General features: G+C 37.4%; 1 protein-coding gene, 1 long non-coding RNA gene and 2 other non-coding genes across 8 annotated transcripts; all 4 read left to right on the top strand.

The window, feature by feature from the left end:
* The first annotated feature begins 34,756 nt into the window (after positions 1 to 34,756).
* LOC113309550 lies at positions 34,757 to 44,384 on the top strand. Of its 5 annotated transcripts, XM_026557987.1 has the most exons (6): positions 34,757 to 35,127; positions 38,946 to 39,078; positions 39,577 to 39,723; positions 39,930 to 41,240; positions 41,613 to 42,662; positions 43,626 to 44,384. In XM_026557987.1, exons 4-6 carry the CDS (start codon positions 40,094 to 40,096, stop codon positions 44,246 to 44,248), a joined length of 2,820 nt encoding a protein of 939 aa, XP_026413772.1. In that variant the 5' UTR covers positions 34,757 to 35,127; positions 38,946 to 39,078; positions 39,577 to 39,723; positions 39,930 to 40,093; the 3' UTR covers positions 44,249 to 44,384. The 5 variants fall into 5 exon arrangements, 4 of the variants coding, with proteins under 4 accessions (XP_026413772.1, XP_026413773.1, XP_026413774.1 ...); XM_026557988.1 differs by lacking the exons at positions 34,757 to 35,127; positions 38,946 to 39,078 and having other exon boundaries at positions 39,531 to 39,723; XR_003340654.1 differs by lacking the exons at positions 34,757 to 35,127; positions 38,946 to 39,078; positions 39,577 to 39,723 and adding an exon at positions 43,360 to 43,468 and having other exon boundaries at positions 39,801 to 41,240; positions 43,626 to 43,768.
* Positions 38,596 to 38,667, top strand: TRNAP-UGG. The gene has a single exon. It is a non-coding gene; the product is annotated as a tRNA-Pro (tRNA).
* Positions 44,385 to 68,521: 24,137 nt separating the features above from the next.
* Positions 68,522 to 69,329, top strand: LOC113309178. The gene is made up of 3 exons (XR_003340432.1): positions 68,522 to 68,565; positions 68,711 to 68,948; positions 69,143 to 69,329. It is a non-coding gene; the product is annotated as an uncharacterized LOC113309178 (long non-coding RNA).
* Positions 69,330 to 69,589: 260 nt separating this feature from the next.
* Positions 69,590 to 69,661, top strand: TRNAP-UGG. Its single transcript has one exon. It is a non-coding gene; the product is annotated as a tRNA-Pro (tRNA).
* Positions 69,662 to 72,089: the final 2,428 nt, after the last annotated feature.

Here is a 72,089-nt window from a genome sequence, read left to right as displayed (position 1 = left end):
TCATATTTAGTGAATCAAAACTCATGTTAAGAGTCGCTTGATTATGTACTAGAGTCAACTTCGTATAGGTTAGCTTGAAAGTATTAGGATATGAGACATTACAAGTATTGTGAAGTCTTGAAGATGTGAAGAAGCAAGGAGCTACAACGACAACAATCATCCTTCCACTTGAGGTTAGTGATATTTGACTTGAACTGTTTCATTCCCTAACGTATCTTTCAAGTCGTGCATATTGAAAACATAACTGCGAAGCATATTTGAACTCTAGATAGACATAGTATTAAGGAATACAATACGAGGTTTATTGCTTAACCATTAAACTTTGTAGATAAGACATCACCATAATCATTTGAATGCTACTGTGATTATGTATGGGTATGAGGTGAGGATTTAATCCTAGGGAACAATGTTTACATGTTTTCTAAGGAAGTAATTTCATAAACTTGTTTGTGAACCGAAAAGGAAATTGTCAGGTGTTATTGGTTTTGTTATTCATTGCATATCTTATGAACAACCAATATGTGTGATTGAGTATAACCGCTCACAACTTGTTTGTGTTCTTGGTAGAACTATTCACAAAGACCTGACTTATGTATTGGTATGACTTTTATTAGTAATACCGATCTTAAGTAATCACCTGAGCTGGTATGATCGGGTTTGTGTTTTGTCTGACCAAATATGGGAAAAGGGAACCGATCCTAGTAAGAGGTGCAGTACATCACAAAAGGGAACCGATCCTTGTATGGGGTGCAACAAGGTTTATAGAAGAAAGGGGAACCAATCCTATGGACATGTGCAACACTTTTTTAGGCAAAGGGAACCGATCCTATGGACATGTGAAACACATATGAGTTAGATACCATATATATGTGGGGAACCGATCCTAGTACCTAGTCAACCGAATTTTGGAAAGCTAGTGTGACTATGCACATTACTCACATGGAGGTAGAACCGAAACTTTTTTTGGTAGAATCGTTAAACCCATGATTGTGATTGAATGTTGGTTTGATCAATCACATAGTTCTTGAAAGTCAGATGAACCAATTCTAAACTTGTTTGGAAGTGTGGAAAAGCGGTTTCAAGGTTGTAAGTGTGAAAGAGAACTTACAAAGTAAGGATGTCGATATACTTTGAATATTTGATGTGAATGTTTATTTCTTTAATTGTTCAAAGATATTCGTTAACGGCTAAGGGAAGATAATTCCAGGATCGAAACATAAGTAAGTTAAGAATCTTTTAATTAAGGTTATTAATTTCATTTTGTAGGGAAATTCCAGAATTAGTAATGTGCATTTACTAATTAGATTTTCCGAGAGATTTCGATCATTATTTTTGGACAGAGCATTTCCAGGAATTATGAAAACCGAATTTGTGCTTTAACGAATATCTTGAGAATATTTTCGTTTTTGGAAATTCCCTGGTATCCAAACTTCCTTGTCTATAAATACTTGAAGTTTTCCTTTCTAACAAACTAATCCTTCGTAAAAACAGACTTCCTCTTTTGTTGTTGTTACTGGTGTAGCCGCCTATTTGGAGAGGAGAGTAACCTAATTAGGCGAAATCTCTTACGGCCGCTCAGTTTAAAGTCTTCTTTGGAATTGAGAAGCTCTAGCATGTACCGTTGGTGGGAAACTGATAATTGAGGTTTATCTTTTGTTTTCGATTGATTAGATTGACTAACGGTGGTTGAAATCTGATTGCACCTAGTTTGTTTATTCTTGAGAATCTTCTATTCTCATATAAGATTCACTCAAACTATTTCATAGTTTCGACAGGGATGTTTAGACTATTGTGAGTTCTAAAGACGATCTTGTGATAATCCGTTGTCAATGGACTCCGTTATATGCGTGATTGATCACAAGAGATTCAAGTGATTGTGTGCAGGTTTTTATTGAAGATTTAAGAATATTTGAAGACAAAGAAGATATTGAAGATCTGACTTGGGTTTTATAATCTTTGGTGTGCACAATACTTGTTTTGGTAAAAGAGGATCCAGTTAATAATCGGTTTATCCTTGTGGTAGATTGGATTGATTAATTGAGTAGATCGGCATCAACACAATTCTTTGGATTAAGAGTGTTGTTGGCTTAATCTTAAACGATTACTTCGGTAATTGAACATAAGATAGATCTAAGGACCTGATGAAGGAGTTTATGTTAAGATAAACGGAAGAGCCTTTGTCCGACTCATATCACTTGGTTGAATAGAGTTGATACCAAACAAATTTGTTGTTTCTTTACTGTTTGGAATACGAAACAAATGAATTGTTCCAAGTACATGACTTATTTATAAGTTGGAGGTGTGGGAATACAGACGGAACTAGATGAACTATAGGTTTAGTTACTTGGTCTCAACTATACGAAGTTGGTGTAATTTTGTGTAGCGTCTTAATCCTGAGAGTATTCAATTCTGGAGAAGCTCCCGGGGTTTTTCTGAATTTGTGGTTTCCTCATTAACAAAATCTTGCTGTGTCATTTACTTTATATTTCTGCATTATAATTGTTTTATTATAATTAAAGTAAATCGCACAAACGTTAATTCCTATTTACTTGATAAGAAATCCTATTCTGTTATGTTAAGTCTGAACCTTTGTATCAAGTAAACATACTTCGTTGTTGTATTGTCTCGATCTTGTATCCATAGACGATCATACGAAGTGTGAACCGATTAGTTGTATTGTCTCGACTCAGTCCATAGACAATCACTTTCGGAGAAAGGACTTATAGGTAGGAAAAGTTTTAGCTTGAGGTATATTTGGTTACCCTCGCCTTTTCACCTTATGACTGTTGTGAATAGGTATACTAGATATGAGATTAGTTACATTAAGATCCCATGAAGCAGCATCTTGAGTAAAAAGTTAATGCACATATTTGAATTGCTGGTGGGAAGGACATCCTTGTTTTGGAACTTGAGGATCTGGTAAATCTTGAATACATCTGTGTTTCGAAATTAAAATTTTCTTGTCATTATCCAAACACCAACAACTGTTTTTTTTTTTTTGAAAAAACCTATCTCAGATTTTATGCTTCTCCATGACCAGGTACAATTTTATTTTTTATTTAAGTTAAAAAGATCTTCATCTTGTAAATATGCATGAAGAGACTTAACCATCATGGAATTAGAATCACAAAAAAGCTTGCAACATAGATTTCTCTAGTAAATCTCTATTCAATGAGCATATCTCTAAAACCTAAACCACCTTCTTCTTTCGGTTTTTTAGTTCTTTTCCATGTCATAATATGGTTTCCTCTACAAGATTTTTTGTTTCTCCAGAACTGTTGTTGAATAGAGCTCATATTTTTAATAGTAACATCAAGAAGTTTGAAACTTGTCATGTGATGAATGGGTATCGCATTTGATACATTCTTGATCATTACAGATCTTGCTGCTTCAGACATGTTTTTGCCGCTCCAATTTGAGAATTTATGATACATTTTATCACAGAGAGTTGAAAAAGGTATACGCTTATTTCTTCCCGCAAAAAATGGTAAACCAAGATATTTCTCCTCTGAAATATTCAGGTATCTGACTTGGAGAGTGTCGTTGATTGTTTGACAAGCATCTAGGTCCATGTTAGAGCTAAAATAGAAAGATGACTTATTGAAGTTAATCAACTTCCCTGAGCATAGGGAAAACTGCTCAATCACCTAAATAAACTTTTGAACTTGAGGGTTATCAGCTTTACAAAACAATAGACAATCATCGACGAAAAGAAGGTGATTAATCTTTGGTGATGAACGGGAGATCGGATTGTGTACTGATGACAAAGTTGACAAACTCAAGACCTAACCCATTTAACACATGCATAACCAAATCTGAGTCATTGACTCTTTCACTAATAATACACAAGGAATTAGAAATTTTAATCTTTTGTAAGTACTTTGTAGTTGCATCTGACCCTTTCTATCAAAGTTAAGCAAGAATAAATAGAATAGGTGTAACTAAGTTATAAATGCACAATTCATATAGGTACTAACTATTTCTATTTTCCATGTAAGAAGTAGCTATACAGTGGAGAGTTCCAGGTTTAAGATACAAAACCTCAGAGGGATATGTCAAGTTTGGTTGTCATATTTTAAGATACAATAAGCAATCCTATTGTGTTTAGTTAAGTCCGAACCTTTTTATCAAGTAAACATACTTCGTTGTTGTATTGTCTCAATCTTGTATCCATAGACGGTCACACGAAGTGTGAACCGATTAGTTGCATTGTCTCGACTCAGTCCATAGACAATCACTTTCAGAGAAAGGACTTATAGGTAGGAAAAGTTTTAGCTTGAGGTATATTTGGGTACCCTCGCCTTTTCAATTGGTATCAGAGAAGGCAAACACAAAAAGATCTAACAATCTGTGTTTGGTGCGATCCAACCTATAAGAAATTGAATCTATGTATGATTTAGTTAACGTTATGCAAGAGTTTTAATACTCAAAAGTTGAAGATGTTACTACTTCGTTGACTCATGATCCAGGAGTTACGAAAACATTTGTTTCCATCTCTGATAGAAAGGAAGATGCTGATAAAGAGTTGGTAAAACTCCTAAAGCCTATAAAATCTCTGTCTTTTAAAGTGGTGATATTAAAGACAGAGGCAAATCTTCATAAACAGGAGATCAGAGATAAAGACATTCAACTGAATTGTCTGGCTAAAGAGAACATGGATCTCATTGTCAAACTAGGAGTTATTTGTAAATATCTTACTTGTGTTAAAGAGACACGTCCTATGACTCTGACTAATGATGATGTTGTGATTTCTTCTGATCCCGAGGAAACTAAAAGTCCTCGCTCGACTTTTACAAACTGTGATAAAACCGGTTTAGTCACATCTGAAACATATCAAGATGATGGTAGTTTGCCTAACTACATCAAGTCAGAAGAGGATGAAAAACCAGCTTCTAGATCTACCGATGATCAAACGAAATCTTGTGCAAAGGAAACTTTGAACCGATTCCGTGAAGGTAATCTTAAGGAATACAATTTTCAGTCACTTGACAAGAAACTTATACTTCTTCAACATACGGTGGTAAAAATATTGAAGGAATTTTCTTGTTTTAAAAAACTGAAAGACTATTCCTAAGTAGAAAGACATATTACACCATTACTCGATAAGATCAACTCAAATGAATCAGCGGAAAGAGTTGATAATAGCTTCTGGAAAAAGGTTCCTCCTCACCCATATCGAAACAATCTTTGTTTTGATGAAGAACGACTCCAGAAGAAATGGAAAGAAAGAATCTCTTCCAAAAGAAATAATCAAAAGTTTCTGATAATTATTTCAGATAATCACACTGATGTGGATCATAAGGAAGTCCTTAGAATGATAAAATCTTATGAAAATCTCATTGAAAGAATTAAGAGAGATTTATCTATCTCCAAAAATTCTCACGTCAGTACAGTCTCTCCACATGATCACATCTCTAGAGTTAGAAAAGATCATCGTCTTGAGAGAAAATATTTTGGGAAAAAATTCCCTAAGAGAAACATGAACTATGTTTTTGATATTCACTGTAAGCTAGAAAAAGCTTACTCCGATGCAACCTAGTTGTATCAAAATTGTGCACTCTCATCCTCTTTCGTGCTCTTATTCATGGATGGGAAAAGCACAATAAATATGGAGAACATTTGTTTGTGTAGTTGTTTATCAGAAAAATTGTTGATGGACAGCTGTGAATCCATGGTTGTCTAAAAATATTCATATTTATCATGATATTCCAAAAATAGGTTATATATGGAATTTTAGAATTTTAATAAACCTTCCAACTTGAGAAGTTCGGACAAAGGAAACTAAATATATTGTTTAATATTTTCGGTTTCCCATGATATCTTTAGGACCGGAAGTTGTCTCCTTTTAAAGGGAAACTATCTCTTGTCTGTATTCTAATACCCTGATCAATCCTTTATATATATATATATATGAGCAAGCATGCCTCCAATAACTTGCAGTATCTCAAAGACTAATAAGTAGGAAGCTCAAAGGATTAAAGATTGTCAAGGAATCAATACAGAAAGGAAGAAGAAAATCATATAAAAAATCATGTCTGATTATGATTCTAATAGTTCAGTTGGATCACAAGATGAGTCATGTCTGTTGGATTACAACAAACAAGATCCAACCAAAACCAAGTGGATTCGTTATGATAGTATGTCTCAATATATCCAAGGTTTTGAAGAACTGGAAACCAATCTTGTTATGACTGTTCGACATCAAGATTGGGTAAAAGAAAAGATTGAAGGAACAAGAGGAGTTATTGATAAACTTAAGGTTCTAATTGAAGAACTTGAGAAACAAGAAGTGGTTGCTGACAAGTCTCTTGAGACATGCTTCAAAAGTTTGAACACTGAAGAAACCTCAACGAACAACAAGAGCACCACTAGAGATTAAGTTATATGCTGTCATACTTAATCCAGGAAAATAGATATCAATTATTGATTTCAATGATTGTATCATGTCAATTATGAATAAAACTAAGGATATTTTGAATTTGGGTCACATAAAAGTGACCAGAGTTGTGTTTGGGTCACGAAAATTTTTTAATTAGAGTTTGGGTTACAGGACCGTGGTTGAACGTCTTGACAATTATCTAATTATTTATTTTTCAAAATTAATTTTAATATATCTAACTCTGTTAGCTGTCGTTAACATGAAAAGTGTGAGAAACTAATATCCACCGTTTACATTTTCACAAAACGGTCGCACCTCAACTCACCTCCACTTCCATCTCCGTCTCCCTTCCTCCGGTAAACATGAACTCCTCCGGTGAAGATGAACAGAGAAGTACTAACATGAATAGATGAGGAAATTAAAAAATATATATATATATATATATATATTTAAGAATTATGTCTGAGTCACAGCTCTTCTTCCATGGATGCAAACCAAATCAATTGCCGATCTTCTTAACACCCCCATACGAAACCATCCACTAAAACATACAAACTTCCACTCAAGTCAGTTCTCTTCTTCATGTTGTCGAGAGTACGCAACATAAATTAAACATAACCCAGATAATTGACTGATAAAAGTGTGTGGGCTTCCAACTCAAAACCAATTTGAGTGGAGTGGCTCCACACCTTATATATTAGGATCATAAGGAGGTAGTATGCAATGTAGGACTAAGATGTGACCAATACTTTCCTTAGTATCCACTTAGTGTCCATTATGCCCCCTCCACGTGTAGGGCTCTTGAGGCCTGTACAACGTGGATCCCTGCATGGTTGCCCGTTTGGATACCCTGCCTTTTAGGTCTTCCGGGTCTTACACGGGTCTTTTGTCGCATACAGGGCCTAAGTCTGATACCATGTTAGAAGTGTGTGGGCTTCCAACTCAAAACTAATTGGCAATGAGTGGAGTCGCTCCACACCTTACATATTAGGATCATAAGGAGGTAGTATCCAATGTGGGACTAAGATGTGACTAAGACTTTCCTTAGTCTCCATTATTGACTGATCAATTGCTCACCTCAAGTACTCAATTAGATCCAATTCCAATCAAATCCAGAAATCCCCAAAGTCGTTGTCGTTATCCTGTTCAGTAAATATACTAGTAGCATATCAAATTCAGTGAATAGTCGTCGTTGTTATCCTGTTCAAGTCTCATGGAGATTTATTCTGTACCTTTCAAAGATGATGGAGGTGATGAACGAGGTAGAAAAGTTGAAGTAGCGGGAGAAATGAATTGGATTTTCTGAGATCTATGGGAATTTTTATAAATTAATTACATCCCTTGATAGTGGCTCTTTTGCACCGTACACGTGTCAAACAGAGGTACAATGGCTGTGTTAGTAAATAAATTGAAGTCATTTATTTATCTGGTCATTTCAGTTTTTAACTAACTTAAATAACTGTCAAGCCAGTCAACCACGGTCAGGTGACCCAAACTCTAATTAAAATTTTCTCGTGACCCAAATGTAATTCTGGTCACTTTTATATGACCCAAATCCAAAATACCCCATAAAACTATTATGAACAAAATTATTTGATTTATAATTTTTCTTGTGATGGTTTTTGATTTACATAGCTTGTGCTTGAATGCTTTATTATTGCTACGGATGTTTGATTTCGGTTTTATTACCTTGATATTCGATCTCATAATGTTGTGAACCCTTATGGTTTGGGTGACTTTTCGATTTAGCAGGATTAAGTTCTAGCCCAAGTTGGTAGGCTTTATCAAAGGATCATGAGGAGTTCTTGTAGAAACAATATGTGAAAAAGTCACAATATGTTGAATCGATTTAAGTTTAGCATAAAAGCATATATGTTTCGATGGTTTTCAACTTTTGCTTGCAATAGTTAAAAACCGGTTTTCAACCTTTCTCTGGTAAAGCTTGGTTGTTGTTATTCTTTTTTTTTGCATAAGGATGACAACATAATGATATTTCGATATCAATTCTGCTTGGAGGAAGATGCAAACATATTGGAGAAGTGGATGCGAAATTTGAGGTAACAATTTTGTTAGTTAATTGTTTTCCTATTTAAGAAAAGCCTGATTTTATTTCATATATATTTTGATTTTGCTTAACAAAATTTCAGTACAATTGATGATTTTATTCCATTATGTGTGTATAGATGTGTATATGTGATTCAATTGGTTCCGATAAGAAAAACTATTGTTATCTTGCTTTATTGTGTGGTATCAATTGCTTAGGCTTACAAAATTTCGGTGCAATTGCGGTGCTTTAATGCTTATGTTGTTTCAATTGTTTCCGGTTGAGGTTTCGGGATGGATTGTTTAGTCCAATTCGATTCCGGATAAGAGAAGCTAAGTTTATCTTAGTTAAACTTATCAAAGAGGAGGTTTCGGTTATTCAAGTCTAATCGAATGCCTTAACAATAAATCCTAGTTAACTAACCTAGTACTTGTCTTGTTTAAAATTTAAAGGTCTAAGTTATATGGATAATTAGAACCTGATGAGAAAAATAGAGTTATCTTTATTTTGGTCTTATCGAATGAAGCGATTGTATTTGTACAATCGGTTTAACAAAGGGACTAAGTTGCTTTGTTGATTTTTCGTTTGCTAAACTAAATTGGGAAAATTGTTTCGGGAAATTGTTTCCTTGATAACATATCAAAACAAATTTTTGAAGTTTCGGTTTTGATATTGGTTATCAAAAATGGTGTGTGGAACCCTCGTGCTTAACTCTATAGGTTACAAGTCTATTTTGAGATTTGTAAGATTCTTTTTGTGTTGTCCTTTATTTTTTCGTTTCTTTGTCATTTTGTGACAAAAAGGGGGAGAAATATATGGAGGGTATCGATTTTATATTGATTGGTATCGCTAGGGAAAAGGATAATGGTGCTTAAACATTATCTAACGAAAGAGGGAAAGCATGGACTAAGGGGGAGTAACATATCATATTAATTGGTATAACAAAGACGTACGGATTGATAAAATCTACCTATCTCACCTTTAGGGGAGTATTATCTTTGTTATTATAATGTCAACAACGGCATTTAAGGATTGAATGTATACAGGTTATTGTGTTGTTGAATTCGGGAATCAAGCGTATGTGTAATGAATTCTTGTAATTTGTTTATCCATATGATTGTAAGAGTTTTTTCACTAAAATTGACAAAGGGGAAGATTGTTAGAGCATAGCTCGGTTGAACCCACCAAGAGTTGGTATGTCAAGTTTGTTTGTCATATTTTAGTGAATCAAAACTCATTTTAAGAGTCGCTTGATTATGTACTAGAGTCAACTTCGTATAGGTTTGCTTGAAAATATTAGGATATGAGACATTATAAGTATTGTGAAGACTTGAAGAAGTGAAGAAGTAAGAAGCTACAACGACAACATCATCCTTCCTCTTGAGGTTAGTGATATTGGACTTGAACTGTTTCATTCCCTAACGTATCTTTCAAGTCGTGCATATTGAAAACAAAACTGCGAAACATGTTTGAACTCTAGATAGACATATACGAAGTTTATTGCTTAACCATTAAACTTTGTAGATAAGACATCGACATAATCGTTTAAATGATATTGTGATTATGTATGGGTATGAGGTGAGGACTTCATCTTAGGAAACAATGTTTTACATGTGTTTTAAGGAAGTAAGTTCATAAACTTGTTTATGAATCGAAAAGGAAATCGCCAGGCGTTATTGGGATTGTCATTCATTGCATATCTTGTGAACATCCAATATATGTGTTTTAGTATAACCGCTCACGACTTGTTTGTGTTCTTGGTAAAACTATTCACAAAGGCCTGACTTATGTATTGGTATGACTTTTATTAGTGAAACCGATCTTAAGTAATCACCTGTGAGGTATAATCGAGTTTGTGATTTGTGGTTGACCGAATCTGGGTAAAGGGGAACCAATCCTAGTAAGAGGTGCAACACATCACAAGGGGAATCGATCCTTGTATGAGGTGCAACAAGGTTTATACCAGAAAGGGGAACCAATCCTATGGACATGTGCAACACGTTTTTAGGCAAAGGGGAACCGATCCTATGGGCAGGTGCAACACATATAAGTTAGATACAATATATATGTGGGGAACCGATCCTAGTACCTAGTAAACCGAATTTTGGAAAGCTAGTGTGACTATGCACAGTACTCACATGGAGGTAGAACCGAAACTTGTTTTGGTAGAACCGTTAAACCCATGATTTGTGATTGAGTGTTCTTGATCAATCACATAGTTCTTGAAAGTCATATGAACCAATTCTAAACTTGTTTGGAAGTGTGGCAAATCAGTTTCCAGGGTGTAAGTATGAAAGAATACTTACAAAGTAAGGATGTCTACACACTTTGAACACAGGCAGTAATGTTTATCTTTAATTGTTCAAAGTTATTCCTTAATAGCTAATGGAAGAAAATCCCAGGATCGAAACATAAATAAGTTAAGAATATTTTAATTAAGGTCTTAATTTTATTTTAGGAAAACGAGAATTAGTAATGTGCATTTACTAGTTAACAATTTCCCAAAGATATTTTCGGTCATTATTTTGGACAGAGCATTTCCAGGAATTATGGAAACCGAATTTGGAATATATTGAATATCTTGAGAATATTTTCGGTTTTGGAAATTCCTTGGTGTCCAAACTTCCTGTCTATAAATACTTGAAGTTTGCATTTCTAGCAAACTAATCCTTCGTGACAGCAAACTTCCTCGGTTGTGTTATTACTGGTGAAGCCGCCTATTCGAAGATGAGATTAACCTAATTAGGCGAAATCTCTTACGGCCGCTCAGTTTAAAGTTTTCTTTGGGATTGAGAAGCTCTATTAGTGCAGCTGGTGGGAAACTACATAATTGTGGTTTATCTTGTGTTTTTGATTGATTTGATTGACTAACCGTGGTTGAACTTTGATTGCACCTAGTTTATTTATGCTTGAGAATCATCTCTTCTGATATAAGATTCGCTCAAACTAGATCGAAGACAGAGATATTTAAACTATTGTTAGTGCTAAAGACGATCTTGTGATAATCCATTGTTAACAGACTCCGTTATGTGCGTGATTGATACAAGAGATTCAAATTGTTGTGTGCAGGTGTTTATTAAAGATCTAAGAAGATTTGAAGATAAAGAAGATATTAAAGATTTCTGATTTGGGGTTCATAATCTTTGGTGTGCACAATACTTGTTTCGGTATAAGAGGACCCAACTATAATCGGTTTATCCTTGTGGTAGATTGGATTGATTAGTTGTGTAGATCAGAATCAATATAATTCTTTGTGATTAAAAGTATTGATTGAAAAATCTTAACAATTACTTCGGTAGTTGAGAATAAGATATATCTAAGAACCTGACGAAGGAGTTTATTTGAGATAAACAGAAGAGCCTTTGTCGAACTCATATCACTTGGTTGAAGAGAGTTGCTACCAAACAGATTTGTTGTTCCTTTACTGTTTGGAATACGAACCAAAGGAATTGTTCCAAGTACGTGACTTATTCATAAGTTGGAGGCGTGGGAATACAGACGGAACTAGGTGAACTATAGGTTTAGTTGCTTGGTCTCAACTATACGAAGTTTGCTTAATTTTGTGTAGCGGCTTAATCCTGAGAGTATTCAACTCTGGACAAGGTCCCGGAGTTTTCTGCATTTGCGGTTTCCTCGTTAACAAAATATTGTTGTGTCATATACTTTATATTTCCGCATTATAATTGTTTTATTATAATTAAAGTAAATTACATAAACGTTAATTCCTATTTACTTGATAAACAATCTTGTTGTGTTTGGTAAGTCCGAACCTTTTTATCAAGTAAACATACTTCGTTGTTGTATTGTCTCGATCTCGTATCCATAGACGATCACACAAAGTGTGAACCGATTAGTTGCATCTTGACTCATTCCATAGACAATCACTTTCGAAGAAAGGACTTATAGGTAGGAAAAGTTTTAGCTTGAGGTATATTTGGGTACCCTCGCCTTTTCAACATGATTATTGATTTTTTATACCAATTAGAATATATATGATTGATTGATAGATTGTTTAGGTGGCTAACCGAATTAATTTTTTGATTCAATCAAATGCTAATATTGAGTTAGGAGATAAGTCATAGTCGAATAATTCATACAAAAGTAGAGAATACAAGACCTTGCAGAGGGATTCTGTGTAGCAATTTTGTGTATAAACAACACTAGAAAGTGGACCTTGCGCTAAGAGTATAACTATTAAGATCAATCTATAATTCACAATAGATAAAGCATTCAAAGAAATTCCACCTTGAGTGAGCTACTAAAAGGTGGTTTAGACGAATAGAATATGCTATTGGAGAGCTTCCGTACTCAGTGATTTAAGGAATTTAGGGGATAGCATTGAGCTAGTTGTTATTCCATGGTTGGTAATAATCCGTGATTAATTGTATTAATGGACGAATATAATAACTTGATGACGGTTTAGTAACAAAGAAGGATTCCCTGATCATATTTCTCTCCATTGCTTGCAACTCAATTTCAATTGCTTTATTTACTTTGTTTACAATCTAAAATAAAAACCCCCCATTTGTGACCTTTTTGACAACTAAACACCCTGCTCTTAGTGGGAACGAACCTTATTTACTGTTATAGTATTCATTAGTAAAGTAGAATATAAGTGAATTGATTTGAGCACCTAGTGAATTAATAGTATTCATTAGCAGTTGTCAATCCACCAGGACTGTTTAATTTGAATGAGTGATAAGTCCAGTGTCATAGTTTGATCCCATTACATACTTGAGGTAGCATGCTAGACACTGTCAAGATTTTCATATGTTTCTGTATCTTCAACCGAGTTTTTATTAACCTACAAAATTTGGATCAGTCTGGGGTCAATTTATTGTGCGTTGGACCAATTATAATTACATCTTTGTGAAATAATAATTTGAATGCAAGATTTTCTCACTTTTGGGGTACGAATTTTCAGTCTTTTTAATGGTAGAATGATTGGAATTCTTGTTTCCCTATGAGGATCTTTACGGTTTTGTTTTGCTTATTCATGGAATTCGACTATATATCGTTGGATATTTCCAAATGTGTTTGCCGCTACGACAGGGGGTTTACAGGCTCCCGAATGTGGTCGACCAGACAGGTCAGGTCGCGAGAGTCTAGGGGGCAGTGCAAGACAACGTTTCGTAAATTTTTTTAGGTTATTAAGAAAAACTATTTTGAATATCTAGTTCGAATTTGAACAGACGCGTCTCATCCCTTAAGACACGATTGTTGCCTATTGGAGGTAAAGGTATCTCTAATGACACGAATTCCTTTAAAATAGTAAAGATGTTATCTCATTAAAAGAAAATCAAAATCTATGTTTTGTCTCTCTAAGCATTATCAGAAATTTTTATTGTGTGTTCTTGGTTGGACCAAGGGTGTAACCTTGAATTCGATTACATTGTTAGGGCTTCATTATATCCTGAAAATACTATTTGTTTGACCTATTCTCTCGTCAATTGTTTGGGAATGATCGAAATATTTTTCAAAAGGACCGACCTTGAAATCGGTGCTACAACATTTTCTTCTTCGTGTTTCATCCCTTTTTTTTTTCTAAGCACAAAATTACCAACACATATAGCATTTTCACTAATATAAAGCAAAAATAGAACACCATTTCTGTGTAGATTAGGATCGATGGTGCCTCAAGAAGGGTTGGGTAGCTCAGTTGGTAGAGCAGACGACTGGAAATCCTCGTGTCACCAGTTCAAATCTAGTTCCTGGATTTTGTATCTAAATGGTAGGTTTCTTTAATCTGAGTACAAATCCTACTCCCCCCGTTTCAAAAAGATAGACTTGTTCGGTTTTGCTCAATAATTAAGAAAACCAATCATTTGAGCCATTTTTCATGATTTTCCATCTATCCTTGAGAAGAAAAAAAAATGGTCCCCTTAATATTTTAAAAGAACAACATCAGAGAGAAACAAATGGACCCCAAATTTGTTAAGGGTTTTGTTATCTTGTGCATCCATGCACAAGATAAGAGTCAATCATTGACATTGGAAATGATAAAAAACAATAAAAAAAATATGAGAGATAACGTTTCTTGCATTGGAGAAGGTAAAGTTTGCACTTGTATAGAGAAAAATTCAAAAAACTCATGAACATTTACCTTTTCCAAAGCAAGAAAACATAATCTCTCATATTTTTTATTGTTTTTTTATCATTTCCAATGCCAATGACTGACTCTTATCTTGTGCATGGATGCACAAAATAACAAAACATATTTGTTAAAAGAGAAAATGTGGTCCCCAATATGGACAAACTAGTAATATTAAAACATTTGACTTTCCTTTTGTGGAAACAAGCCTATCATTTTGACACACTCATATATGAAAACATGATACATGTTTATGAAACAAAGGGAGGAATATTTGGGTAAGTGTTTTGCAGGTTCGTACTAGTATCCAATACTTCTTTTTTCCATATGGTGTTTTTGCATCTTCTGTTGGCTTAACGCCATGTCTCTTAAAGACGAAATTTCAATTTCCCATGCGGCTGTCTTCGACCTCAGACACCTGTCCCATTTCAAGTATACTTTATGTTGGGACAATTGGATCGCTCTGATACCAATTGTTGGGGTTCAGAGCCATCTACTTTCCAATCTTGCGGATATATATTATCTAACAAGAAACACTTGATCTCTCGGATTGCTCGATGAACCTCACTACGATCTAGGATAAGAAGAATAGAAAGAAAACCACATAGATGCAAGCCATAAACAAAGCAACAAGAAGTAAAGTACTCACAGATTTAACGTGGTTCAACAACATACAAAATGTGTGTATTTGTATACATCCACCAAAAGGCTACGACCTCTTTATTCATTATAGAATCACCACTGAAAATTACACAACTGATTGATTACATCAACCCATCGACTCACCACAACGTGACCGAACACAAGAACTCTCACAAGCACTCTATAATATCCAAAGTAGTGTCTTCACCCCATACGAGATAATGTTTACCACATTATCTACCACCACAAGATCATCTTCTCTGCACACCCTGATATAGATTACCATGGACGCCTTTAGCTCAACACTAATAATCTAATCCAGCACCACCAAGATGATCTTCTCCTCAACAAGATGTCTTACCAACATCTCCATATGAATACTCCATAACGACATATCTTCCAACATCGATAAGTATCTCACAAGCACCATAATGATGTACTCCTTCCACCATTAGGTCTCTCACATAGCCACCTCAATAAGTGGGATGAATCCCTCACATCTCTACGATATTGACATTGAGGATTCCATGACTAAAACACTTAGCCTAGACCTCTTTATATAGGAGTCACAAACTTGGTTCCCAAGGAAACCATGGTCAATTAGGAAACCCATCTTATATATGGAAGTTGTCCTAAACTATCTACGTTTCCCTAACGGATCCTTTCCGGAACCTCCTAGAATTTAGCCGTCTTCTTTGACCTAAACTAGGGAACCCATGTTTCCTTACAATTCTCCACCTCGGATCATGCATTTATGCATGAGATGATCAACTAGTTATCCCTCCATCTTCTGAACATCGATTGCACCATCACTGGTTGCCCTCATATCCTCAATAGGAATCAAACCGAAAATGTAGTTCACCCAACTTGTTCCGTAGAACCTCCAGAAGAGAGTGATGAGTGCCAAATAATGTATATATTTATCCCCTTTTTGTTGGCATTTAACTCATCTTTTGTGCAGTAATTCCACATTTTATCCCATATTCTGTATTTTCATTGTTTTCAAGAATAAATATTTTTCTTACTTAATTTTGCATTTTTAGGTAATAAATTGCGGAGCGAAAAGAGCAGAAAAGTAGTGAAAAGCCGGGAGGAATTACGCAAGGAAGCCGCGAAGAATGTCGTGCGGAAGACCAAAAAGGGTAGAAATGGGCTTGAAGAAGATATTTGTTCTTAAAGAAGAAGTGGGCTCAAGATTTTCCAAGCCCAAACTCATTTCCCAAACCCATATTCTATACCCAAAAGCCTAAAACCCAAATCCATACCCGCTTGCGTCTTCAGCCGTCAGATTGATCTCAGAGTCATCCTACGGTCGCCCCCTTGTTGTGCATCAAAGTTTGATACATCCGCTTTTCACTACAGTTCCTAACTCCATCAAGTGTCGTTAGTTTTGTTGTATCACTTCATCCGACGGTCGCTCCTCGCTTACCTCCGCATCTCCGTCAGATCTACCTACCATCTTCACATCCTACGGCCCAGATCGCATAACATCTTCACTCGCTACAACCGCCCAACACCCGAGCACCCGATACCTATACCCATACCAAACATCCCCTTCCCCTTCTTCCATCGACCTCTCCCCCTCCATGCCTATTGCAGACCACCGCCATCTTCTCCACCTGCTCTGCCTTCGCAACCACCACCTCACCTGCCTCAACTACCCAAACCAACCACACCCATCCTTCTCCCATCAATCCCCTACCCCTCTACCTATCTAATTCACTAATTTCTCTTCTCATCTTTCTCTGAAAACCTAGAAGAAAAATTGATGAATTAGGTTGAGTTAGTAGAGTAATTGGAGCGTGAGAAAGCAGCAGTAGAGTCAGAAGAAGATTGGGTTAGCATGCATGCGATCAATTCCAACGAATTAGGTGAGTTTCACCAAACCCTAGTTCTACTGTTTTGGGGGAAAATTGGGGGAAAACCCTAAATGTGTAATTGGGTATAAATTGATGTCTCTAGTGATGTAAGGGGGGAGGATCTCTGGACTAGCCAGTAGAGAATTAAACCAAAATATTATGCAATTCCAATTTCAGTCTTCTTATGCAGTTAACAGTTGATTGTTGTGTGTATGTTATGTTTGAATTATTTTGCATGATGAATGCTTGTGTTTGTAACATGTTGAGCATGAGCTAAGTAGCACCAAGCTGAGGCTTTGATGAAGCCTTGGTGCACTGTCAAATGGTAAATTGCTAGGATAGGATGCCATATGCTTGTTTTTCTTGTGCATTGGGAAGAAAGCAGTGCTATGATTGCTTGTGATTGATTGTGCTGTCAAAAGACAGTCAATACTAGGGGTATTTCTGTTAGCAAGCTGTTTTTCTTTCCTTTCTATTGTATGCATAGGACTCAACTCAACCTAGGAATATGTTATTTGATTAGGACACAAGGTGGAATCTAAGCCTTGGCTTAGCCACAATATCCTTCTCAGTCACTTACATTTTCAGTCTTGCTTTGCTTCAAATTCAGTTTATATTTCTTAGCTGTGTTGCTCGCCTATTGTCTTGCAATTTGTAGTCTCTGTGCACTGAAAACAGTGCACAAAATCTCCCTCTGCCCTTGGCTTCCAAGCCTTGGTTCTTAGATGTTTTCTTTGCTGCTTTGCTTTACCTTGCTGCTTTGGTTCTTTACTTCTGCCACTTTGTATGCCATATTACTTTGTCTTGCTCACTGTCTCCATTGTTAGCTTAGGTTTCTCTTATAGTGCTCCCACTCCCTGTGGACTTTCCCCTGCTTTCCTTCTATTCTATAAACTTGGCCTTGTATACTTGCAAGTGTTTCTGTGTGTTTTCCATTGGCACACTAAGTTTTTGGCGCCGCTGCCGGGGAGTGGTGTTGCCACTGCTGAGTTCCATTAGCATCTCTGCCTTGCAACCATTGCAGGCCTGCTTCACTATCATTGCAACCCTCTGCTTGCAATCATTGCAGCAGATCATTGCATACTTGCCTGCAATCATTGCACTGCAATGATTGCACTGTGATCATTGCAGGGTTGGCCTGACTATCTTTGCACTCTGTGATCATTGCAGGTACCACCTTGGCTGTGCTGCTGGTGCCTTCTCTGCCAAGCTGTGCTGTGCTGTTGCTGCCAAGCCAAAGCCTGCTGCTGCCAAAGCCTGCTGCTGCCAACTGAAGCTGTCAACTGGGCTCGCCTATTTCTGTTGCTGCCGGGCTTGTGCACCCTCTGCTGCTGGGCTCTGTTCCAACCTTTGTTGCTGGGCTTGTGCACCCTCTGAGCTGGGCTTAGTAACCTCAATTTCGCTGGGCTTGAACGTGAGCTGCTTAGGACGATCCTAAAGCCCAACTGGGCTGTGCAACTAAAAGGGGACTAAAAGCCTATTTTTGGGCTTCCCTCCAAAAACCAAGTAAGCCTAACCCATGAGTTAACCCACTTGGGCCTCATTTAAATTCAAATTTGGGCTTGTAATAATTAATTTAATTATTTCTTTGGGATTGTAATAATTTTTATTTATTTTCTTTTTCTTTTTTTTTATATTTGGGACTGTAATTATTATTTTTTTGTTTTTTTTGTTTTTTTTTTATTTTTCTTTTTCTTTTATGGGCTTGTCTTAATTTATTATTGTTTTTATTTTCTTTTATGAGTTGTGCTAATTTATGCTAGGTTTAGTTCAAAATTTTCCAAAGCCCAATTTTAAACCAAAAACAAAATCCCTTTTAAACCAAAACCCATTCAAAACCAAATCTTCATAACCCTTGTGGGCCAAATTGTTTCCGATTGCTCTGTCTGACCAACATGTTAGTTAAGGTACCTACTAGGACATGATTGTGACCTACAGAGACCAACAAACAGACTTGTTAGAATTAACCCAGACGAACCTATCGAAATTCTAAGTTCTGAGGGAGACAGTCCAGATCAACCAGAAACAATGGGAGAACCCCGTACCCTCAAGGATTATATGTACCCAACTAGAGCCAGTCAACCTTCTTGTATTGTGCTACCCGAGGCTAATGGCCATTATGAGCTGAAATCAAGCACAATACAGATGCTTCCTATTTTTAGAGGTGTTGAGAATGAAAACCCGTACCACCACGTGAGAGAATTCGAGGAAATTTGTGGAACTCTGCGTTTCACTCAAATGTCCGACGAAACCCTAAAGTTAAGGCTTTTCCTTTCTCCCTGAAAGATAAGGCAAAGGCCTGGCTCTATGCTTTACAGCCTCAATCCATCATGACATGGGATGACCTCATAAAGGAGTTTTTCAAAAAGTTTTTCCCGAACCACAAGACTGCGACAATTCGTCAAAGTCTGAATAGCTTTGTGCAATTAGAAGGTGAGACCTTAGCTAGATACCTGGAGAGATTCAATGAATTATTGCTCCAATGTCCCCATCATGGTTTTGAAAAATGGAGACTTGTGCAAATTTTGTATGAAGGTCTAGATGTGTCCACCCGAACAACGGTTGAGTCGATGTGTAATGGTCTATTCGTAGACAAAACTGCTGATGCGTCTTGGGACTTCTTGATTGAAGTAGCTGAAAAGACGCAACAGTGGGAATCCATCCGTGAAACCAGAAAGACTACATCCGAAGCAAAGGCTTTTAGGATTGAAGCGGATTTGAGGGAAGAGCAAACATGGCATCAATAGTTAGGAGATTAGAAGAGTTAGAAACATAAAAATTCAAAACCTTCCACCACTACTCTCCGAGAACATGTCGCTTCGTCTGTTTGTGCTGCTTGTAACGACCCCAACCATCAATTCCAAAATTGTCCCGATTTGCTTGCAGTCCAGGAATCTAGGCTTGAACAGGCACATGCCATGTTTCAAAAACCAGAGCATAACCCTTATTCACAGACCTACAATCCAGGATGGAGAAACCACCCTAACTTTTCATGGTCAAAAGGACCCACTCAGGAGGACCATCTCAACCCAATCAGAGCTATCAAAACAATCAGGGATATCAGAACAATCAAGGTTATCAACACCCGAGAAACCCTCAACAACAATCAAACTCTCAACAACAATCATATCCTCAACACAATACCGACAAGAGATTATCCACCCTAGAGGAAATGTTCCAGAGTTTGATGCAAAGTCAGAAAAATCTAGATCAAAAGATGGATCAAATGTGAGAGAGAAAAGGGTAAACTTCCGAGCCAACCCCAACAAAATCCAAAGAGGATATTTCAAACAGGCACAACATCCTGCACTGAAACCTCACCGATCAATCCATGCCATTACCACCCTCCGAAGTGGTAAAGTCATCGAGAACAACGTGGGCGAACCTAATGAATCTGATACAAATTCCACGCTGTCTCCACAACCCCAGAAAACCAAAGAATCTGAGCAAGTTGGAAAATCTGACAATTCTACTGCTGTGAATGTCCCTTTGCCAACTCATTCTCCTGTTGCCCCATTTCCTCAAAGATTGATCTATCAACAGAAAAGTACCCATTACAATGAGATGTTAGATCTGTTCAAGAGAGTCAACATCAACATTCCTTTTCTTGAAGCAATCAAGCAAATCCCTGCTTATGCCAAATTCCTCAAAGACTTGTGTACTCAAAAGCGCAAGCTCAATGTGCAAAAACGTGCTTTCTTAGCTGAGCAGGTGAGTTCCATCATTCTGAACAAAACTCCACCCAAGTTTAGGGATCCAGGATGTCCAACAATTTCTTGCACTATAGGAGAACACACGGTCAATAAAGCGTTATTAGACCTAGGTGCAAGTGTTAACCTACTGCCATATTCTGTTTATGAGCAGTTAGGTCTTGGGGAGTTGAAACCATCTCTCACTCTACAACTGGCAGACCGATCTGTCAAGATTCCCTCGTGGAGTGGTCGAAGACGTTTTGATCAAGGTTGACAAATTCTATTTTCCCGTAGACTTCATTGTCTTAGACACTCAACCTGTACAAAACCCAGACTGTCACATTCCTGTCATCTTAGGACGTCCTTTCTTGGCTACGTCCAACGCGATCATTAATTGTCGTAATGGAGTGTTGAAACTGTCTTTTGGTAACATGACGGTAGAATTGAATGTGTTCGATATTAGTCAACAACCTGTGAATCTTGATGATGATGATGTGCATGAAGTTAATATGATTGAAGGATTAATGCAAGATTCGTTGACTAACATTCTATCCGTCGACCCCTTTCAAGCATGTATGGAGAACTTTAACCAGATTCCTATGATGATGCATACTGTAGTGACGTCCTATCTCTGCTCGAATCTGTACCTCAAATGGACGTCACTGAAAGGAAATATGAAGTGGAACCACCCCTTACTCTCTGATTCCAAGCTTATCCATCCATTGTTGAGCCACCCAAGCTTGAATTGAAAACATTGCCTAGTACGTTGAAGTACGCATTCCTAGGTTCTTCTGATACTTTACCCGTCATTATTTCATCATGTTTAGACACGGAACAGGAAAGTAAGCTTTTAGAAGTACTTAAGGAACACAAAGAGGCCTTAGGATGGACCATCTCAGATCTCAAAGGAATTAGTCCCACCATTTGCATGCACCACATTAACCTTGAAGAGAATGCCAAACCATCTAGGGAAATGCAAAGGAGACTTAATCCTAACATGAGAGATGTAGTCAAAGGAGAGATCCTGAAACTACTTGATGCGGGTATCATATACCCAATTCCCGATAGCAAATGGGTTAGTCCCATTCAAGTTGTGCCTAAGAAGTCAGGCATTACTGTAGTTCAGAACGACAAGAATGAATTAGTCCCTACTCGTACAACCACAGGATGGCGAGTATGCATCGACTACAGGAAGTTGAACACAGTAACAAGGAAGGATCACTTCCCGCTCCCTTTCATTGACCAAATGCTAGAACGTGTGTCTGGACACAGTCACTACTGTTTTCTAGATGGCTTTTCCGGTTATAACCAAATTCACATTGCTCCAGAAGATCAGGAAAAAACTACATTCACGTGTCCATTTGGGACGTTTGCTTATAGACGTATGCCCTTCGGGTTGTGTAATGCACCTGCTACTTTTCAGCGTTGCATGATGAGCATTTTTTCTGACATGATAGATAGTTTTCTCGAGATCTTTATGGATGATTTCTCTGTTTTTGGTTCCTCGTTTGACGAATGTTTGAAGCATCTTGCCCTCGTGATATCCAGATGTAAAGAAAAGAACCTTGTTCTAAATTGGGAAAAATGCCATTTTATGGTGAATTCAGGAATAGTTCTAGGACACATCATCTCAGAAAAAGGAATTGAAGTGGATAAAGCTAAAGTTGACCTCATTCAACATCTACCACAACCTTGCTCTGTGAAGGAGATCAGATCATTTCTAGGTCATGCTGGTTTTTACCGGCGATTCATCAAAGATTTCAGCAAAATCTCCAGACCTCTGTGCAGTCTTCTCTCCAAAGATGTTGCCTTCAATTTCGATGCTGCTTGTGTGAAGGCATGGGAGGAATTAAAAACCCTTCTCACCACCGCTCCTATAGTCCGACCACCCGATTGGAAGCTTCCGTTCGAACTTATGTGTGATGCCTCTGATTATGCTGTTGGTGCTGTTTTAGGACAGCGAGTTGATAGACTACCATATGTGATATACTATGCTAGCAAAACCCTTAATGATGCCCAACTCAATTATTCAACTACCGAGAAGGAATTGCTTGCCGTCGTTTTCGCATTAGACAAGTTTAGATCTTATCTGATAGGGTCTAAGATCATCATATACACAGACCATGCGGCTTTGAAGTATCTTCTTTCCAAGAAGGATGCTAAAGCTCGCCTTATTCGATGGATACTCTTATTACAGGAATTCGATCTCGAAATCCGTGATAAGAAAGGTTGTGAGAATGTGGTTGCTGATCATTTGTCTAGATTAACTTTAGAGTCTATTGATGAATTGAGCTGATTAGAGAATCATTCCCAGATGAACAGCTGATGTCTATCTCAGACCTTCCTTGGTTTGCTGATATTGTTAACTACCTCGCTACAGGTAGGATGCCCTCACGTTGGTCGAGACAAGACCGCTCTAAATTCCTGGCTGAAGTTAAACATTTCCTTTGGGATGACCCATATTTGTTTAAGTACTGCCCAGACCAAATCATTAGGAATGTGTCCCCAACACTGAACAGAAAGATGTGATATCTTTCTGTCATGACCAAGCATGTGGAGGCCATTTCAGTGCCAAGAAAACCGCTGCAAAGATCTTGCAGTGTGGATTCTATTGGCCATCATTGTTCAAGGATTGCCATGATTATTGTGTTGCTTGTGAACGCTGTCAAAAGCTAGGAAGCATTTCGAGGAGAAACATGATGCCATTGAACCCCATTTTGATTGTGGAGATTTTTGATGTTTGGGGGATAGACTTCATGGGTCCATTTCCCATGTCTGGCAAGTTGTACATCCTAGTCGCAGTTGATTACGTCTAAGTGGGTAGAAGCCATAGCAACCAGAACAAATGACCACAAGGTGGTACTTTCATTTTAAAGGAAAACATATTTTCACGTTTTGGTACCCCGAGCTATCATCAGTGACGGTGGTCACATTTCTGCAATAGGCACTTCGAGTCTTTAGTACGCAAGTATGGAAACTCACAAGGTTGCTACTCCGTACCACCCTCAGACTAGTGGACAAGTGGAAGTTTCTAATAGGGATTAAGCACATTCTAGAAGACGGTTAACCCGTCTAGGAAAGATTGGTCATTGAATTGAATGATGCTTTGTGGGCCTATAGAACAGCTTATAAGACACCAATTGGCATGTCCCCCTATCGTCTAGTGTATGGAAAGCCGTGCCATCTACCTGTGGAATTAGAACATCGTGCTACTGGGCAATCAAGAACTGAACTTTTCTCTGGACGAAGCTGGAATTCAAAGGAAACTTCAACTCAACGAGTTGGAAGAATTGAGAAATGAGGCTTATGATAGTGCCAAGTTATATAAGCAGAAGATGAAGATGTTTCATGATAAGCGTATTCTGCGCAAATCCTTCACTCCTGGTCAGAAAGTCTTGCTGTATGACTCCCGATTACATCTTTTTCCAGGAAAACTGCGTTCCAGATGGAAGGGTCCGTACCTAGTACGCACAGTTTTTCCTCATGGAGCTGTAGAGCTGGAGGATGTCTCCAACAAGAACGTTTTCAAAGTCAACGGGCAGAGATTAAAGCCATTCCTTGAGCCATTTCCACCCGACATTGAAACAACCAACCTGGAGGACCCAGTCTATGTGGACTAAACTGGTCCACTCTTTCCCTAAATAACCAAAAAGTTTTCCAAATCTTTCCCTAAAAACCAAAATTTGTCTTTTTCCCAACAAAACCAAATTTTTCCCAAAAAGTCCAATCCCATTAAAAACCAAATTTTCTTGTAGATAATGTGTTAGTTAAATTTCCTTTTATATATATTTTGTGCTCATCCATTGTGACTCCTAATATGATGGATTTTTGCCTTGAATAACGGAGTTTTAATCGAGCCTCCGCCGTACAATCGGGTATTCTCTCTCCTTTTACTCTACTCAGCATGTTCCTCTTCATATATTGTTTTCTAATTCTTTCCATATTTTGAAACATTGAGGACAATGTTTAGTTTAGGTTTGGGGGTATAGAGTAGATACCATGATAATATGCTATAATTGAAAACAAAACTCCTTCTTCTTTTGAAAAAAATTGAAAAATCAAAATAAAAAATTAAAAATTGAAAAAAACATAAAAAATGGAGCTCATTTACCTTGAAATGTTGACTCTTGTGCAAATATGTAATTATTAGGAGTCTTAGTCTAGATATTTAGGCACCCTGATTCTAGCACAATTCACATAGTGATAAGAAATTTGCACGCGCACGATCTACCAATACATGTATGGCCTCGATCTTCAAGGTGTTTGATAGTAAGTTACGATTGCCAATCACTTTAGAATACTGAACGAAACTTGACTAGCTTGTTCTTTGGTTGGTTGGGATAGAAGGTGGAGGTTACATTAAGAAAGACAACCATCGAATTTAACTGGGTGCATCAAAAAGGGCTACCTCTTGCAAAGTGTCATGTAATCTTTTGTTTCCTTTTGTATGTATCAAAAGTGTTTCCTTCTTAAAAAAAAAAAAAAAAAAAACGATGTACAAAAAAAAAAAAAAAAAAAAAAAAAAAAAAAAAAAAAAATATAAAAAAAACAAAAATATCAATTCCATCATCTCTTGTTCCAAAAATAAAAGAGAGTAGTCAATGTAAATAAGAGTCATGTAAATAGTCATTTTGTTGTTTCATTGTAATAAGCAAGGAGGGTGTATGCCATTGATGTACAACGCGAGTAATTGTGAAATACCTCCAACTCATTCACAATTCTCGTAAAGTCCGGACAGCTAGCTAGATTTCGACCTCAGTTCTTAGCCTGAGAAACTATCTCTTGGTGATTAGTAGTCATAACTTCAGATCTTTCTTTACACATGTGTAGATACACTTTACACTCTTATCACATGTCTTTTTTTGTTATCAGTGCTAGGATTGTGCCTTTGATAGCTAGATTGACATCTCCATTTTGCTGTGAGCTTAAACTGTTTTGCACATGTCACATTTGATGGAATCTGAGCTTATATTTTGACCTAGAACTTTGTAGGTACGTTCTAAGCAAACCTTCACGAGACTTCAACTCGTCCACTAGGGACACTTAGTGGTTTAAAAAGCTTAGTGCATACGCTAAATGCATTCGAGAGACCAGCGACAGTGGTATAGTTAGGATTTCCTTAGTTTTGTTTTACTTGAGGACAAGTAAAATTCAGGTTTGGGGGTATTTGATGAGTGCCAAATAATGTATATATTTATCCCTTTTTGTTGGCATTTAACTCATCTTTTGTGCAGTAATTCCACATTTTATCCCATATTCTGTATTTTCATTGTTTTCAAGAATAAATATTTTTCTTACTTAATTTTGCATTTTTAGGTAATAAATAAAGTTTGGATGAATTGCGGAGCGAAAAGAGCAGAAAAGTAGTGAAAAGCCGGGAGGAATTACGCAAGGAAGCCGCGAAGAATGTCGTGCGGAAGACCAAAAAGGGTAGAAATGGGATTGAAGAAGATATTTGTTCTTAAAGAAGAAGTGGGCTCAATATTTTCCAAGCCCAAACTCATTTCCCAAACCCATATTCTATACCCAAAAGCCTAAAACCCAAATCCATACCCGCTTGCGTCTTCAGCCGTCAGATTGATCTCAGAGTCATCCTACGGTCGCCCCCTTGTTGTGCATCAAAGTTTGATACATCCGCTTTTCACTACAGTTCCTAACTCCATCAAGTGTCGTTAGTTTTGTTGTATCACTTCATCCGACGGTCGCTTCTCTCTTACCTCCGCATCTCCGTCAGATCTACCTACCATCTTCACATCCTACGGCCCAGATCGCATAACATCTTCACTCGCTACAACCTCCCAACACCCGAGCACCCGATACCTATACCCATACCAAACATCCCCTTCCCCTTCTTCCATCGACCTCTCCCCCTCCATGCCTATTGCAGACCACCGCCATCTTCTCCACCTGCTCTGCCTTCGCAACCACCACCTCACCTGCCTCAACTACCCAAACCAACCACACCCATCCTTCTCCCATCAATCCCCTACCCCTCTACCTATCTAATTCACTAATTTCTCTTCTCATCTTTCTCTGAAAACCTAGAAGAAAAATTGATGAATTAGGTTGAGTTAGTAGAGTAATTGGAGCGTGAGAAAGCAGCAGTAGAGTCAGAAGAAGATTGGGTTAGCATGCATGCGATCAATTCCAACGAATTAGGTGAGTTTCACCAAACCCTAGTTCTACTGTTTTGGGGGAAAATTGAGGGAAAACCCTAAATGTGTAATTGGGTATAAATTGATGTCTCTAGTGATGTAAGGGGGGAGGATCTCTGGACTAGCCAGTAGAGAATTAAACCAAAATATTATGCAATTCCAATTTCAGTCTTCTTATGCAGTTAACAGTTGATTGTTGTGTTTATGTTATGTTTGAATTATTTTGCATGATGAATGCTTGTGTTTGTAACATGTTGAGCATGAGCTAAGTAGCACCAAGCTGAGGCTTTGATGAAGCCTTGGTGCACTGTCAAATGGTAAATTGCTAGGATAGGATGCCATATGCTTGTTTTTCTTGTGCATTGGGAAGAAAGCAGTGCTATGATTGCTTGTGATTGATTGTGTTGTCAAAAGACAGTCAATACTAGGGGTATTTCTGTTAGCAAGCTGTTTTTCTTTCCTTTCTATTGTATACATAGGACTCAACTCAACCTAGGAATATGTTATTTGATTAGGACACAAGGTGGAATCTAAGCCTTGGCTTAGCCACAATATCCTTCTCAGTCACTTACATTTTCAGTCTTGCTTTGCTTCAAATTCAGTTTATATTTCTTAGCTGTGTTGCTCGCCTATTGTCTTGCAATTTGTAGTCTCTGTGCACTGAAAACAGTGCACAAAATCTCCCTCTGCCCTTGGCTTCCAAGCCTTGGTTCTTAGCTGTTTTCTTTGCTGCTTTGCTTTACCTTGCTGCTTTGGTTCTTTACTTCTGCCACTTTGTATGCCATATTACTTTGTCTTGCTCACTGTCTCCATTGTTAGCTTAGGTTTCTCTTATAGTGCTCCCACTCCCTGTGGACTTTCCCCTGCTTTCCTTCTATTCTATAAACTTGGCCTTGTATACTTGCAAGTGTTTCTGTGTGTTTTCCATTGGCACACCAGAGAGCAAACCAAACTTGAACGTCACCAACTTAGACTTAACAATCCAACTTACTGGCGATTGTACAAATCTCCACCACGGTGAAAAATCTGACCATCTCAACAAATCAACATCATATGATCATCCGTTATGCAACATCTTGAGAAAATACACCTTACTCCTTTATGTTCACAACTCCACATTGATTGGCATCATTCTAGGTGTATTGCATGCCAACTCAATCAGGCCATATACCATTGTTATCCATATGCTTCCATCGAACTTAGTTACAGTCATTATGCGCCCTTGAGCCTTCGCCACCTCAGAACTTTCTCCATAATACGAACACAACTCCGTCTTGTCTTTCCTTGCTCCACCTGAATCAATGTTACGCTCTTCTAAGCCACTAACTCCAAGTTACGCACCACATCCGTTAGGGTTGACATCCATAACTACTCGATAAGCAAATGAAACTACCACGGTAGCCTCCATGCGTCTGCCTAAGTATTACCTTAGCAGAATCATAGTCTTCATATTCGTCTCTAAACTCCATCCCAGTCAATTGCTTACTTAAACAACTGATCACATAATTGCTCTTTTCCATGAGAATGTCCTCCAAAGCGAGTTAACGAGAAATCTTGCGCTAGTTTGTCATAAACCAACCTTCATGTTAGCTTCCAAGAAACTAACCATCTTGTATGTACCAAAGCATATTGAGCATGACTCTAACTGCGCACCAAATACAACCAATCGATGGATCATTGCCACTGCGTACCAATCTCGAGTTCATCTTTATGAATCTTGCTTTACGAGCCTATCTCCGATTGGATTATGATTCTAAGACCATATATCACCAGTTGAGTTTATTTATTCAAAAAGGTCACCATATATTCGACCAATGCATACATACCAAACACATGTATAGCTTCACATAGACTTCGACAGCTGACACACCAATCACCTTCTACATCACTTCAGCAACCTCAACAGGCTTTGACAACAATTTCCTTTTTACGGACTTTAACATAATTGTCAATATAGTCTTTTATCAATTCATAGCAAGCATGTAGTTTCTACCTCGCGACAGTCAAACCACAACACAATCGGACTCGGATATAACTGTGACCATCGTCGAAGAATTCACTGCTACCTTCATAACAATGCATAATGTCACACATTCTATCTTGTGCATATCCTTTCCCAATCTTGCTTCAAAACGTACACCAACGTTCGAAATCTGATAATCTGTCCTTTACACAAAGACCCAATCACACCCCATCCATAATCTGAAACCCTTGGTAACTTCTCAAGCTCCAAGCAATTCAAGACGCTGTTGTGTTTATTTTCTCAAACTATGTAGAGAAAATAACTTGACGGAAACTATATCGTTGATGAACCAAATTTCTCAAAAGAAATCTTTACCTTCATCTCTACGGGCTCTGTCACTATTGAAATTAATTTCTATAACTGTAGCAGACGAGCAAACCCCCAAATATTATCATTGCTATAATGTAGCTATCTCCAACAGAAAGTCTCACACCGATCATCAGGAAATCAAATAGCCAATGAAAATAAAAGGTTATCGGAAAAACACGCCGAAATTGTAGCCCTCTCAAATTCATGCGCTGTGTTTTCTCCTAAGTAATATGTGCTAGCTCGTAACCATACCACCATACACATTGCAGTATTGTATCTTTATTCTTTAAACTATTGAAGTATCCAAGTGATACCTTTTTAATTCCTCACAACGGGTCTTCACCAAAGTAGGAATGTATCCGCAACACAAATATACCAACCTGTTTCTCACAACGGTCATGCACTTCAACTAGCCCCGATCGACTTCAAATGGTGTAAACCAAACACAAATCTTCGATTGAACGTCATCGACAAGAATCAAAAGATCACAAACTATCTAGCTTCTCCATCGGAAACAGTACGAGAGAAACTCCAGAAAACATTGTTCTACCCGACACAATGCCATACTCAACACAAACAAACAAACCCTACTAACTGTGTCGACCAACTGCTTCTTATATAATAATAAGAATCCATAGCTCCACCACAACCAATATCACATCTTCATCCAACGATCACTGTCCTTCAACTTATTTGTAGCCACATGCTTCAAATACTAAGACTGAGAATCAAACTATTCACTTCTGGAACATATCAAATCCTGACCAACGATCAATACTTCAAAAACGAAACCTACTAAGAGATTTCCCAAATCCTTATTGTAACAAACAACTAAGGCAGAACGAGTGTGAATTCATCTTCACATTCTTCAACTTAATGTTAAAGAAAATCAACAACATGATCTAATTGATGACGATTGATAACCAAACTATTGTTTCCCTTGGTATGGAACCATAATGAGACTTTGACATGCTTACATTTTCATCTTTACTTCCACAAACATACAAACTAATATTTTTATCCCAACTACGATATTCTTGCCTTCTTGTGTCTTGCCAAGCAAACACCGATTAATTGAAAACTAAATCTACGTAGGTCTTTCAAACAGTTCACAAGAATATGGTACGAAGTATAGAGAATAAATAAACTTACTTGAAGCCATGCATAGGGTTTATGATCCAATAAGAATCAATGCTAAATCTCCAATGTAGAGCACCATAAACATCAAGACCATACATCTTGACCATACTGAATGCAGATTACCTGATATAATCTCATTCCTTCATAAGTACACTTTACTTGCTTTGTTCTCAAAACTTATGAAATCAAATCTTACACATACTTGATAACATCAAACTCTGCATCTTCGGAAGTTGTAACTTCAAATCCTCACATACTTGATGAAACCAAATCCTCTGTCTTCAAAATTTTCCGCCAACCAGAAAATCCAAGAACTTCTCTCTCCAGAATCTTCTATCCAGCCTAAAGCTCTGATACCTATTGTTGGGACAATTGGATCGCTCTGATACCAATTGTTGGGGTTCAGAGCCATATACTTTCTAATCTTACGGAAACATATTAGATAACAAGAAACACTTGATCTCTCGGATTGCTCCATGAACCTCACTACGATCTAGGATAAGAAGAATAGAAAGAGAACCACACAGATGCAAGCCATAAACAAAGCAACAAGAAGTAAATTACTCGCAGATTTAACGTGGTTCAACAACATACACAATGTGTGTATTTGTCTACATCCACCAAACGGCTACGACCTCTTTATTCATTATAGAATCACCACTGAGAATTACACAATTGTTTTCTCGCTATCTGCATGTCTTAACATATTGGAGAAAACTGAAAAGTTGGCAAACTCATATATTCATGGTCAACAATATGATTATGAAATTAGGTAAAGCCAAACAGTCATTGGTCATTATAGGATTGGAAGACGAAGGAGGTATATGCTTTGAAAAAGAACTATTACACACATGTTAAAGTGATGTAGTCTTTAGATCAGAAATCTTTGGGAACTTCTTGATTTTGCATTTTGAGTGGTGATAACCTTTTCTATGTATTTTGATATATTTTTTTATTTATTTTGATTGATAAAAATAGTCTAAAATTATATATTCATTTGTTAATTTCAAAAGTTTCCGATTTACTAGTGGTGTCACTAGAAGCCATGAGAAGTTTCGCAAACGCTGGTGAACATTTCAAAATTTTAACTAATGAGAACACAGTTTGCTATGGCACATTGGCAATATCTAAAGCACAAGATTTATATCATAAAGGGAACTTGTATATGCGGCGCTAAGTCGGAGGCCCCGAACTCAAAAGTAATATCAGTATGATGGTAGGAAATTTTTTTGACAGAAGGCAAAATTTATTAAGAAAAAAGAAACTACTCAGTCACAAGGCAGTGACAAGCAGTAAAGTTACAAAGAAGCTTGCATCAAAGCTTCCCAATTACATATCAATAAAGAAATATAATAATTTTCAAAAATGTCTGTGTTTATTGCCCAGCTGAACAACAAACACTTGACCTGTATAATAATCTGCTCAGTACCTTTCTCTTGATTGTTGTAAAACCTGTTATTCCGCTCCTTCCAAATGCACCACCAGATTGAAAATGGAAAATAACTCCACAACCTTTTAATTCTATTTTTGCTCTTCTTGTTGCGCCATTCCCACAAAGTTTAGTATGACGGTAGGAAATCATATCTTTGAAATCTTTGGAGAGATGTTTATGTCCACTAGATGCTGGTTTCACATGTCTTAATAACTGTCATAAACCAACATCCATTCTTTCAAACTAATGCATGTTCCAAGTCATTGATCACAACCACATTTCTTTCATGCCGTTTTCATTTGGCATCCTCGTTGCAATAATAAAGCTACTATCATTCGACAATATTCTACTTGTCTCACATATAAAGGCGGAGTTTTAGTTTTTGGTTATCTCATTAGACAAACAAAATTCTAATTCCCAGAAGATTTTTTCACATATACCGTTATCTATGATGCACCGGTATCATCACAACTTAGTTAATGCTCTGGCGTTGGAAATATGACAAAGAATAAAATAATAAAAAGATGAATTTTGTATGAAATAAAATATTTTTCTTAAACTAAGAGATTCAACCTATTCCGCTTGATATATCGGATGAAATTCAATGTCACTGGAGAATCAATTTTGATTAAGCGACACATATTGGTTTAACTCGAAAGTGGCAAGCAATTATTATTCCAGTGAAGATGTTCTATTAACTCGACATGGGACTTGAAAAATTAGACCCACTTAATAGCATCGCTCTGAAAACCGGTCTGAACGTCGAACCGCAAAAATTACCGGTTCAGGGTCAACCAAGGGTTCAACCCGGGTTCACTGGGTCATGTATATATGTAGGACCCTATGTTTATTATCACCAAAGAGCTGCTGGCTCAGTGGTTAGGGTAACTTAAACGAGCAGGAGTTTCTGTTTTCAAACCTCATCATTCTCACAAATAAAATAATTTCTTCGAAAGGAACCTAGTTGTTAACAATGACCGGATCACGGGTCAACTCATATTGGTTCGGTGCATAACAAGTCAACCCGGCCGGGTCACCCTGTTCTCATTAAAGAAGATGGTTTTCTGTAAGTTTGCTGGGTCAGTAATAGATCAGCCCATAATAGTGACTGGGTCATGGGTTTACTGGGCTCGACCGGTTTTTTAAACATTGTTTAATAGACGAAGTTGTGAAACGCAAATTGGAATAAGTCAGAATTTCATTTTCATTTTTCAAGCGTATTTGGATATACTTTTTTTATTTGGATATACTTGATTTCTAGATGTTAAAATGTACAAAGTTAGCATGAGTATAGAATTTCTATACAGTTTCTAGAAGTAAACAAATTAATATTTTATGAACCAAAATATTTTCATTTCTAACTTCAATTTTAGTATCCGGAAAAACAAAAAAACTTTTGCTTCTGGTATCCGAACATGCTACTAGATTAAGCCAGAACTTATGAGCATACTAATCGATTGACGCTTCATGTTTGGTTATCTTGGTAATATCTCTATTTGCATTTTCATAGTTTTAACTTTTTTCTTTTCTTTTCGGCTTAATTTACCTAGCATTTTTAGAGGCCACTCAAAAGGAATTAGGGGCCACCTTTTTATTCCCCTCCATTGAAGGGGGTTAAAGGGCGTCTTAAAAATAGAAAATTGTTTATATTGCCCTTCACCTTTATACAAAATCTAAACCTATATCCTTTATTTTCATAATCATATCATTTCTCTTCTTCTCTTTTCTACTCATTGAATTTTTTTTTCATCATTTTAATTTTGATTGAAAACAAAGATCGTCGACCAAACAAATGTTATGATTGATTGTTTAAAATCAAAACCCAAAATTCATTAACCTTAAAGTTGAAACTTAAAACATCAAAAAAAAAAAAGGAGTTAAACAAATAAAACGAATAGATGATAGTAGTTGTGATTCAAAATTAGGATTTGATTACTTGAAATCAAAAATTTGATCCGAAAATTTTCTTGGTTTTATAGTAGCAGAAACATAATCGGTAGATAACAATCTATTTTATTATGGTTGATGTTCTTGGATTTACAATAGCAGAAACACAATTGGTAGATAATAATATACTTTATCTACCGATTATGGTTGATGTTCTATCGGTAGATAAATTGATCGTTATCTACCGATTATTCTTGATTCAAAAAATTCAATTCATATGTCTTAAAAGTTACGCACAATCGGTTGATAATGAACACCATTAACTACCGATTGTGAAACTAGAAAATTTCAAAATTTTATTAAGTTTTGAAATTTTGAATTTGGGGCCATGAACACAATTGGTAGATAATAAGCATCACTTATTAACACAATTTACTACCGATTATGGTAGTATCAAAATTCGAAAATTGAGTATATTCGGAGGTTAAAGTAACACACTTTACTACCGATTATGGTAGTACGAAAATTTTAGAATTTTGGCAAAATCTTATTTTGGGGCCAATATACATCCGGAAGTTAAATTTACTACCGATTGTGATAGTACCAAAATTCGAAAATTGATTATATTCGGAGGTTAAATTAACACACTTTACTACCGATTATGGTAGTACGAAAATTTTAGAATTTTGGCAAAATCTTATTTTGGGGCCAATATACATCCGGAAGTTAAATTTACTACCGATTGTGATAGTACCAAAATTCGAAAATTGATTATATTCGGAGGTTAAATTAACACAATTTACTACCAATTGTAGTTAAACCACCGATTGTGGAAGGGCACCTTTGCCATTACGAAATACGCAGGATAAGCGCTAGCTTCGATTTAGGTTTGGGTGACCTGTTTTGTCTTATTGTTGGCCCCTAATTCCTTTTGGATGGTCCCTAAAAATGATAGGTTAATTTAGTCAAACGTTATTTCGTACCTTTCTAACACCTTTTTGAGTGAAACAAAACAAACATGCCCTAGATTTAGACGGTGTTAAAATTTTGGGTTTTTTTGGTATTCAAAGCAAAAACCTTAACCACTGATTCAGAAGCTTGAACTCAAATTTCTCAGGTTCTCAACCTCGACGACGAAAGGTAGAAAGATCCACTGATTCCTAAGTCAGATTTTTCTCTCAGAACTCAAATTTCTGGACCTAATCAAGAGTTAGAAAAGCAAATTAAACCCCAAACCCTAGTTTTTAGTCGCAGGAATTTCTGCTCAGCTTAATATCACTTCTCTGATCTTTCAAAAAGAAGAACTCCACAGAATGGAAAGAGGAGGAGATAATGACGTTATTCCTGAAAATGAAGTACAAATCCACTTGCTGGATTTCTTAGCTTCTTGCAAAGGCTGCTTCACTTCTGCTTACAGTGCAATTGAGATGCCATTGATTTCTCCCTGATGGCCATTCTTATCAAACCAGACCTTGTAAGTTCATTCATACCTCGCTTGCTCTGTTAAATAAATGTTTAATATTTCCTGCATTCAATTGAAGAGTAGTTGCTCGATTTAGTAATCAGTTCATTCTTGTTGTTAGAGAAATTAGTAAGTGGGTTAGTTAATTTACTTAGGGGGGGTATGGAAAATAGCTTGGTTTTTAGGTCAAAACTGTGTCCAGATATGCCTTTGTAGAGTTTTGGATATAGGTTAGAGTTTAGGGGGTTTAATCAGTTTGTAGTGTCTTCTGCAAGAGGAGACCCTGCAGACCTGTAGCACCTGATCTGGCAATGTCCCTGTGGAAGTATATTATTTTAAGACTTGTTGTGGGAGATTTTGGAGTCTACATAAAAGAAAAGTAGGTTGTGGTCGAGTTCTTTTGTCATTCGGTGGTGGATTGCTAATTAGGTTCCCAATTTGGCTATAAGATGCAAGGCATAACAGGGTTCTCTTAATTGTTCAGATAGACTAGTGGATAGTTTGTCAAAAGATTGTAATCTACAAACATAGACTTTAAACTCTGGTTTAAGTGAGATGTGAGAGCAACCTGTTTCAGGTAACGTTACAGAAAGTAGAAAGTATTGCAGAAGCTTTTATGAGCTCCACCACGAGAATCTAGCTATTGGTTCTGTACAATATATTATGACTCAAGCTTTTGAGGAAATTAAATGAAAAGTTATAAGCACTTCTAGTAAAGAATAGATACATGAACACAATAACCTGCAGTGGTAATTATTAGTTATGTGGATTGAAATATGTTGTATCGTCTTGGAACATGTGGGCCAGTCATAATGATTGGAAGAAAATCATGTGGTTGGACGGTGAGTGATTATGTTGTAATGATTTAGAGACAATCCATATAAGTTGGATTTTCATACTCACTCTTAATTTCACCACCGATTTAGGACTAAAATATTACCTTTCTCACATGCTCCTATTTTCACTTCATAGAAGAGGATAATCAAATCTTACCTTTAGATTACATACTCACATACTCCTAGCAACTCAACTGTTATAGCCGAAAAAAAAAAAAAATTTTTATAGTTTTCCTATACTTGCATAGTGATCTCTTTATTTTGCATTTCCTGGCCTTGAATTTTTAAAGGAAATCTGTTTTGAGCGCTTAGCGCAGGAGATAGTAGCAACAACTTGTAATACTGCATGTTGATAGCTCTTCTTTAAAATGTTTTTAAGCCTGTTTAGTTTATTAAACATATATGCAGGGATAGAACTGAACTCCACCGGGTATCACCTAATAATGCCTGATGAGTTGACAGGGGGTGGTCAGGTTGTCCTCTAACTTTGTTGGTACTACATAAGTTCTATTTTTGATAGATACCATGCATAATGTTTTCATTCTCCACAGTGAAGGAATTTATCCCGAAATCACATTGTCATCTATGTTTGATAGATACTATGCTTAACTCTAGTCTCTCGACCTTAACAAGGGGTAGGAAAACAAATTGAACCACAAACCCTAGTTTTTAGTGCAGATATTTCTTCTCAGCACATATCACTTCTGGATATTCTCATCTTTCTCTTTGGAAAATAAGAACTCTACAGAACGGGAATGAGGAGGAGATAATGGCATTATTCCTGAAAATGTAGTTGATGTAGTCAATTGAAGCCAATCACTTGCTGAATTGTTATCTTTGTATGGACCAGATGTTATTGCTGAATTACCTCCTCTTTGTTAAGCACAATCACTTCTGCTTCTTGCAAAGGCTGCTTCAGTTCTGCTTGCACTGCAGTTGGAATGTCATGTTGTTCACCCTACTGACCTTGTAAGTTAGTTTTGTACCTCGCTCACTCTGTTGAATAAATATTTCTCTGTGACCTGGTGACACCACACATAATAAACAGTATAATGGAAGAGTAGTTACTCGATTTAGGAATCAATTCGTTGTTGTTAGAGAAATTAGTAAGAGGTAAGATTACATACAAATCTGTGCCCAAATATGCCTTTAGGGGTTTGGAAGATTGCTTAGTTTCTGGTTCAAAACTTCCCAAATATGCCTTTTAAAAGTTTGTGATATAGCTCAGGGTTTAGGGGGGTGTAATCAGTTCATCGTGAGAGGAGTCCTGTGGGTCTCTACCACCTAACCTGGTATTATCTCAGTGGATATGTATTATATCACCTGACCTGGTATTATCTCAGTGGATATGTATTATATCACCTGACCTGGTATTATCTCAGTTGATATGTATTACATGAAGACTTGTGAGAGATTGCAAGTCTACATCACAGAAAGATAGGTTTTGGCCCCATGCTTTATAGTTCGGTGGTGAATCTGGGTTTTCTTTTAATTATTCAGATGGAGTAGTGGATAGTTTGTCATAAGATTGTAATCTGCAAACTTGGTGTTTGAACTCTGGTTGGTGAGATTTGACAGCAACTTGTTTCAGGTAATGTGACATAGAGTAGAAGATATTGCAGAAACTTTTATGAGTTTGTTAGTATATATTAGCTTATGCTTTTGAGGAAACATATGAAAAGTTTTAAGCAGTTCTAGTGAAAATTAGTCACATCACATGAACATAATAATTTTGCAGTGGTAAATGTGTGATTATGTTGTAATGATTGGGAGACAATCCATATACGGTAGATTTTCATACTCACTCTTAACTTCACTACTGACGTGGAACTAAAATATTAGTTATCTCACATACTCGTATTTTCACTTCATACAAGGGATAATCATATCTTACCTTTATGAAAATGAACCTAATTCTTTCCATAAACCCTAACTTCTTTAATATGCAATTCAAATCAGACATTTATCTCTTTCTCTTGATTTAATTTATCTTCTCTTGATTTAATCATGATACTGGTAATATACAGCTTCACCGAATATATTGTTTTGTCAATTGAACTTGAGTTTGAAATTCTAATAATAAAAATTCATGAATTTAGAGTAGATTACTAATAATAAAAATGTTTCATTTTTCAGTTTCAAGATAAACCCTATTTATTGATTAGAAATACAGGTTAGAATTTGGGTTTTCAGATTTATATGAACTTTTGGGGAAACAGTTAGGAAACATGTATGTTTGGATATTGCATACTTGCAGCTGCTATGGCCGAAAACACGAAGTTTCTTTATAGTTTTTCTGTCTTTGACTTCAATGCAGTGATCTGTTTATTTTGCATATATTTTTAGACTAGCATTACGTGCAAGTTTACTTTATGGCTTTGATCTTTTAATTGAATTCTGTTTTGAGCTCTTACGCTGAAGATAGTAGCAACTCCTTATAATACTGTGTGTTGACAAGGCCTCTTTAAAGTGTTTTAAAACCTTTTAAATTTGTTGCACATTTGAGCAGGGATGGATATGAAATTTATTGGGCATACTTAGTTTACTCATACCGACTTGATAATGCCTGATGAGTTGACAGGCTGTGCTGAGGTTGACCTCTAACTTTGTTAATAATAAAGAAGTTCTGTTTTCTGTATAAATTGGGCATTTGGTCTAGTGGTATGATTCTTGCTTTGGGTGCGAGAGGTCCCGAGTTCGATTCTCGGAATGCCCCCCATGTTTTTTCATCCTTAAAAGATTCAGATTCAGATCTAACCCCAAACAGTTTTGGTGATTGTCTAGCATTTTAGAGCTATGCGACAATTTGCTAAGATCCCACAAGTCACCTGCATTTTCCATTTTTTTCTATGGATGTGCTACATGTAGTCTAGTGGTCAGTGCTTGTTTAGCATTCTACAGTAGTGTCGACTTGCTAAGATCTCATAAATCATATGCTCCAGATTCATCGCTTCTAATTAGCATGAGTACACCTTTTCGTGTAATTGAATGCAGTCTAGGGTGGTTTATATTAATTGAATCTGGAAGCTTAACGTTTCATTCTCCACGATGAAGGAAAATATCCCAAAAATACATAATTGAATGGAGTCTCAGGTTTGCTCTTTCTTTGGCTTTGCAGATCATATTGGTAAGTTTACTCAACCTTTTGTAGTTTCTTTCTGTATATTCATGTTGATCCTTTCTCAATGAACAGGGAAAAAGGAAGGAAAAAATAAAACAAATTGTTGTACTGAAACTCATTATTCTGCTTATAGAAAAAGAAACTTAGATTTCTAGCTTTGGAGAAGAGCATCTCGAAACAATTAGATATCTGAAATGTACATGTATTGAAAAATATAGGTTGGACTTTTTTGGAAACTATACGTCGATTTCAAGAGTAAGTTGACAAATTTATAATTCGAGCTGCTTGTACAAATTTAAAGCTCAGATTTATCAATAGGAATATGGTCTAGTGGTATGATTCTTGCTTTGGTTGCTTAAGGGTTGGAGTAACTTTTTTTTTTTTTTTTTCCGTTGTGGGGTATCTTAGAGGATCCTAAAAACAGATGGAAGTTTAGATTACTCATTAAAAAATCAATAAAAATGCATGATGAACTTCCTGTCTTCAAACAAATTTCTGTCTCAGATGGAGAAGGAGTTGACTTTGCAAAGTCAATGGCTCAAGAGGCTGAGGTCGTGGATTTCTTGTTTCAGAATACTGTGGACCGTTGAAAAAATGAAGTGCACCCTTGCCAACTATTGCAGATTCGCTGGGCAGAACTAATATGAAAAGGTCAGATTCCTCAATTTGGTTGAAGCATTCATAAAACTTGAAACTTTCTTTATTAAAAAGAAAAGTCAACATTTTGATCTGCAGCACAAAGTGTACATGATAATTTCCTCTTTCTGATCATGGTTCATTGAGAATTCCTTCATTCTTTCTTTCTGGGGAAATTTCATCTTTTAGTACTTATAAAAAAATGTCTTTGGAGTTGATAGGAGGAGCTCTGCTTGGTGCAGTGGTATCAGAATTACTGAAAGCAGTTCTTCGCGCGAAAGTTAAAGCCACGAGTTTCAAACCCTACTTAGAAAAGCTCACAATCACACTCGAATCAGTAATTCCCAAAGTTGAAGAGATCAAACGTTTAGATGATGACGAAAGAATGAGAACGGATAGTCAGAAAGGACCGGAGCTTAACAGATTGATAATGCTATTAAGAGAAGGGACAATCTTAGTAGAAAAATGTTCGGAAGTACAATCATGGAATTATATCTCGAAAAAGAAGTACTGGGGGAAGATACAGGAATTGGATAATGACTTGATCAGGTTCTTTCAGGTGGATGCGCAGGCAGCTATGTGGTTAGATGTCGGAAAGATCTTGTGTATGGTTAACAATTTCGATCAGCAATTAAAGCAGCTGACAACAGCAAGAGAAAACGGCAGTAGCAGTAATAATGGTGCTGGAGCTAGAGATGGAGACGGAGGAGTTAATGATCTGAAAGCGGCAGTACCAATTAAGCCAGCGATAGTAATTACCTCGGCTGATCCTCAGAAAGTGGGTTCTGCGAAAGCCAGTGAGAAATTAGATCGTCAAGCCGAAAGGGCCACACAAATTAAGCCTCGGGACCATGATCTGCAAGAGGCAATACCAATTAAGGCAAAGATAATAGTGAATCCGGCTGATCCTCAGAAAGTGAGTTCTGTGAAAGCCAGTGAAAAGTTAGATCGTCATGATCTGAAAGTTGCAGTACCAATTTCTCCGGCTTATCGTCAGAAAGACATTATTAATACTTTTGAAAGTACTGCACGTATTCCTAACGTTAGTGGTACTGTCGCTGCATTGGAGGTGTTGTCCTTTTGGGATGACGAGAGTGTTCCAATGTATGGTAAATCTTTTGGTGGAGTTGCAAAGACAAGTTTATCAGAAGGATTAGATTTGAAGGTTTTGCTTAATTGTGATTTCGAAAAGATTAACACAAATTTACGGGATACTGAATACGAGCCTTTTATGTTATCAGAAGCAACTCATTCGAGCGTGATTCTTTGCAAGGCTGCCCAGTTGGTTGTGGTAACGAGATTTCACAATTACGGGCCACTTGCTATCCAATACAATTATGATAGAGTAAAAAAGGAACATCACCGACACATGGAATTGGTCGAGAGTGTTAGGCACGAAAATGTGGTTCCGCTTAGGGCATATTACTATCATTTTCGTCCGGTACCTGATGATCAACCGCGTTACCTGAATATGGAGATTGTTCTTGTGTATGATTACTACAGAAAGGGTAGTGTTCATAAAATGTTGCATGGTACTCTCTCTCTCTCTGGTTAGTCGCGTGTATGATGATTTGATCCTTTGAACTTTAATTGTTCAGGGTCTCCGGATCCTTATACCAGTCTTTCTACTTTAGCCTTAGCAGTATCTTAGCATCTGGTTACTTGGATCTGCAACCCCAACTTATCCCAAATCCTAATGTTAGAATTAAATTAGCTTTCTTTTAATGTTTCTATAAAACTGTTTGTTTAGACACGCTAAGTACTCTTCTAGTCTAGCTTCTTTAACAATATCTGGTAAAAAAAATTCAATATACAATAGAAACCATCATGATTCATATTACGAATGTTAAAGATTTCCCAATTTTAACTCCATGATTACTCTGTGATTTGGTAAATATTTGTAGGAAAACTGAAGGTGCCTTTTGACTGGGATGCTCGGCTAAAGGTCGCAATTGGAGTAGCAAGAGGCATTGCTTTTATACACAGACAAGACAATGGAACTTTTTTCCATGGAAGTATAAACTCTGAGAATATCTTCCTTAACACTGGAAATTATGGTTGCATTTCAGAACTTGGCAAATGTATTGTTGGATCTACAGAACCTTACGTGACTGGCAGCAGGGGCAGACTCCGTAAATCAGATGTATACAGCTATGGTATTTTTCTCCTTGAACTCGTAACTGGGAATTCTCCATATAGAGGCATTGTGGAAGAATTTAAGGCATGTATTGGTTGGAGGAAGAAGTTAGTTAGTAAGGTTGAGCACTTCATTCGTCTTAAGCAACTAAATCCAGAAAAGTACTGCTTTCAACTGTTGGACCCTGAATTAGTGAAGCAGTATGGAGAATATAAAGAACAGTTGATAGAGATGCTACGGATAGCAAGGAATTGTGTTTCGCATTGGGCACCAGAAATGGATGATGTGGTGAAAATGGTGGAGAATGTTGGACGAGATTTCGCGCTGTTGGAGAATCCATCATTTAGAGATGATGCGAGTGTTGCATTTTTTAATAGATCTATGGGTGGGGTTGGAAGGACAAGTTTACGAGAAGGATTAGAATTGAAAGTGTTGCAGAAACGTCATTCTAAAATGATCGTGGACAACAATTCGCCAAACCCTTTGAGAGCATACGTAACAGATAATATATCGAATGCGACCCTGTACGAGACTGCTCAATTGGTTTTAGTAACGAGGTTTCGGACTCTCAAGTCATATGATGAATGGATGTACAATCAAATAAAAAGTGAACACCACCAACACATGGAATTGATTGAGAGGGTTAGGCACGAAAATGTGGTTCCACTTAAGGCGTACTACTATTCTTTTAGTTATCCTAAAGCTATCGATCATCCCTCACGTCCTATACCTGTTGAAGATACGCATCAGCAGGGCTTAGAGATAATTTTGGTGTATGATTACTATAAATTGGGTAGTATTTTTCAGACGTTGCACGGTACGCGCTCTCCCTTTCTCTCTATATATGTTAGCTTTTTTATTTCCAGCGTTATTTTAGTCATTTGTATCACTAGATGTTGATAGGATCTTCTCAAAATAGAGGCTATACATATAAGTTCAGCAGATTTGCTTCTGGAGTGGTACCAGACATTAGAAATTAGAAATCCTTAGTGAACTGTTTTCAGCATAGGATTTAAAATCTTACGATTTACAATTTGAATCTTACGATTCATTTCAAAATTTTCCAAAACGATTCAAATGTTAACTATGAATCGATTCGACTGTGAATCTTATGATTCACATTTTGATTCGTGCGATTTGCACCGATTCATAAGTCAGACAAATCTAAATCCGTTCTTTCCATGTGATTTTTATTAAAAATAAATTTTTTGAAACATTTTGACTCGCACTAGAGCACAAGATTCGGAGTTTCGGACTCAAGAGCCATGTCCACCTATTTATGTCCCCAACAACTTATCTGAACACTAAATTGTGTTATGTATTCTTCATTATTCATATATATAATACTAATAAGTAATAACATATATCTAAACTTATTAATCTATAACACCGATATGTACACATGTATCTAGAGATTTACCATAAATCTTCGATTCGCGATTCAACGTACAATTTGATTCTTAAAAATGAAAAACGATTCACGATGCGATTAATTTAACAACCCTGGTTTTCAGAATCAGAATAGAGGATTCTGCTATATTCTCTTTTTGGCAAAAAGTACTAGAGGCGGATCTTACTGGTTACGGGCATCCACATTCCCAATTCCTTATCCCATTTAGAAGGGTACGTTTAGAACCAGCAATATATTGCATTTTGATCATTTTTTTTTCCTTCAAATTGCTAGCCATCATGATGAGACTTTCCATGCATGTACATAGGTAAGGCTCCATGATCGCACTGTTTTACAAGAAATTAAACGTGATTTGGTGAATATTTGTAGGAAAAACAAAGATTCCTTTTGGCTGGGATGCTAGGCTAAGGGTCGCGGTTGGCGTAGCAAGAGGCATTGCTTATATACACAAACAAAATGAGGGAGATTTTTTCCATGGAAAAATTAAATCCTCAAATATTTTCCTAAATGCCAAAAATTACGGTTGCGTTTCAGACCTTGGAAAATGTCTTGGTGGATATACAGAACCTGACGTGAGCTTCTGCAACAAATTTGGCCAAGAATCAGACATATACTGCTATGGGGTTTTTCTGGTCGAACTCGTAACAGGGTCTACCCCTATTTATCCCGCATGGGGTGATCAAACTGATTGCCCTATGCTTGTTGATTTCAGGCATTATTTTTGTATTAGCGATTTCGTTGTTAAGTCTTTTCTTGAGGCTCATGTTCGTAGCAAGCAGTCAAATCCAGATGCAGCTTGCTGTAATGCATTGGATCCAGAATTAATAATGTATTACGAAGAAATAAAAGAACAGGTGATACAGATCCTACAGATAGCTATGGATTGTGTTTCAGAACCAGCGCCGAAAATTGATGACGTGCTGAAAGATGTGGAGGGTATTGGGCGATTACAACTCCCGCTTGAATTTCAAGATCTACTCCAAGATGAATGAGTCGACATTCCACAATGTTATTTGGTTATTTCGATAGCATTTTCTACTTGAGGGTGTATTACTAGATTTCCATGTTTTTGTGTATCCTCTAACGAGTTTTATCACCCTACTAAAGTTGGGTCTGTCTCGGGGTCAATCTAATGTATCTGTTAGATCATTGTAGTTAATCAATTCCTTATTATATAAAGGAGCATAACTTTGCTGACGTGTCACACACCATATTCAGCCTTACCAATACTCAAAAGTTAAGAAGCCACGTCAGAAGCCACCTTTGAAGACAGTTGGCACTTGAAAAGACACGATAGTTTCGAACAGTTCGGTACAAAACTGTCACAGTTTCTTTTCATGAAGGATTTTAATACCTGCCGTTTCAAACGTTACATCTTGAAATCATCGGATATTTCGAATCGTATCTGTTAATTATGAACCGACATCCCCGTCCATGACTGTAAATTCTTTAGTGAGAGTATGTTGTTCCTGTTATGTCTTTTGAAACACGTCTCTTGGAACAGCTTCTTTTTTCAAGTTTTTCTCAGTATTTAGTGAAGATACGTGTTTTGGTTTGCTGCTGCGTATTTATTTTCATGCGTCTTCAGGAACGTCGGCTGAAGTTAACTTCTCTGGAAATCTTATGTCGACAACATCGGCTCCACAAACCAAATTAATCGGAAGAAAAACTCAAGAAGTAATGCTCACAGTAAAGGTGTGTATTTATTTTAGATTCGCATCACCCGAAAACATATTTGGAGCCTGTTATGGTCGACTAAGTTTCCATATTCTGTTACAGTTTGGTTCCCTAATTAAATAATTTTATGAGTTTTTGATTGTTTCTGAAAGTGCTCAAGTAAATACATTACTTACCCCCTTTCCAGAGTTCTGACAATGAAGAAGAGGATGAACATTGTTTCTAAGTTAAGCAAAATATCGTATATCTTCTTCGGATCATGATGGTTGTGTTCCGAAGCTTTATAGCAAGATTGTACAGAAAAAAGACTTATCATATCTGATCAAAACATATTCAATATGATATGGTACCTGAAAAATTGCTCGAACAAAGCACAGGTTTTTTAACCAAAGAACTTATTAGTCTTTGCATCGTATTGGAAGAATGATTTCCCTTTGTATCTTTTCTTAAATCTTACTAATACTTTATGGGTGTTAAGATTGGATACGCTGAAAAATATATATTCCTTCCGATTGATATTCATTTTAAGTTCACTTGAGTTTGCCTCCAGTAATTGTGTCCAATAGACTTGCGCTTAATATGCTTTTTTTTTTTTTCTTTAAAGTGAAGCTTATTTCTTTTCTTTGTATACAGAGAAACATTCAACGGGGCTTGATATGCACCATGTGCACCAATTCAAGGTGTCAATTGGATCGACGAAACCCCAACAGAATCAGGTCACTCAAGTCGTATACTACAGTATTTTTAAGTCTCATCAATCATCAGATTTTGAAACTTTAAATTTTGGTCAAATATTTTTCACAAGATGTCTCGCGGAAGACTTACTGGAGGTTTAGACAGTTTGAGAAGACATTTTTTGGTTCAGATGGAGGGATGACAAGTTTTGTTTCAGACGGAGGGAAAAAGAAGTTTTGTCAACTTATCAAACCAAGACGAATTTCAGTAAGAATGGTTAGATACAGTTTCATGCTTTATTGATTTGGGTTTACAAGTCGGTATGCAATAAAAAGTTACGTTGATTCTATTTCTTCAGGCTTTCAATCATGGAGGAAGCACCAAGTTCATTTAGTGATGAAATTTACTCGGAAGACGAGGATCGGATTTACAAAGGACGTCTATGTTCAGGAGAGGTATGAAGTGTTCTTTTGGAGAAACCACCACTGACTTTAGAACAAATTATCTAATAACATGCATCATGTAATTTGTGTATAGAAAAATATTTCTACCATTTCATTTATAACGCTTACGTACCAATTATCTGTTTTTAAATCAAGCACTTATTGTGTGTGAGTATATTGTTCACGACAGGAAGAATCGATATTGTGGAATCCGACAGCGTCCATTTGGAAAAATAAGAAATATAAGTACCCTGCGAAAGCTGCTCCTACCACAGTTATAAGCTTAAGTGTCGATGCATGTATGCAGGCAATGGTTTTGAGATTATCTTGGGAAATTGTCTGCCTTCAGACCAAATATGCAGAGCCTATTCTGTAGTACTAAATTGAATTATATATTCTTCCTTTTGGTTTTTCAATTTCCTGCCCTTGGTGTAGTGGATGCCGAGGGGCGACCTTTGGTGAACAAAATGCGAGACTAAATTGGACGTACCCATTACAATGTTAAGTGCCACCAGAATATACTATATCATTCCAGTTTGTGGATACATATCCAATTGTTATTTTACTAGCGAGTTGACCAGTTGTTTTCAGCCGCCAGGTTCCTGCTGCTCTCTGAAGTGGAAGATAACACAAGTTCCGTTGTTTTTGTCGCACTGGACAATGAGATCCAGAAGTTGGATCCTCATACTGCTTCCAAGTGCTGTTCAGTGGGTCAGTGGTAAAAAGAGAGATTTAGTTCAGGACTGGGTGAAGATTACTGTTGCTGTTGCAAATGGATCATTGGCTTCTGCAACAAATACTAAGGAAGTTATGCAAAGGCAACACTTTGTCAATGTAGAGAAGAAGTAGTATATAGGAAAAGCGAATGAAGCATTCTGGATGTTCACAAAACGTAACTTTAGTGATAAACTTTGAGGTTCAGTTGTTTAAGCTTCATAGCATAATTACATGACGAGAAAACTTTAAGTAAAGGCACGAGAAAGGTCACCACCGGAGGACCCTTTGAAAACATAAATCAATTGATGAACTAGCCCGTGCATTTGCACGGGCATGCAACGACCTTGTAGTTAATAATTTAGAGTATGAATGGTTTGACTGCAAGATGAATGGTTTGAATGCAAGATTTGTTCTCTTTTCGGATGGGAATTTCGGGGTATTCATGGAAGGAATGGATTTCCTCGTGAGTGGGAATTCTGTGCTTTAAGGTAAATTTTGCTATATGGAATTCTTTGGTAAATTTGAGATTTTTTTTTTTTTTTAAGCATGCATTTTATTAAAACAAATTAGTTTGCAATTTGTTGTGGGTATGTGGTACCCGTGAAATCACGAAATAAAATTTGGCTAATAAAAGACGGGATTGCCTGGTCCAGATTTTGGTTGACGAGCTTCTTGTTTGACTTTCATCCGCCGCATGATTGGCCAATTCGTCGGCTGCTTGATTTCCTTCTCTGTAGTTGTGCTGAATAGCAGCTTGCGGGATCTGTTGAAATCTAATTTTTATTTCCTCAATCATTCCTGCTATGTGCCAAGGTGGAGGTGTAGAGGAAGTGATGAAGCGCAACAAGTTTTATGAGTTTGTTTCAAAGAGAACTCTTGGCCATTGTCTTTCTGTTGCTGTTCTTGAAGCTAAAAGCATAGCCCAAGTTTTCGCGGTTAAAGCTGTTGTAATTCCTAGTGGTTGAGCTAGAGCCAATAAAGTTCGTGCGCCTGAATCTCTGCAGATGAACTCTGCCTCTGCAAATCCTGGATGACCTTTGGCTGCTCCATCGGTGTTAATCTTGATCCAGTTGATGTTTGGAATGGACCATTTTACCGATATTGTTGATATCCTTTTATCTCTTATTGGATGGTTAAATATCGGCGTATCTCCTGGAATAATTGGTGGTGAAGAGTGTAGAACCTCGTAGTATTCTTGTTGCAGTTTTTGTGCCCATGCTAGGATTTCTTCTGAGTTTGTTTGCTTTTGTTGGTATATTAAATCATTCCTAACCAGCCATAAGGTCCAAAAAAGGAAACAGAAAGAGGAGATTACAGATGCTGATGCAGGTTGTTGGAGGATTCGGGAAATGGTTGTTTTGGGTGTTAAGATGAAAGTTGGAGTTTGGTGAATTTGTAGGTTGACTGAATAAGGTGTTCCATGAATTAGTTGCCATTGGACAATGAATTAGAAGGTGACTTGCCAATTCGGGATCTGTGTTGCATCTTGGGCATATGTCTGAGTTGGTTAAATAAACGTGATGTAAGAGAGAGAAGGTTGGTAATCCTTCATTGATGGCTTTCCATAAGAAAAGCCGAATTTTTGGTGGACACAGTAAAGTCCATAGAAATTTGGTAGGTGGTAGAGGGGTGTGATTTGGTTGACCTTGGGTTAGACATTTGCATCCTGAAGAGGTAGTGTAGTTTCCATATTTTGAGTGTGGCCAGATAATTTTATCCTGGGAACTATTTTGGGGGAGGTGGATGTTTATGATTTTTTGGATTATAGGATTGGAAAGGGTGTTTAATTTTTCATGATTCCAGGAATGGGATATTGGGTCGATGATATCTGCTACCATTCGGATTGGGTAACATTGTTTTGGGTCTGTGTGGAATCCAATTGGCTTCTATTGGGGTCGATAATCCATTTCCAATACGATGAAATATTAGATGTTGCATGGTAGGGACTATTGATGCTAGTTGTCTCCATTGAGGACTGGAGGAGGAGGGTATAGAATCAATGCCTTGTAGAATTGGTTGTCGATCAAGATATTTTGCACTGAATAGACTTCCGCAGATAGAGTTAGGTTGCTCATGTAGATTCAAGATTCTTTTCATGAGAAGTGCTTTATTATGATCACTGCTCTTCCTTATTCCTAATCCTCCTTCTGATAATGGTTTTGTTACTTTATCCCATCGTATAGGGTGAAGTTTTTTAGTTGTTGAGTCGTGTCCCCAGAAAATATTCCTGGTGATACGATCTATTTGTTTATGAATATTGGTGGGTAGGTTTTGTGTTTGCATGATGTGATTTGAGGTTGGAATTAGGGAGGTTTTTATTAGAGTGAGTCTTCCGGCTGGAGTTAGGCATTTTGTCATCCATCCTTTAGCTTTTCGGGCTAATCTCTGTAGGAGGGGAGCGAAGGTTTGAATGGATGTCCTTCCATGTTTGAACTGGACTCCTAGATAAGTTGATGGTTTTGATGTAGCCGGCATATTGAAGAATTGCTGAAAATTGTTTATCTTGGTTGGGTCTAGGTTTGGGTGATGGATGATTACTGATTTGGTAGTATTGATTACTTGTCCTGCGGAAGTGTTGTAGGAGTGGAGAAGGGTTTTAAGGTGTTGGTTACTCTGGTCTGAAGCTTTGTATGTGATAAGTAAATCATCCGCATACATTAAATGAATGATCGGTGGTGCTTTTTTGGATATGTTAAGTCCTTGAACTAATTTTTGGTTTTGAAGATTTCCTAGATTTGTAGATAGGATTTCAGCACATATGATAAAAATGTAAGAAGATAGTGGGTCTCCTTGTCTGATACCTCTACTTGGGCTGATGTATCCATGGGGTGTACCATTTATGTTGATTGAGTATGTAACTGTTGTTACGCATAGCATAATGTATTCTATAAAGGCTGGTGGAAATCCTAGTTTTGTAAATGAGGTTTTGATGAATCCCCAATCTAAGCTATCATAGTCTTTTTGGATGTCTAGTTTGAGAGCTATTTTTGGGTCTTTGGTGAGGCTTGAAGTTCTGATATGATGGAAGAGTTCCCCGGCAATTGCTATACTATCGTGTATTGATCTTTGTGGAACAAAAGCACTTTGGTAAGGGCTTATTAAGAAGGGGAGAAGAGGTCTAATTCGGTTGACTAAATTATTTTATTTTTATTTTTTTTAAATGATTTTATATGTGACGTTACAGAGCCCTATGGGTTTGTATTGTGATGGTTTTGAAGGACGGTCAACTTTAGGTATTAGTGTTATGTTCGTGTGATTCATGAGAGGATGCATATTTAAGTTATTAAAAAAACTTCGAACCATGACTATCAGTTGGGGGTGAGTTGTTTCCCAGAAAACTTTGAAAAACTTACTTGTATAACCATCTGGACCTGGAGTGCTTTCAGAATTTATGGAGAAGAGGGCTTGTTTGATTTCTGTTGTAATTACTTCTTTCGTAAGTAGTTCCGACTGTCTGGGAGTTAATCTTGATCTGATGTATAAACCGTGAATAATACCTAACATTACCAATCATTTTTGCGGATGTTATTGTCGAGTCTTAGTTGGAAACAGGAAACTCGTCACTTTAAAAAATTATCCATAAAGAAAAAAAAATCATACTCAAAACAAAAGAGTAACTTAAGTGAAGATGGACATGACATCTCCTCTCATGCATTTTTATCATCCAGTCCAGCATTTTCTTATGCATTCTTTGAATGTTGGTTAAGAGGACTCGCACAAGAATCTTGTGTATCATACTAATTAACTCTAACACAATAATCAATCAATTCTAAAACTTCTTATATATTGTGTATTTCAAATAAGGGTATTTTATTATAACTCACCCTGCAGCTAAATTATTCCTCACTCTCTCATATTCAGAAGAAATAAATGAAAATATTTTTAAACTGTCTACATTTCTTAAGATATCGAAGAAAACTAAAAAATGGACAAACTGGTAGAGTCTGTATTGAGGTTACGAAATCGTTGTCGCAAGGAGAGGGAATCACTGGTCCATCATCTGATTGTGGAAAAGGATTTTCATAATATGACCAACAACAAGAAAATGGATTTAGTAATAAAGCAGTAGGTTTGTATGTTAAATCATAACTTTTCAGTTAGATTTCTGGTAAAAAATCTAGATTCTTGGTAATGTATATGGAAATGATATATATCTCGACAGATTTTTCTGCATTTTACCGCGTAAGAGAAAAAAAAGATAGGGACCCATATTTCATTGTTCTATCCCAATGTTGAGAACGCCACCCAAAACTGTTGGATTGGCACTCGAAACACATTGCGGGAGAAAAGCTCTGTCAGTCTATCACTTCCCGTATGTATAGATGTTATATGGAATATATATTGACTCCGCTTTGACTATTGTGTTTGTAACTTTGTAATAATCTGATTATGATTAAGAAAAATGTGTTAGGTTTATTGAGTTAAACATGGTAGTAAGTCCTATCTCGTGAAGGTGCCGAGTTTCTTGAAATACTTTGTAATACATGTGCAGTATGGAAGTACCGTGACCATGTAACCTTGTAAACCTACTAACATGTTTTTGTGTGAAAAATTATTATAATGATTGGTTCCATTCGTCCTAGTCACACCTAATAACAACACTTTTTAGGAATGGTATGAGAGAACTTGTTTTCCATTCCCTTTTTATATAGATTTTTCCAAAAATCCTTCCTTTTATGATATCATGCTACGTGTCCTAAACCTCCTTAATAACTACTAATGCCACTCATTCTCTAATACAACTTTCTCCTTTCTATTAATTCCCTCATTATCCTTTCCACCTTATGGATACTTCCCAGTGGACTTGGGTTTTAGTCCCCATGTCTCATTTTGGGTTTGGCTCCCCTTTAGGGGCTCCAGATACCTGCTAAGGGGTAGTTATTTTCATGTATCAACATTAATCCCCTGATTATTTGGTTAATTGTAAAAATAGCCCAACCGTCAATTGGTTTTCATGCGCACCTCCTCCTTAGAAATAGGGGAATTCCTTTTGTCAGTCCCTAGGTGACGGCTGATCTTCCGCGACATGTTGGAAACTTTACAGTTTTCTTTCGGTTTCTCTTCGCTTTTTGTAACCGTCACGTTCGAGTCTCGAGATTGCCTATATTACTGGATTATTCCTTTTCCCTTTGTTTTATCCATTCATTTTCTTTCACCTCATTCTAAACATATCATACACGCGCCATGTACAGCAGCTCCACTAGTAATAGCTCATGTGAGGGGAGGAAGAGGAGGAGTCTTAGGAAGTGATGGACACCGACTGTGAAGAAACCGAATACGCGGATCAGGAAGAATTTCATATACCTCTACCAATATATGGCAAGGCATATACGATCCCAGAAATCATAAGCAACCCTGATTTGAAGCGCGCATTAAAGTTGAGAGTCCTACGTGGTGGTCGGGGCATCCTTCATATGGATGATGTTCTTGTTCCGCGCCTTCTTAATCCTTCTGTACCGCCCTATCCTCCTTCCCCTGGGCGTCTTTCTAGACACTTTCTCGTTCAAGAAAGTTCCGCATAGGGCTATTCACTGTGGCGATTGTGATATCCCTACTATTGAGATTTTTTCTTCATCTGCCGCACCTGCCATATGGCCGCATTGGACGTCTTATATCCGCTCTAATCCGAACCATGTAAACGCCCTTCATTCAGCAGGTATCGAGGAAGCCATAAACTTGTCTCTTAAGTGGGAAGTAGTTAGATGCAGGCGTGATATGACGCGGCTTTTTTTCCATTGAGCGTCTTCCGTTCATACCCTTTTTTTTCGTGGGGGGAAGCCACCATAGTTTTCAAGGAACCGACGCGCCTGAGCGATCGAGGGATTAGCTTTTCTTTCTAGCATCTTATTCCTTAGCGCCCTTTGGCAGTTGCCGAGCTGGCTCATGAGTATCAGCTTCTCATTCGTTGTCGAGGCCTGAAATTTTTCTTACGTGACCCAGCTCCTCCTCCTGATTTAATTATCTTTTGAGGATCTTCGGATATTACATGCGTCTGGTCGAGTTAAGCCCGATGAGGTGAAAGCCAAGGAAAATGATCTTACATAGGGTACTAATTACAGGTCGCCTTTTGGACCCGCTGGTGATTTCCTGGGATCCCCCGAGGGTCATAAACCCGTAAGGAAGAAAAAAGGGACAAAGCCTTTTTCTATCTGAAAACCTCCTATGCTCCATATCCCAGGCAGGCTGCTAGCTTTCCGGCGACACATGTATTTCCTTTGCTTGTTTTTTCTATGTTTACTCATCTTTCCTTTTTTTTTTCTTCTCGAAATAACGGGTATTGCGTTCTCAGGAAGCTCCTTTATCCAATCCAGCAGGGTAGAAGGCGCCCTCTTACTTGATGGAGGAGTATCTCAACATACCTGAGAATGATTGTCCTGAGAAGAGTCTTGCTAAGAAGGCTACAAGAGAAGCGGCTAAGTTGTCTGTTTCCCTCCATTGCTCTTCTATTGATGTCTTGCCTCTGCGTCCTGTACAGGCCCGGAAGAATAGTGCTTTCCAGTCCCATCGAGGCGCTGGTGGTAGTCTGACTCCCTCATTTGTGGATCTTGTGCAGAACCTTGGAGTTAAGTTACCAAAAGGGATGGCTGGGTGTCTCCGCTCCTTCATATATCATCCGTAAATCCCTTGCGGGCAGAGACCGTTCGTGTTAGAGGCCAAGCCTTGGAATCCCCTAGTGACGTGTTACATTCACCAAGTCCTTATGGGTCAAACCGGTTGGTTTTTAGTGGGTCCTCAACCCACATGGCACCGTAACCAGATTATCCTGAAGGTGATTACGTATTCGCTGTTTAATACGCGTACCTATATTTAATGACATTTTTTGTCGTTATTCTTTCCTTTTCTTCTTTTATAAATCTGAGTTTCTCTTTGCAATGTTGCTCATTCTTTGTTTTGCAGGTTCTACGAGTGACTCTGAATCTTCTTCTGGCTCATCTGTGTCTCGTCCCACACCTTGTGACCATCAGCTTGATCCTCATGTTTCCAAGGTTGGTCTCTTCCTCGCATGTTTTTCCTTTTCTCTTTTCTCTCTTTTTTTTTTGTTTCTATATAATTAAGTCGCGCCCGCACATGCTTACTAGCACTTACCCATCGTTTTTTTTTTCGTCGTTCTTATACGTACACCATTTTTTTCTTCTTCAGGATATGAGTAATAAGCATAAAGAAACTGTAAAGTATAAGGGTTCTAGTATTGACGATGGGAGGCGCGTGAATCCTAGTTGTGATGGGTCTGTGAAACGCGCTCGGTTAGATGGTAGTAATTCTGCAGTAGCTGGTCATTCAGAGAAGCGTCCCACCAATGCTGACCCGCTAACAACCCCTGAGGATCCGAAGTTTTGCTTTTCAAAGGTGGTTAATGTTGCCAAGGCTGGTATTGATCCTACCACTTATAAACTGGTTCGTGGTTTTTGGGTGTCATCCGCCTTTACTGCCACTTATAGGAACATTGTGGAGCGCGGTGGTAGTCATATGGTAAAAGAGGGTCTCCTCGACATGCGTACTTTGTGTTATATGAATAAAAATATTCTCGAGGTAGATGATCAACTCACGCAGGTGAAGAATGGTTCTATTGATGCGGCCGTATTGCATGGTTGGGAAACTATTATTCGTTCAGCGGTTAACCTCGACTTTCAAGTAGGGTGGTTGGAAGAATTATTGACGAAGGTGAAGGACCATAATGACCCGCGTGTGCACCTCCCGGGGCATAATGCTCATTTAGAGAAAGAGTTGGATCAGCTTCTAAGGCAACTTATGATAAGAAGGCGACGCTAAACCATCGTATCGCTAGTGTGGGAGTGGCGAGTTGTGAAGCCAAGCAGGCGGAGATTGCGAAGGAGGAGGTTCGCGTGGAGCTTGATAGGAGTGGTCTACGTCCCAATCTTCTTGATACACTCTATTTTCATTTCCTTTTCCCCTTTTACTGTTATTTATTTTGTGTGTCTTCTTTCCCTTAGAAAATTTGTTGTTTATTTGGTTGTTTTCGGATATTATAGCTGTGTGGAATGTTGTTATGTTATATTAAGTTTGGTTGTTGTGTACTACGTCCTCTTAGGTTAACTTTATATTTATCGTCGTTAATTCTATGCTTATTATGTTATGCATATAATCCTCTGAATTGCGTGTTGGAGTATCTTATGGTTTTATATACAACCCACTATTTAGCGATGCCAGGGTTAGATTGGGTTTACATTTGATAAAACATGGCCGCTCGTTTTTCCTTGGCGGGATTGGGTGGAGCGTATATTAAACGCGCCTACTCCCTCCCTTTTATTTTTATTTTTAGATAGGACGTGGAGTCTCGTTTTGTTTTTGGGCGTATATTAAACGCGCCTACTCCCCCTTCTTTTTTAATTTTTGATAGGGCGCGGGCTCTCGCTTTTCCTTGGAGGGATTGGCTGGGGAGTATGCTAAACGCGCCTACTCCTCTCTTCTATTTTTGATAGGACGTGGTGACTTAGCGACTCGTTTTGCCTTGGAGGAATTGGGTGGAGCGTATATTAAACACGCCTACTCCATCCCTTTTCTTTTAATTTTTAGATTGGACGCGACGTCTCGTTTTGTCTTGGAGTGTAAATTAAACGCGCCTACTCCCCCTTTCTTTTTTAATTTTGATATGGCGTGGGCTCTCGTTTTTCCTTGGCGGGATTGGTGGGGCGTATGCTAAACGCGCCTACTCTCCCATTTCTTTTTACCTTTAGATAGAACGCGGCGTCATCTTTTGCCTTGGCAGGATTAGGTGGGCGCATGATAAACGCGCCTACCCCCCATTTGTTTATATCTGTAGTTTTGTGGGTGTCTTTGGCATCCCGTAGCCTTTTATAAATTCATCGGCCGATCGTGTGCTTTTGGCATCCCGTAGACTTTCGTATATTCATCAGCCGACCCGGTGCCTTTGGCATCCCGTAGCCTTTTGTAAGTTCATCAGCCGACTGGGTGCGTTTGTCATCCCGTAGGCTTTTGTATATTCGTCAGCCGACGGGGTGCCTTTGGCATTAGCCTTTTGTATAGTCATCAGCCGACATAGTGCCTTTGGCATCCCGTAGCCTTTTGTAAATTCGTCCTACGACCGGGTGCCTTTGGCATCCCGTAGCCTTTTGTAAATTCGTCGGCCAACCGAAGCCTTTGGCATCCCGTAGCCTTTTTGCTTTAAGTATGTTCATCATTATTCTTGACGAAAGTCAAAATATGATCATGCGAAAATCATCTGATAACATCTTACATGATTTGTGTGAGTCAGTCATTTGATGTAGGCTCGCAATATTTCGTATTGATCATTCGATCACTTGAAAATTTCTTATAAGCTAATATAGTTTGTGTGAGACAACTATTGTCGTCTTCTAAGAATGTTTCAGTGATTGAAATGGGAGTTAAGAGCTAAAACACATGTCTGGATACATTACGGTTTGTGTACTTAGTGTACGAACTGTTTTATCGGAATTCAGGACCAGAAGTATGCATACTCGTTCGCAAACTTATTCAATTGTTTAAGTCAGGGTACTTAAGTTTGCATACCCGTTCATAAACTGATTTAACTGTTGAAGTTCGAGAACCAAGTTTGCGTACCCGTTCGCAAATGGTTTGAACTGAGTTCGGTGTGGAGCTAAAGTTTGCGTACCCGTTTGCAAACTGTCGTCTTGTGACCAAAGTCTGAAACTTAAGTTTGCGTACCCGTTTGCAAACTTAAGTGGTTCAAGTTCTTAAATCGGTTAAGTATGATTTCATACTCATGAACAAATACATTTATAAACTAAGGAATGCAATCTTTGCAAACTGTGGATAAAATGTTCATGAACTGATTCTTTTGAATCAATCCGAAACTAGTTATTCTTCCTAAAGGTTGGATGTATATGTATTAAGAGAGGACACTACTCATTAAGGAAACCCTATGACCTCTAAGGAGTAGGACACGGACGTTCACGGACCGTTTACAAAAAAAAGATGGGAAAAGGAATCCAATAAGATAAACACAATGTTTGTCAATATAGCTCAATAATCTTTAAATTAGAGCCTGAGTTATGTCAGTTGCATATCTCAGATTGATTGACAAAAGAGATACAACGCAAAAATATACAACAATTCTTGAGACTCCCATAATCATCATCCTTGTACTTCTCAAGATAGATTCAAGGATGGCGTTACCTAGAGTTAGGTAAAGGGGTGAGAATCGATCTTACCATGAAATATGGGAGAAGGATTGTACAAGTTTTTTGAGCGTTTTACTTGTGTGTTACCTTCCTTCCATTGATTATAACGTATTCCAGAAGAATTAGTCATAAACCCTTTCAAAAGTCCATCCGAAGGATTTTTCTGAGGACTGAGTCTAGGACCTCTAGAAATAGGTTCCAGAAAAGGGAATTTGGAGGATTTCCATTTTCTTGATCTAGACTTACCAGACTCGTTCTTGTAGGAAAGTCTACATTAGTGGCACAAGAGTTTATACCGTAATGAGGAATATGCAACCTGTGATGATTTCTTGAGGAGAGATCATTTTTATAAGATTTCTGGTTTTCTGTAGGTAAGAAACTCATTATAGATGTTTTCAGATGGTTTACTCCATTGACAGTAGAAAGAAGAAAATTATGAAGATTAGAAATCTGTTTCCTTCTGATAAAACAATGAAGAGCATAGTACATAATTCTTTTTTCCACAGAAAGAACAACATCGTGGAATTGATTGCCTTGATCCAAACCTTCATCTTTCACATGCACATTTTGTAAGTGATTCTCCGTAGGTACTTCCTTGTAGGAATTTTTCTTTACACTAGGTAAAACCTTGTGAGTATCAGGAGAAGATGTAGAAGATGACTTAATCATCAAAACATAGTTTTCCTTTTTTAAGGCGTTACACTATTCTCGGGAAAGTTACAGAGATGCAACAAGTTTCTCTTTTTCAACACGATAGATGTTTATTTCTGATGAATGCGCCTCGATCAAACGTTTTTCTCTAATTGAATCTTCCTTGACAATATCCTCAAGAACGCTAATTTTTTCGCGCTGTAGAGTAGTTTCTTGAATAAGTTTTTTGATATTGTTAGAGAAGGACTCAATTATATTATAGAGTTCCCATTCTCGACCAAGCGACTTTTCAAATTCATGAATGAGCTGAGCACGATTTTGAAAATCAATAGCCTCGGTAGAATTTTTTGAGATTATGGTGAGATCCATTTCAGCTTTTGCGATGGTGTCATATGTCTTATTAGAGGGACAAATATCAACTGCATTTTTACCTCTGGACTTGGAAGAATCAGCTAAGGAATGATCCTTTGAGGTGATCCCAAGACATTTGGCATAGTTAAAAGCTTCGGAAGGCTTCTTGGTATGCGTATATGCCAGAGATGAGATTCTGTCCACAGACTCAGATTGCTATAAAAACAGACTTGTAAGGTATTTAGACGTGTTTGCCTTCTCTGATACCAATTGAAAAAGAGGGGGTCTAACAACCACACCCAATATTTCTCTTAGAAATCTATATGGAAAAACTCCAATATACTTTTAAGAGAATCAACTAGATAGTCAGACTCAATCTTAATAAAAGTATATCAAAGGGTTATATCTCACTTTCTCGGTTCAATACTTACTCAAGCAAATAGAAATCTGCGAGTCTAATTGAATATAAGAGAAATCAGTTGAACGGTACCAAAGATCAATGTTCAAGGATTAATCAATTTCAATCAACAACCAAAGGTTGGATTTCCCAATTGATTGATTCAACGCACAACCTGTGATATTTCAATTATATAACAAAATATAATGCGGAAAAGAAATAACACAGACATCAGAGGTTTTGTTAACGAGGAAACCGCAAATGTAGAAAAACCGCGGGACCTAGTCCAGATTAAACACACACTGTATTAAGCCGCTACAGACATTAGCCTACTACAAACTAACTTCGGTCTGGACTGTAGTTGAACCCCAATCAATCTTACAATGATCCAAGGTACAGTTGCGCTCCTTAGGTCTCTGATCCCAGCAGGATACTACGCACTTGATTCCCTTAGCTGATCTCACCCATAACTAAGAGTTGATATGACCCAAAGTCGAAGACTTTAATAAAAAAATCTGTATCACACAGAAAAGTCTACGGTAATAGATAAATCTGTCTCCCACGGAAATACCGACGAGTTTTTGTTCCGTCTTTTGATAAATCAAGGTGAACAGGAACCAATTGATAACCCAGACTTATATTCCCGAAAAACAGCCTAGAATTATCAATCACCTCATAATAATCTTAATCGACTAGAGAAAGAAGATATTGCGGAATCATAAACGATGAGACGAAGGTGTTTGCAACTTCTTTTATATCTTTCCTATCGGAGAATCAATCTCAAGTCAATCTTACGATTGTACTCAAATACGATAGAAACAGCAAGATCAGATCACGCAACTACATAGAAAATAGTTGGGCCTGACTTCACAATCCTAATGAAGTCTTCAAGTCGTTAACCTACAGGGTCTCGAGAAGAAACCTAAGGTTAAAGGAGAATCGACTCTAGCTAATACAACCAGTATCACACATGAGGTATGCGGATTAGGTTTCCCAGTTGCTAGAGTTCTCCTTTATATAAACTTTCAAATCAGAGTTTGCAATCAGTGTCAGCTTAGTAACAAAGCATTCAATATTCACTGTTAGATGAAAACCTGATTAGATTCAAGCTAATATTATTAGCTTGTTACACACAAATGAAATGCACATTTATTTAGATTTGTGTAACTGTACCCAAACATGTAAACTTAGTTGGTTCAATAGTAGTTAACCAAATGGTTATCCATATGAGCACTTCCATATTAACCATATTCTTCTTTACCACAACTAGTTCAAATGACTCAAATAGAACTAGTTAGAGAGTTGTTCAATTGCTTAGACTGTATAGAAGTATATAAGACAAAATCGAAGCAAAAACGATTTGATTCACTCGAATCAATTCATGAACTTTATAGCCACGGTTTGCAATTATGCATTCCCTAGTTTATATAAGTTTAAGTTCACGAATAACCGTTTTTAGAAAATAACCAACTTAAGTACGCATACTGGTACACGGACTTAAATACCCGGAATGAGTTTGTTTTCAGTTCACAAACTCCAGCAGAAATTCTCGGGACGTGAACTTCCGATGGTGCGTGTACTGGTACGCGAACTTTAGTTCCGGTTTTCCTGAGCAGCAAAGTACGCATACTTTGGTTCAAGGAATAAGGACTTACACACATATGTGTTACCACACAATGTTTATATCCTTCCAAGGTTATATATTCTAAACTCTCATTTTAATCATTGAAACATTCTTAGAGGAAGTTATATAATTGTTATTCACAAACCATTTTTCGTCAAAGCCATTTTCAAGTAATTGAAACTAATATGACTTTCGTCACTAGTAAAGTTGAACTTGGCCAAAGCGAAAGCTTACCAACACATAATTAGAGAAATAGATAAGCTCAAGTCTCCACATACCTTTTAGTCGATGAAGTTCCAGAAGTTCCTTGAGTAGTTCTTCGTCTTTGTATGATGATCTCCATGGAGTCTTGAGCTCAACTACACTTTCTATCCTAGTCCGAGACTTAGCTAATAGTAGACTAGAAATCAAGACTTCTAATTTTGATCACTAACATTAAAAACATGCTTGAGATAGCAACGCATGCGAGTTCGACCGAGCAGTACTCTAACAAGTTAAATTTCATTGTTCGCTACCCATTGTTCCAGGAGTTCGATTATCTGTTCCTGGCTGCATGGAAAAGGAGACGGAGGGTTGAAATTTCGTTTGGCCCATCTGTTACCTCCCGAGCTCCCATCAGTATTCTGAAACGGGTCTGTCTTTCCTTTGCTGTTGTTGGGCTTCACATAGCACGGCGTTTCGGAGACGACGTTGATTATGTAGTTACAGAAGTCATCTGTATGCGTCTCTTAAATACAATCGCCAATCCTTTCTGCCTCTTCTTCCATCTCGACGAAGGTTTGAATCTGAAGTTGATCAGGCTCCTCTTAAAGGAAGGCATTATTCCTCATATACAAATTTCGACTAGCGTCCCTTCATTTATTTCTTCGTGGCAGTCCAACGCGAAGTGCCAAAATCGAAAGATGTATTTCCCTATTTGTTTTCCAGTCCGTTGGACGCTCCTGCTTAATTAAGTCTATTGATGTGATATTTCTCTTGGATGAGTAAAATTTCTCGAGGAAGAGGATGGACATGGTCTGCCATGAGTCTACGCTTTCCACCTTTAATTTATCGTACTAAGTGAACGTCGTTCCTGTGAGTGACTTGGAAAATTCTCTCAGGCATAGCTTTCCATCAGAGGCCCTGTCATTCATTGGCGACAAGAATCGGCTAAGATGCTCCGGCGTATTCCCCAATCCATCGTATACTTTGAATTTTGGTGATATATAATACTATGGGTATTGGTACTCGTTGATACTTGCTGGGTAAGGACTTCTCATGAAACCGTAATTATCTTTCTTCACCACGCAGTAGTTTGTTTTGAGGTACCTTGCCGCGGCGTCTCATGACGTTTCCATCGGCTTGTTATCCTTGTATCCTCCGCTCTTTGTTGCTCCTTCGGTGATCCATTGGTACTCCGTCGTAGCTTGCTCTATCCATTTCCTCAGCTCATGTTTTCTTTGTACGCTCCCCTCCAGCTCCTTCTGTATGTTTTATAGCGTTAGAGGCGTGGGGGGGGGGGGGGGGGGGGGGGGGGGGGGGGGGGGGCAATGTATTGCCGCGTGTTTTTTCCCTGTGTTATTCTCGCCTCTCTACTATGGGGTTCATGCGTCGTCGGCTGTGTGAACGCGCCCTGTACTAGCATTTCTTCTTCGCTATCTTCATTTCCCTCTTATATTATTACTTCATCGAGATTAGTGGGTCGATTGGTCTCTTGGTTCTCTAGCGCACCTGAGCTAGTACTTCCTTGGTGTGTCATGGTGGGCTAGACACGAGCCTATGGGTGTGGTCACCAAATTTCAATGGGTTAATATGATTTTGGTTATACCCGTCCTAGTCACACCTAATGAAAACACTTTTTATTAATAGTATGAAAGAAAACTTGCTTTCCATTGTACTATGTACCTCCTTATATACATTTTTCCGAAAGGCCTTCCTTTTATGACATCATGCCACATGTCCTAAACCTCCTTAATTACTATTAATGTCACTCCTTCTCTAATACAACCTTCTCCTTTCCCATTAATACCCTCCTTATCCTTTCCACCTTATGGATACATCCCAGTGGACTTGGGCTTTAGTCTCCAAATCCCCATGTCTCATGTTGGGTTTGGCTCCCCTTAAGGACTCCCTAGCCCTGCTAAGGGGTAGTTATTTTCATGTATCAACAATGATCGACCAAATTTTAAAAATAAAGTGGTATCATTCTTACAGAATTACTTTCTCTAGATATTAATGTCACAAAAATACGAGAGGATATGACAGCTAAATTAAAGGCTCAAACTTCAAGAACCTGTAGGCATCCGATATGCTATGTGAACTCTATCCACCGTCCAGAAATACACTGAATGAGAATTTCTTGAAGACGAAGATTTTGTTTCATAAAGAAGAATTTGTGTCGGCTAAGCCCGAGCCGATAAGTAATATTATAATTGAAAAATGGGTTTTGTTATCTTGTGCATCCATGCACAAGATAATAGCTAATCATTGGCATGGGAAATTGTAAAAAACTAAAAAGTATAAGAAAGAGAATGATTCCTTACATTTGGGAATGCAAATATTCATGGATTTTTGAACTTCTCTCTATACAAATGCATTCTCCAATGCAAAGAATCATTCTCTCTAATATTTTATCGTTTTTTTACAATTTCCCATGTCAATGATTGGCTCTTATCTTGTGCATGAATGCACAAGATAATAAAACCCTTGAAAAATTATAGAGTTCTTTGGATAGCTATATATGCGTCCACTGAGACACCGATTTCACATGTCTTAATAATTGCTTTTAAACAACAAAGAAAATGAACAAACCTTCCTTTTAAAACTAAAATCATGTATGCTGGAAGTCAATAATCATAATTGACATGATATCTTTCAGGATATTGCATTTATTTTTTTCTTTCAGTACATTGCATTTATTTTTTCTTATACCTCTTCTTCTTCTCTCCATTTTCTCTCTCCAAAAGGAAAAATAAAATAAAAAATCTAAGTCTTCATCAATTTCTTGTTCAGATTTGGTCCAAAATTAAGGACCAGATTTGGACAAGATTTCTTTTCTTTTCAAAGTTTTAGTAATTGGTTAATCAAATAAAGTATGTTTTATGCTGTTTTGATGTCTTTTGACATATTTATTCGTCATTTGGGACGATTTTTCTTTTTCAATTTTGGCGACTGTCTCTTCGCTTTGCGGGAGACTTCTTCAAATCTTCATAGCTGGATCGTGGATTGATATTTTCGATTCAAAAACATCAATCAATCATCACGGTATCGCTTTCAATCTATTTTTATACTTTAGATAAGGGGGACATCCTTAAACAAATCTTGGACACTGTTTATCTTGCCTAACTTGTCCAAACTTAGTTTTGTACTCTAGATAACGAGACCTAATCTATTATAATAATACAAAATTACCCTTTGATAACTAACCTAATTATCTCTTAATGACTAACCAAAGTCTAAGTAGTCAATTGATATTTCAAATGTTTTTCGGAGAGTTTTCAAATCAATTGTTAGTCCATATAGAATTTTGGAGAGTCTCCTAATGTCTCTTGTTATTGGTTAGAGATTTCTTTTAAGTCATTTAAATTCTCTGGAATTCAGTGTGATTAGCTTAGGATTTTGTAAGAGTCACTCCAACACCCTTGTTATTCGAAAGAGAATTTAAGGTCATTAATATGTAATTTTCAGAAATTTAGGGAGACTTTTTTATGAAATTAGTCATGGCAGAAATCTCTCTTCAAGAGGTGATATTTTAGGAGACTTGGAAATTTAGGGAACATATGTTTTTGAGAGTAGGACCAATTTTTTTATCTTTTTTTTGTCTGAGTTGATGACCAAGAAACTGTCATTTGCATAATACATACACTTTCCCCCAGAATCACTCATACACTCATTGAGACGAGTGAATGTTGGAAAGTCTTCACTGAATGGCTGATGTTCAGCCTCCCAAGAGAAACGGCTGAAAGTGTGCCGTTTGTTAGAGAAAAAAACAGAGAAACGGCTGATCATTAGCCGTTTATGGTAATTTTCATCTCCAAGCGACAGATTTTTAGCCTCTTAAGCATATCTTTTAGTTTTTTAATTTAGTTTAAACTCTTTTACCGGGTCCCGCAGAGATTTTATAAATAAAAAAACAGAATACATATCCAGGAGGCTGAAAATCTGCCGTTCAGTGTGTATATTTTTGGTTCCCCACGGTCAGAAACCCCTCTTTCACCTAGTCTCTCATTCATTTGGGCAGTGCATGAGTGTTAAAAACACTCATACCATAGTCGTTGCTCTTAGAGGATTCTTTAAAAAGTCATTCTTAATGACGCTTCTTTTAAGAAGGAGGATCTGTCGATGGGCTATGCTTTCATTCTATACTCAGTCGATGAAGAATCATTCATGCATCTATCTGCGGGTTCGGAGTGGGAAACATCGGCCTTTCATGCTGAAGCAAAAGCCTTATGGAGGGCTATAACGTGGCTAAAAGAAAATGTTTTATCAAGTGTGTGTATAGTAACTGATTGCAAGGCTTTCGCGGACAATTCCGGGCGATCTTCCCCAAGCTCAAGTGAAATATATCAGGAGGAAGAGCAACTCAGCAGCCGACTTCATTGCTAAGAAGGAAAGGATTAAAAAGTTACAACACATGTCTGATAGCTCATGTCAAAAAGCCAGGCATTTTTAGGGGCGACCCCGAAAGAATTAGGAGCGACTTTTTTATTCCCAACACATAGCCAAGGTTAAGGGATGTCCAAAAGATAAATGAATACGTTAATGCCCTTACATAATCGGAAGTTATTTTGTGTTCAATTGTTAATATTAAATCGGTAGTTAAGTAACACAAAGATACTACCGATTGATACAAATTTGTGCTAAATGCGCATTTGGGGCTACTATTAATCGGAAGTTAACGATAAATTCATTTACTACCGATTGTAGGCTCAATTAAAATTCAAAAAAAAAAAGGATTTTTATAAAATCTCATTTTGGGGCTACTTTGTATTCGGTAGTTATATAAACTATTTTGACTACCGAATATGGTTGAATATTTGCAAAGAGAGCCATGTACAATCGGAAGTCAGGATTTTACCTCATCTACTACCGATTATAGGCTCAACCAAAATTCAAAAAATTGAGGATTTTTGCAAATCACATTTTGGGGCAACTCTATATTCGGTAGTTATGTGAACTACCTTGACTGCCGATTATGGTAGGATATTTGCAAAGAGAGTCACTGTATAATCGGAAGTCAGGATAACTTCATTTACTACCGATTATAGGCTCAACCAAAATTCAAAAAATTGAGGATTTCTGCAAAATCACATTTTGGGGAAACTCTATATTCGGTAGTTATATGAACTATCTTGACTGCCGATTATGGTAGGATTTCGGTAAAGAGATCTATTGTATAATCGGAGGTCAGGATAACTTCATTTACTACCGATTATAGGCTCAACCAAAATTCAAAAAATTGAGAATTTTTGCAAAATCTTATTTTGGGGCTACTGTATATTCGGAAGTTAAATAAACTAAATTCAGTACCGATTATGGTAGCATTTTAGCCAAAGGTGTACTTTAATCGGGAGTCAAGATAAAAAATTTTACTACCGATTATAGGATAATCAAAATTCAAAAGATAGGGGATTTTATTTTGGGGATACTTTATATTCGGAAATTATATAAACTAAATTGACTCCCGATTGTGGATTAACTTCCCGATTGTGGAGTTATCTACCGGTTGTAAAGGGTAGTTTGGCCATTAAAAAAAACGGGAGATAAGGGATGGCTAAATTTTACGTTTGGGTGACCTTTTTTTATCTTTTTGTGTCGCCCCTAATTCTTTCTGGGTCGCCCCTAAAAATACCAGGTCAAAAAATGCATAAAACTAACATGGATTCTAATGTTTTCGATAAAAATGACTTTGTGTTATTATGATTGCCAGTAAATATATAATCTTTTCCATCAATTTTTTTCTTTTCTTAATGTGCTAGTTGCCTAGTTTCGATTTTCATACTTATCCAGTAATCAGTATCCTTGACGCCTTTTTCAGTGAGAAAACCAAACAGGCCCTCAAGGTTAAGACGGTAATAAAAATTTGGGTTTTAGAATTTAATGTAAAACCCTAACCACTGATTCCAGAACTCAGAACTCTGAGAACTCAAATCTCTGAACGAGTTAGAAAAACAAATCAAACCCCAGACCCTAGTTTTTAGTCCCAGAAATTCCTGCTCAGCTCATCACTTCTCGATATTCTCATCTTTCCGGTTAAACAAATCTACAGAATGGGAAGAGGAGGAGGAGAAGATGGTGGCATTATCCCTGAAAATGTACTCGATGCAGTCAATAGAAGCCAGTTAAACATGAACGAAGCACAAATCAACTTGTTGGAGTTCTTATCTCTCGATGAACCAGATGTTATTGCTGAGTTGCCTCCTCTTTCTCAAGCACAAGCACTTTTTATTGTTGCAAAGGCTGCTTCGGCTCTGCTTACAGTGCAATTGAGATGTCATGGTGTTCACCCAGATAGATGACCATCCTATCAAATCCGACCTTGTAAGTTGATTTCATACCTCGGTCTCTTTGTTTCCTGCTGAAATTGCACATAATAAACACTTAAATGGAAGACTAGTTGTTCGATTTAGTATTCGATTCAATTGTGTGGTGAACATGTTAAATTACTTACAAATTTGTGCCCAAATATGCCTTAGGAGTTTGGAAGATAGCCTAATTTTGGTTTGACCAACATAGGTAGCAATTCAGTTTGTTGTGTACCTGCTATTTGGTTACCGTGAGATGGCAGTAGGGAGAGAAACTTGAGTGTGTTCTCATATTGATTTCATTACCTGGCTTGATCTGTTCAATAAATATCTATCTGTTCCCCTGTGATAGTACACATAATAAACAGTATAATGGAAGAGTATTTGCTCGGTTTTAGTAATCGGATCATTGCTGTTAGCGAAATTAGTAAGTGGGTAAGTTAAATTACTTACAAATCTGTGCCCAAATACGCCTTCAGGGGTTTGGAAGATAGCTTGGGTTCTAGTTCAGGGGATATAGCTTAATTTCTGGAGGGTTCAATCAGTTCGCCGTGTCTTTGTTGAGAGGAGAGTCCGAGGGCCCGCCTGCTCTGGCATTATCTCTGTGGAAGTGTTTTTTTTTCAAGATTTATGAGAGATTTGGAAGTTTATATAACAGAAAAGTAGATTTTGGTCTAGTTCTTTGGGTAATTAGTTTCTTAATAGGATGCAAGGGGGCAGGCGCAGCAGGGTTCTCTTAATTGAACAGATAGATTAGTGGATAGTTTGTCATAGGATTGTAATTTACCAACTTAGTCTTTGGACTCGGGTTTGGTGAGATGTGAGAGCAGCCTCTGTGGAGTAATGTTACCGAAAGTAGATAATGTTGCAGAAGCTTTTAAGAGCTCCACCTTGGGTTCTTTAACTATTGCATTTGCAAAGTTTCTGTAAATATTTGTGGCTCAAGCTTTTGAGGAAACACATGAACAATTTAAAGAAGTTCTGGTAAATGATAGTTGCATGAACACAATCACCCTGCAGTGGTAACTGTAAATTAGTTCTGATGCCTGCTTTGGTTAGGAGATTTGAGATTGAGTGTTTAATCGGGAGAATGGTGCATTATTATGTGTGTGTTTCCAGAGATATGCGACTTCACTACAGATGTGGGACTAAAATTACTTCTCTCGCATACTCGTATGTTCACTTCATAAAGGGGGATAATCAAATCTTAGCTTTTGGAAAAAATCCTAATTCCTTCCGTTGACCCTAACTTCTTCAGTATGCAAACCGAATCATAGATATCTCTATTTATCTTGATTTGATTTAGCTTTGCTCTGGTATACAATGGAATGAATTGGATTGGTATCAGTGGGTAATGGAGTCAATCAAGATATATTTTGAGCTCTTAGCACAGGAGATGGTAGTAACGCCTTGTAATACTACATGTATAGGCTTCTTTGATAGGTTTTTAAACCTGGTTAATTTATTACACATATGTGCAGGATAGAAATGAAATTCATCGGGCATGCTTAAGTTTATGGACTTACTATATATCACTTGATCTTGCTTGACGAGTTGAAAGGCTTTGTTGATAATAGATAAGTTCTGCTTTGGGTGCGAGAGGTCCCGAGTTCGATTCTCGGAATGCCCCCCCATCTTTTTTGATCTTCAAAATTTGAGCTGAGCTGCAGATCTAACTCCAAAATAGTTTTGGTGATTGTCTGGCATTTTAAACCTGACATTCAAAATTCATGGTTGAATATGGAGTCTCAGATTTGCAAATGCTTACATTTGAGTCGCTTTTTCTTTCCAGTTGATCTTTCTTTGGCTCTGCAGTTCATTTCTTCACCAGTTTGTTGCTTATATGTAAGTCTCACTTATGGTAGTTTCTACCTGAATATTTAATTTGGTCCCTTTTGTAAGAACAGGGAAAAATGACGGTAAAAGAAAAAATAACTTTGTTGTGTTAAAAAAAACCACTTAGATTTCTAGCTTTATGAAGTGTATAGTATTCTTATCACTCTGAATTACCTCCTCTTTCTCAAGTACAATCACTTTTGATTTTTGCAAGGGCTGCTTCAGTTCTGCTTGCAGTGCAATTGAGATGTGATGGTGTTTTCCCTGATGACCATCCTATTAAAGCAGACATTGTAAGTTGATTTCATACCTCGCTCGCTATGTTGAATATATGTTTCCTGTTTCCTGGTGATATTACACATAATAAACAGTAAATTGGAAGAGTAGTAAGTGCGTAAGTTAAATTACTCACAAACCTGTGCCCAAATACGCCTGTAGGTGTTTGGAAGATAGCTTACTTTCTAGTTCAAGACTGCCCGAATATGCCTTTTTAAAGTTTGGGATATAGCTCAGGGGTTGGGGGGTTTAATCAGTTCGTCGTTTCTTCTTTGGGAGGAGACCCTAACTTCTTTCAGATGCGATTTAAATCAGAGATTTCTCTCCTTCTCTTGATTTGATTTGGCTTTGCTCTGTCAGTGGATCGGATTGGTATCACTGGGTGATGGATTCAATCAAGGTATGTTCTGCAGTAATTTCATGATACTACAGCTTCACTGAATATATTATTCTGGAATTGAAATTGGAATACTATCAAATTCGTGAAATTAGAGTTACTAATTGAAATTGTTTCATTTTTCTATTTCGAGATAAACCCTGATTATTTGATTATACATACAAGTTAAAATTTTGGTTTTCTTTGGTATTTTTCAGATTAAATTTGGGGTGTGGGGGAACAAGTTAGGAAACGTGCATGTTTTGATATTGCATACTTGCAACTGTTATGGCCGAGAACAAGAAATTTCTTTATAGTTTTCCTGTTTTTCACTTCAATGCAGTGATCTCTTTGTTTTGCATTATTTTTTAGACTAGCATTACATGCGCTGGTTTGAACTGTGGTTTGAAATTTGTTCTGAGCCCTAGTAGTAACACCTTGTAAAATTGTAACACTGCGTGTTGATGGTGTTTCTTTGAAATATATTTGAATGTGTTTAAAAAGATTTGCACAAATGTGCAGGGATGGAACTGACATTCATCGGGCATACTTAGTTTACTGACTTACTATGTATCACCTGATCATGCCTGATGAGTTGACAGGCTGTGCTCAAGTTGACCTCTAACTTTGTTAATAATGAATAAGTTCTGTTCACTGTATAAATTGGGCATTTGGTCTAGTGGTATGATTCTCGCTTTGGGTGCGAGAGGTCCCGAGTTCGATTCTCGGAATGCCCCTGATCCCTTTTCATCTTCTTCAAAGTCAAAGATTGGGATTCAGATCTAACCCAAATAGTTTTATTGGTCGTCTAGCATATTAGAGTTATGTGACAACATGCTAAGATCCCTCAAGTCACCTGAATTTTGCATTTTGTATATATATGTTCTACTGCTAGTGGTCATCTATGCTTGTTTAGCATTCTACAGTAGCTTCAACTTTTTAAGATCTCATAAGTCACACACTCCAGTTTCGGCACTTCTAATTGGCATAGGTACACCATACACCTTTTCTTGTTACTGAATGCAGTCTAGAGTGGTTCATATTAAGAAGGCATGTTGTATCAGGCTATTGCTTGATTAATTGAACTGGAATCTTGACGTTTTCATTCTCCAGGATGAAAGAATCTATCCCAAGCGGCTGTGGTTGAATGGAGTCCCGGATTTGCAAATGCTTAGATTTTAGTAACTTTTTTGTGGTCCAGTTGATCTCTCTTTGGCTGTGCAGGTCATTTTGGTAATGACAGTACTCGGTTGCGATGATGTTTTCACCAGTTTGTTGTTTGTCTATGTAAGTGTCACTTATTGTAGTTTCTTCTACATTTTATTTTTGTCCCTTTTGAATGAACAGGGAAAAATTACAGCAAACGAAAAAAATGTTGTCTTAAAATTTATAATTTTGCAAATAAATAAACACTTGGATTTTTAGCTTTATGAAGTGTATGATCGTTGAGAAAGATTTGGATATCTGATTGGTATATGCTTTAGAAAATTTACGTTGGACAGTTTTGGAAACCATACGTTGATTCCCAGAGTTAGTTGAGTCATATTTATAACATGAGCAGCTTATAGAATTTTAAAGCTCAGATATGTCAACAGAAATATGGTCTAGTAGTATGATTCTTGCTTTGGTTGCTGGAGGCGTGGAGTAACTGTATTTTTTATTTTTATTTTCAGATGTGGGGTATCTAAAAGGATCCTAAAAACAGATTTCTAGGTCAGATGGGAAGTATTCGCCTGAATAGTGACTGGGTTTTGAATTACTCACTAAAAGTATCCGCCTGCGACAAATTTCTAGGTCAGATGGGAAGTAGTTGACTTTGCAAATTGAACGGCTCAAGGGGCTGAGGTCTTGGGTTTCTTGTTTCGAAATGTGGTTCCTTACTGGATTGCACGATAGGAAGACAAATCAATGGATTGAATAGTGACTAGGCAACGCTTGCACCTACTACCTTGCTTGGATCATTGAAAAACTGAAGTGCACCTTGCTAACTATTGCAGATGTGCTTGCTTAGAACTAAAATGAAAAGGTCAGATTTCTTAATTTGGTTGAAGCATTCATAAAATTTTCTGTATTAAAACAAAAGTCAACATTTTGATCTGTAGCACAGAGCATACATGATAATTTCCACTTTCTGATCGAGGTTCATTGAGAATTCTTTCTGAGGAAATCTCATGTTTTAGTACTTATTAAAAATGTCTTTGGAGTTAACAGGAGGAGCTCTGGTAGAAGGGAAAATCCTAGTGAATAACTTCGAAGAAAAAAACAGTAGGTGAAGGGAAAATCTCATCTTTTAGTACTCTGGACCGTTGGAAAACTGAAGTGCACTTAACTATTGTAGATTCACTGGTCTAAATTAATATGAAAAGGTAAAATTCCTCGATTTAGTTGAAGCTTTCATAAAACTTGAAACTTTTCTCAGCAGCACTAAAGTGTACATGGTTCATTGAGAATCCCTTCATTCTTTCTTTCTGAGGAAATTTCATCTTTAGTACTTACAAAAAACTGTCTTTTGATTTGATATGAGGAGCTCTGCTTGGTGCAGTGGTATCAACATTACTAGAAGCAGTTATTCGTGCGAAAGCTAAAGCTACGAGTTTCAAAGCATACTTAAAAAAGCTCACAATCACCTCCAATCAGTAATTCCCAAAGTTGAAGAGATCAAACGTTTAGATGATGAAGACAGAATGAGAATGGATAGTCAGAAAGGACTGGAGCTTAACAGATTGATTATGCTATTAAGAGAAGGGACAATCCTAGTAGAAAAATGTTTGGAAGTACAATCATGGAATTATATCTGGAAAGAGAAGTACTGGGTGAAGATACTTTATCAGGTTCTTTCAGGTGGATGCACAGGCAAGTATGTAGTTAGATGTCGGAAAGATCTACATTTTGAATCAGCAATTAAAGCAGTTGACAACAGAAAGAGAAAACGGCAGTAGCAGTAATAATGGTGCCAGAGCTAGAGATGGAGACGGAGGAGTTAATGATCTCAAAACGGCAGTTCCAATTAAGCCAGCGATAATAATTACCTCGGCTGATCCTCAGAAAGTGGGTTCTGCAGAAGCCAGTGAGAAACTAGATCGTCATTCAGAAAGTGCTGCTCCAATTAAGCGAGTTAGTTCTCCTGACCATGATCTGGAAGCGGCAGTAACAATTAAGCCAAAG

This window comes from Papaver somniferum, chromosome 9, assembly GCF_003573695.1.
Source record: "Papaver somniferum cultivar HN1 chromosome 9, ASM357369v1, whole genome shotgun sequence".
NCBI lineage: Eukaryota > Viridiplantae > Streptophyta > Magnoliopsida > Ranunculales > Papaveraceae > Papaver > Papaver somniferum.
This window is presented reverse-complemented; position numbering and strand designations above follow the sequence as displayed.

Coding starts and splice junctions, on each gene's coding strand:
- LOC113309550 (XM_026557986.1), top strand. CDS start 39,911: ATGTCTTTGGAGTTGATAGGAGGAGCTCTGCTTGGTGCAGTGGTATCA. Junction 41,241..41,612: donor TGTTCATAAAATGTTGCATG/GTACTCTCTCTC, acceptor AAATATTTGTAG/GAAAACTGAAGGTGCCTTTT. Junction 42,663..43,625: donor TATTTTTCAGACGTTGCACG/GTACGCGCTCTC, acceptor GAATATTTGTAG/GAAAAACAAAGATTCCTTTT.